Source organism: Hypanus sabinus, chromosome 25, assembly GCF_030144855.1.
Source record: "Hypanus sabinus isolate sHypSab1 chromosome 25, sHypSab1.hap1, whole genome shotgun sequence".
Lineage (NCBI taxonomy): Eukaryota > Metazoa > Chordata > Chondrichthyes > Myliobatiformes > Dasyatidae > Hypanus > Hypanus sabinus.
In genome coordinates, this window is record NC_082730.1 from 1087261 (window position 1) to 1153004 (window position 65744).

At 51.3% G+C, this 65744-nt stretch overlaps 2 protein-coding genes across 2 annotated transcripts; both read left to right on the forward strand.

The window, feature by feature from the left end:
* Window positions 1-3719: 3719 nt before the first annotated feature.
* LOC132380918 (junctional adhesion molecule A-like) lies at window positions 3720-32722 on the forward strand. Its single transcript, XM_059949862.1, has 7 exons — window positions 3720-3868; window positions 22853-22918; window positions 24293-24406; window positions 24552-24698; window positions 25486-25688; window positions 32164-32269; window positions 32497-32722. The coding sequence occupies exons 1-7, from the start codon at window positions 3784-3786 to the stop codon at window positions 32625-32627; spliced, it is 852 nt and encodes a 283-aa protein (XP_059805845.1). The 5' UTR covers window positions 3720-3783; the 3' UTR covers window positions 32628-32722.
* Window positions 32723-32860: 138 nt separating this feature from the next.
* LOC132380917 (uncharacterized) lies at window positions 32861-40175 on the forward strand. The gene is made up of 2 exons (XM_059949861.1): window positions 32861-34028; window positions 36006-40175. The coding sequence occupies exon 2, from the start codon at window positions 38854-38856 to the stop codon at window positions 39790-39792; it is 939 nt and encodes a 312-aa protein (XP_059805844.1). The 5' UTR covers window positions 32861-34028; window positions 36006-38853; the 3' UTR covers window positions 39793-40175.
* The last annotated feature ends 25569 nt before the right edge of the window (window positions 40176-65744 follow it).

Below are 65744 nucleotides of genomic sequence, written 5' to 3' on the forward strand. Positions count from 1 at the left end.
GGAGAGAGACAGAAGAAAGGGAATTATAGACCAGTTACTTGATGTCCGTGGTTGGGAAGATGTTGGAATCCATTATTAAAGATGAAGTTTTGGGGTACTTGGAGGAATATGATTAAATAGGCCATAGTCAGTGTGGTTTTCTTAAGGGAAAATCTTGCCTGACACATCTGTGGAATTTTTTGAGGAAATATCAAACAGGATAGACAAAGGAGAATCTGTGGATGTTGAGTACTTGGATTTTCAGAAAGCCTTTGTTAATGCATCACAAATGAGGTGCTAACAATATAAAGGCCCACAGTATTACAGGAAAGATATCAGCATTGATAGAGCATCAGCTGATTAGCAGGAGACAAAGAGTGGGAAAAAAAGGAGCCTTTTCTGATTGGCTGCCGGTGACTAGTGGAGTTCTGTAGGCTGCTTCTTTTTACATTGTATATCAATGATTTGGATGATAAAATTGATGGCTTTGAGGCCAAATTTGCAGATGATACAAAAGTAGATGGAGGAGTAGGTAGTGTCGAGGAAGCTACAGAAGAATTTACACAGATTGAGAGAATGGGCAAAGAAGTGGCGGAAGGAATACAGTGCCAGGAAGTGTACGGTCATGTACTTTGGTAGCAGGAATAAAAGGCTAGACTATTTTCAAAACAGAGAGAAAATTCAAAAGTCGGAAGTGCAAAGGGACTTGGGACTAGGGACTCGTGCAGGATTCCCTAAGGATTAATTTGCAGGTTGAGTCTGTGTGAGGAAAGCAAATACGATGTTAACATTCATTTCAAGAGGACTAGAATATAGAAGTAAGGATCATAATGTTGAGGCTTTATAAGGCACTGGTGACTTATACTCATAATACTGGTGGTGTATTGTGAGCAGATTTTGGCCTCTTTGAAAGGATGTGCTGACATTGGAGAGGGCTTGGAGGAGGTTCATGGGAATGAAAGGGTTAACATATGAGGATAGATTGATGGCTCTGGGCTTGTACTTACTGGAATTCAGAAGAATGATGGGGGAGTCTCACTGAAACCTTTTGAAAGTTGAAAGGCCTCAATAGAGTGGATGTGGAGAGGATGTTTTCTATTATGGGGTAGATTTGAGGATGAGAATATCAGAGCAAGGATGTGATGCTGAGGCTTTATAATACCTTGGTCAGACTGCATTTAGCATATTGTTATCTGAAAAAGGATGAGCTGGCATACCCAATTTCCCCTCGGGATCAATAAAGCATGTTTGTCTGTCTGTCTGAAGAATGTCCAGGGTGGTTGATGAGAATGTTTCTGGGATTGAAAGGCTTAAGGCCTGGACTCACTGGAGTTTAGAAGAATGGGAAGGGGGGAAGATCATATTGAAACTGATTGAATATTAAAAGGCTGACATAGAATGGATGTGGAGAAAATGTTTCCTATAGTGGGGGAGTCTAGGACTAGGGGGCACAGCCTCAGAATGGAGGTGCATCCATTCAGAACAGAGATGACGGGGAATTTCTTCAGTAGAAGGTGGTGAGTCAATAGGTATATTTAAAGCAGAGGTTGATAGGTTCTTGATTAGTCAGGGCATCAAAGGCAATGGGGAGAAGGCAGGAGAGAGATAATAAATCAGCCAGTGGAATGGTGGAGCAGATTCGAAGGGCTGAGTGGCCTAATTCGGTCCTATTTCTTATGCTTTTATGGTCTTAAATGTAGACAGGGTCCCTAGAGGAAGCTCGATTCACGGGGTGGGGGGGAGGGGTCTTTGTGGGAAAAGGTGGCCGAAGGGAGAGAGATCCTCAGTAGGTCAGGCAGCATCTATAGAAAAGAATAAACTGTCGACATTTTGGGCCAAGACGTTTCCATAGATGCTGCCTGATCTGCTGAGTTCCTCCAGCATTTTGTGTGTGTTACTTTGATTTCCAGCACCTGCAGAATTTCTCGTTTCATCAGAAGTTTTCTGATGACTCTGCCATAGTTGGATGCATCAGCAAGGGAGATGAGGTGGAGTACAGGGCTACGGTGGGAAACTTTGTCACATGGTGCGAGCAGAATCATCTGCAGCTTAATGTGAAAAAGACTAAGGAGCTGGTGGTGGACCTGGGGAGGGCTATGGCACCGGTGACCCCTGTTTCCATCCAAGGGGTCAGTGTGGACATGGTGGAGGATTACAAATACCTGGGGATATGAATTGACAATAAACTGGACTGGTCAAAGAACACTGAGGCTGTCTACAAGAAGGGTCAGAGCCGTCTCTATTTCTTGAGGAGACTGAGGTCCTTTAACATCTGCCGGATGATGCTGAGGATGCTCTACGAGTCTGTGGTGGCCAGTGCTATCATGTTTGCTGTTGTGTGCTGGGGCAGCAGGCTGAGGGTAGCAGACACCAACAGAATCAACAAACTCATTCGTAAGGCCAGTGATGTTGTGGGGGTGGAACTGGACTCTCTGACGGTGGTGTCTGAAAAGAGGATGCTGTCCAAGTTGTATGCCATCTTGGACAATAACTCCCATCCACTCCATAATGTACTGGTTAGGCACAGGAGTACGTTCAGCCAGAGACTCATTCCATGGAGATGCAACACTGAGCGTCACAGGAAGTCATTCCTGCCTGTGGCCATCAAACTTTACAACTCCTCCCTCGGAGTGTCAGACACCCTGAGCCAGTAGACTGGTCCCGGACTTATTTCCACTTGACATAATTTACTTATTATTATTTATGGTTTTATATTGCTATATTTCTTCACTATTCTTGGTTGGTGCGGCTGTAACGAAACCCAATTTCCCCTCAGGATCAATAAAATATGTCTGTCTGTCCGTTTGTAGAGGGTGTGTCGGTGGAAGGAGTGCAAAACAACAGGGGAGTGGATTAGCTCGAACGAAAACTCCTTCGTTCACCCGTCCTCTTCCCCTTTCTCACCCTCCTCTGTCTATGACCAACGCATTATTTGCAACTTCAAAAATAGACTTTATTCATGATATCAAACATACTACGAAACCTTTCACTCCGACAGTCATCTGCACAATCCAGCGGTAATGCTAATACACACACAAAATGCTGGAGGAACTCAGCAGACCAGGCAGCATCTATGGAAAAGAGAACAGTCGACGTTTCAGGCTGAAAACAGGATTGTATGTTTGTGTGTGTGTGTTGTTCCGATTTCCAGCACCTGCAGATTTTCTCTTGTTTATGTAATGCCAATATGTTTTATCTGGTCTCTGTTTAACCAATCACCGACTCGGATCCATTTAAAACACTTTTACTTTGTTCATCTAACCAATCAGAGGACGGAACTACAAAAAAAACATTTATCCAATAGCTTTGGAAACCCTATTTTTCATCGAGCGGCCTTGTTGTTGATTGATGACCATTTAAACCAGTCACTTTTGCGTTTTCTGTGACGCCTTAACGAACAACAAACCAATCAGTCACTACACGAAATCCAATTCACTTCCAGCCTTTTAGTTGACTGTCGGACTATTGTCTAATTAATATTAACAGTTTGTACAGTGAAACTAATAGTTCAGAAGTATTAATTCAACATATTCATACTTCGAAGCCTCCGCTGAGAAGTAGTGTTGCGTATCCAATCAACATCGTGCACTCGCCTCTGTTCAATCACAAGGACCAATCAAGAGGCTCATCCTTCATCTGAGTCTCAGATTGCTTTGCCAATAGCCCTGGGTGTCTAGGAGGCGTGCGATGAGAAAACAGACATGCAGTGGAGCCAGCGAATGGGAGATGACGATGTAATTCACCTGGGGAATGGGGCGCGGCCTGTGCCAGGTGTAGTTTGTGGGGAGACGGGTTGCGGAAGCCATGTCCAGGAGGAAAGTTATGCAATTTGTTTGTAACAAGATGGCTTCTTACTGGGTCTGCCTACTGGCACTGCTCAGTGGACGAGGTGAGGTTCTGTTGGGATCAAGAGCTGTAGGGATATGATTCTGCAGGAATTAGAACTGTGGGTGCAGAGAACGACCTGTACTGGGCTTAGGGGCTGTGGACTTTAGGGGATGGTCTGTACTGCGATCGGGTCAGTGGGGTGTAGCGGGTCGGTCTGTACTGGGATCGGGCTGTGATGTGTAGAGGGTCGGTCTGTACTGCAATCATGGGCGGTGGGCTGTAGGGAACGGTCTGGACTGGGCTCAGAGGCTGTAGGGTGTAGAGTATGGTCCGTACTAGGATCAGGAACTGTGGGGTGTAGAGGGTCGTCTTTACTGCGATCGGGGCTGTGGGGTGTAGAGGGTCGGTTTGTACTGCGATCGGGGCAGTGGGGTGTAGAGGGTCGGTTTGTACTGGGATCAGGGGCTGTGGGGTGTAGAGGGTCGGTTTGTACTGGGATCAGGGGCTGTGGGGTGTAGAGGGTCGGTTTGTACTGAGATCGGGGCAGTGGGGTGTAGAGGGTCGGTTTGTACTGAGATCGGGGCTGTGGAGTGTAGAGGATGGTCTGTACTGAGATCGGGGCTGTGGAGTGTAGAGGATGGTCTGTACTGAGATCGGGGCTGTGGGGTGTAGAGGGTCGGTCTGTACTGAGATCGGGGCTGTGGGGTGTAGAGGGTCGGTCTGTACTGAGATCGGGGCTGTGGGGTGTAGAGGGTCGGTCTGTACTGAGATCGGGGCTGTGGGGTGTAGAGGGTCGGTTTGTACTGGGATCAGGGGTTGTGGGGTGTTGAGGGTCGGTTTGTACTGCGATCGGGGCTGTGGGGTGTAGAGGATGGTCTGTACTGAGATCGGGGCTGTGGAGTGTAGAGGATGGTCTGTACTGGGATCAGGGGTTGTGGGGTGTTGAGGGTCGGTTTGTACTGGGATCAGGGGTTGTGGGGTGTTGAGGGTCGGTTTGTACTGCGATCGGGGCTGTGGGGTGTAGAGGATGGTCTGTACTGGGATCAGGGGTTGTGGGGTGTAGAGGATGGTCTGTACTGGGATCAGGGGTTGTGGGGTGTAGAGGATGGTCTGTACTGAGATCGGGCTGTGATGTGTAGGGGACGATCTGTAATGAGATAAGAGGCTGTGGGTTGTAGGGGGACAGTCAAGGATCAGGGGCTGTGGGGTGTAGAGGATGGTCTGTACTGGGATCTGTGTGTGTGTGGTCGGTCCAGGTCCATTGGTCCGGCTAGGTTTGTATGTGTAGTGTTGGTTTCGAGGATGACGTGATTCCTGTGCAGGAAGTGTTTCAGAAATTAAGTTAATCAGTTCCAGTTTCGGTGACCGGTCACATTGTGTGGTGACTTCAGTTTCTGGGGTGGGGTGGGGAGGGAATAAAGATGAGTGGAGGAAGAAGGTACTGCTGGACAGAGGGAGGGCTGTCTGTTCCCAATATCCACAAGGATTTTTCTCAGCCAGGTACCAGGAGAATGTGAGATTACAAGGCTGGAGGCTGAGATCTCAAATGGCTGTCTGGTTCATAGTACATTTCAAAAGTGCTTCCTGGATTTTGATTATCCCTCTCTTTTACGTAGAGACCGTTTCTGTTGTGTCTCTCACCATCTCCGTCTCCCACACTCTATTTCTCACTGTCTCTCTGCTGCCTGTCCATCTCTATCCTTTTTGTTCCTAATGCTCTCTCTTTCCTGTCCCATTCTCCTCTCCCTCTCCCACCTGTCCTGCGTGCATGCCCTCTCCCCTCTCCCCCCCCCATCCCATTCTCTCTCTTTTCCAGGATCTCTGAATCCTTTCACTCCCAACAGACACAACCCCTTCCCATTCACTCTCTCCATCCACACTCCCAAAAGACAAAACCATTTCCCATTCACTCTCCCCAAACCGACTCCCGACAGCCATAACTCCTTCCCATCACTCTCCCCCATCCACACTCCCAACAGACACAACCCTTCCCATTCACTTCCACTGTGTACACTCCCAACAGGCACAATCCATTCATTTTCACTCTCCCAATCCACATTCCCAACAGACACAACCCCTTCCCATTCACTCTCTCCATCTGCACTCCCAACAGACACAACCCCTTCCCATTCACTCTCTCCATCTGTACTCCCAACAGACACAACCTTCCCATTCACTTCCACTGTCCCCAACAGGCACAATCCATTCATTTTCACTCTCCCAATCCACATTCCCAAGGGACACAACCCTTTCTCATTCACTCTGCCCATTGCCACTCCCAACTGACCCAACCCCTACCCATTCACTCTCTCCATCTGCACTCCCAAAAGACACATCTTCTTCCCATTCACTCTCTCCATCTGTACTCCCAACAGACACAACCCCTTCCCATTCACTCTCTCCATCTGCACTCCCAACAGACACAACCCCTTCCCATTCACTCTCTCCATCTGTACTCCCAACAGACACAACCCCTTCACATTCAATCTCTCAATCTGTACTCCCAACAGAGACACCCTCTTCCCATTCACTCTCCCCATCTGCACTCCCAACAGACACAACCCCTTCACATTCAATCTCTCAATCTGTACTCCCAACAGACACACCCTCTTCCCATTCACTCTCCCCATCTGCAGTCATGTTCCCAACATCATCCCGTTCACTCTCCCTACCTGCACTCCCAGGCACAAACCCTTCCTGTTCATTCTCCTCAACCACACTCCCAACAGACCCAACACCTTCCAGTTCACTCTCCCTAACCCCACTCCCAATGGACACTACCCCTTCCTATTCACTCCTGCTGTCCACACTCCTAATGGGACCTAACCCCTTCCCATTCACTCTCTCAATCCGCACTCCCAACAGATACAACCCCTTCCCATTCACTCCCAATGGACACAACCCCTTCCTGTTCACTTGCCCCACCTGCACTCCCAGCAAATATAATCCCAATCCCATTCTCTCCCCCATCCACACTGCCAGTGAGACCCAACCCCTTCCCATTCACTCTCCACATCCTCACTCCCAACGAGACCCAGTCCTTTCCTATTCACTCTCCACATCTGTACACCCAACATATATAACCCTTCTCCCATTCACTCTCCCCATCTGTACTCCCATTTATAGATTAGGAGAGATAAGACTTTTGGGGAAAGTTTAAATTAGAATCGCTGGGGGTGGGAACCGAACTGAAGAGACAGAGGAAGGGGTAGTTGACTTGTACATTAGAGAAAGCTTGGAGACAGTGCAAGAGGGAGGTGATAGAGAAGGGATACTCTCAGACCGATGGTTTGAGATGTGTCTGTTTTAATGCAAGAAGCATCATGAACATGAACAAAGCGGATGAACTTAGAGTCTGTTTATGTACTTGGAGCTATGATGTTGTGGTCATTACAGAGGCTTGGATGGCTCAGGGGCTTGAATGGTTACTTAGAGTGCCAGGATTTAGAAAGGACAGGGAGGGAGGCAAAAGAGGTGGAGGTATGGAACTGCTGATCAGCGATAGTGCAAAAAAGGAGGAAGAAATGGAGGGATTGTCTGTGTAGTCTCTGTGGATGGAAGTTAGAAACAGGAAGGGATCAATAACTCCACTGAGTGTTTTTTTATAGATGACCCAATAATAACAGGAACATCAAGGAGCAGATAGGGAGACAGATTCTGGAAAGGTGTTATAATAGCAGGGTTGTCATGGTGGGAGATTTTAATTTCCCAAATATTGATTGGCATCTCCCTAGAGCAAGGGGTTTAGATGGGGTGGAGTTTGTTAGGTGTGTTCAGGAAGGTTTCCTGACCCAATATGTAAATAAGTCTACAAGAGGAGAGGCTGTACTTGATCTGGTATTGGGAAATGAACCTGGTCAGGTGTCAGGTCTCTCAGTGGGAGAGCATTTTGGAGATAGTGATCACAAGTCTATCTCCTTTACCATAGCATTGGAGAGGAAGAGGAACAGACAAGCTAGGAAAGTGTTTAATTGGAGTAATGGGAAACGTAAGGCTATCAGGCAGGAATTTGTAAGCATAAATTGGGAACAGATGTTCTCAGGGAAATGTATGGAAGAAATGTGGCAAATGTTAAGGGGATATTTGTGAGGCGTTCTGCATAGGTTCATTCCAGTGAGAATGGGAAAGGATGGTACGGTACAGGAGCCTTGGTGGACGAAGTCTGTTGAAAATCTAGTCAAGAAGAAAAGAAAAGCTTATGAAAGGTTCAAAAAACTAGGTAATAATAGAGATCTAGAAGATTATAAGGCTAGCAGCAAGGGGCTTAAGAATAAAATTAGGTAAGCCAGACAGGACCATGAGAAGGCCTTGGCAAGCAGGATTAAAACCCAAGGCATTCTAGGATAAGATGCAAGAGAATAGGACCAATCAATTGTGACAGTGGAAAAGTGTGTATAGAATCAGAGGAGATAGCAGAGGTTCTTACTGAATACTTCGCTTCAGTATTAAATACAGAAAATGATCTTGGCGATTGTAGGGATGATTTACAGTGGATTGAAAAGCTTGTGTTCACAGACATGAAAAAACAGGATATGCTGGAGCCTTTGGAATGCATCAAGTTGGCTAAGTCTCCGGGACCGGATGAGATGTATCCTAGTCTACTGTGGGAGTTGAGCAAGGAGATTGCTGAGCCTCTGGCAATGATCTTTGCATCATCAATGGGGTTGGGAAAAGTTCTGGAGGATTTTGTAGATGTCATTCCCTTAATCAAGAAAGGGAGTAGAGATAGCCCAGGAAATAATAGACCAGTGAGTCTTACTTCAGTGGTTCTTAAGATGATGGAAAAGATCCCGAGAGGCAGGATTTATGAACATTTGGAGAGGCATAATATGATAAGGAATAGTCAGCATTGCTTTGTCAAAGGCAGATCATGTCTTACGAGCCTGATTGAATTTTTTGAGGATGTGACTAAACACATTGATGAAGGTAGAGTAGTAGATGTAGTGTATATGGATTTCAGCAAGGCATTTGATAAGGTACCCCATGCGAGGATTATTGTGAAAGTAAGGAGACATGGGATCCAAGGGGACATTGCTTTGTGGATCCAGAATTGGCTTGCCCACAGAAGGCAAAGAGTGGTTGTATTCTGCATGGAGGTCGGTCACCAGTGGAGTGCTCAGAAATCTGTTATGGGACCCCCTTTTCTTCTTGATTTTTATAAATGTCCTGGATGAGGCAGTGGAGGGATGGGTTATTAAATTTGCTGATGACACAAAGGTTGGGGGTGTTGTAGATAATGTGGAGGGTTATCAAAGGTTACAGCAGAACATTGATGGGATGCAAAATTGGGCTGAGAAGTGGCAGACAGAGTTCAACCCAGGTAAGTGTGAGGTGGTTCATTTTGGTAGGTCAAATATGATGGCGAAATATAGTATTAATGGTAAGACTCTTGGCAGTGTGGAGGATCAGCCGGATCTTCGGGTCCGAGTCCATAGGATACTCAAAGCTGCTGCGCAGGTTGACTCTGTGGTTAAGAAAGCATACTGTGCATTGGCCTTCATCAATCATGGGATTGAGTTTAGGAGCCGAAGGGTAATGTTACAGCTATATAGGACCCTGGTCAGACCCCACTTGGAGTACTGTGCTCAGTTCTGGTCATCTCACTACAAGAAGGATGTGGAAACCATAGAAAGGGTGCAGAGGAGATTTACAAGGATGGTGCCTGGATTGGTGAGCATGCCTTATGAGAATAGGTTGGGTGAACTCGGCCTTTTCTCCTTGGTGTGATGGAGAATGAGAGGTGACCTGATAGATGTGTATAAGATGTTGAGAGGCATTGATTGTGTGGATAGAGTCTTTTTCCCCAGGGCTGAAATGACTAGCACGAGAGGGCACAGTTTTAAGGTGCTTGGAAGTAGGTACAGAGGAGATGTTGGGTAAGTTTTCTATGCAGAGTGTGGTGAGTGCATTATGGGTTGCCAGCAACAGTGGTGGAGGTGGATACGGTAGGGTCTTTTAAGAGACTCCTGGACAGGTACATGGAGGTTAGAAAAATAGAGGGATACGAGTAACCCTGGGTAATTTCTAAAGTAAGTACATGTTCAGCACAGCTTTGTGCTGTAGGTTTTCTATGTTTCTAAGATGTATGGTGGATGGTGTGCTGACTGGTACGGGAACACCAATTCCTTTGAGCGGAAAATCCTACAAAAGGTAGTGGATTTGGCCCAGCATATCACAGGTAAGACCTTCCCAACCATTAGAAACATAGAAAACCTACCGCACAATATAGGCCGAACATTGCCCCTACATGTCCCTAGCAGCCATTTCAGCCCTGGGAAAAAGCCTCTGACTATCCACATGATCAATGCCTCTTATCATCTTATACACCGCTATCAGATCACCTCTCATCCTCCGTTGCTCCAAGGAGAAAAGGCCAAGTTCACTCAACCTATTATCATAAGGCATGCTCTCCAATCCAGGCAAAATCCTTTGGTTTCCACATTCTTCTTATAGTGAGGCGACCAGAACTGAGCACAGTACTCCAAGTGGGGTTTGACCAGGATCCTATATAGCTGCAACATTACCTCTCTGCTTCTAAATTCAATTCCACGATTGATGAAGGCCAATGCACCATGTGCTTCCTTAACCACAGCTGCTTTGAGCGTCCTATGGACTCTGACCCAAAGATCCCTGAATGAACCACTTCACTCTTATCTGGGTTGAACTCCATCTGCCACTTCTCAGCCCAGTTTTGCATCGTATCAATGTCCCGCTGTAACCTGACAGCCCTCCACACTATCCACAGCACCTCTAACCTTTATATCATCAGCAAATTATTAACCCATCCCTCCACTTCCTCATCCAGGTCATTTATAAAAATCACGAAGTGTCAGGGTCCCAGAACAGATCCCTGAGGCACCCCACTGGTGACTGAACTCCATGCAGAATATGACCCGTCTACAACCACTCTTTGTCTTCTGTGGACAAGCCTGTTCTGGATCCACAAAGCAATGTCCCCTTGAATCCCATGCCTCTTTACTTTCTCAATAAGCCTTGCATAGGGTACCTTATCAAATGCCTTGCTGAAATCCAGATACACTACATCTACTGCTCTTCCTTCATTAATGTGTTTAGTCACATCCTCAAAAAATTCATTCGGGCAGTAAGGCACAACCTGCCCTTGACAAAACCATGTTGGGCACTACTACTCATATTATTCCTGATCATATTATACTTCAAATGATCATAAATCCTGCCTCTCAGTATTTTCTCCAACTTACCAACCACTGAGGTAAAACTCACTGGCCTATAATTTCCTGGGCTATCTCTACTCCCTTTCTTGAATAAAGGAACAACATTCAGAACCCTCCAATCCTCAGGAACCTCTCCCGTCCCCATTGATGATGTAAAGATCATCGCCAGAGGCTCAACAATCTCCTCCCTCGCCTCCCACAGTAGCCTGGGGTACACCTCATCCGGTCCCAGTGACTTATCCAACTTGATGCTTTCCAAAAGCTCCAGCATATCCTCTTTCTTATTATCTACATGCTCAAGCTTTTCATTCTGCTGAAAGTCATCACTACAATCACTAAGATCCTTTTCCATTGTGAATACTGAAGTAAGGTATTCATTAAGTACCTCTGCTATTTCCTCCGGTTCCATACACACTTTCCCACTGTCACACTTGATAGGTCCTACTCTTCCCCCTCTTATCCTCTTGCTCTTCACATACTTGTAGAATGCCTTGGGGTTTTCCTTGATTCTGCCTGCCAAGGCCTGTCATCATCAGGTTCAAGAACAGTTCTGAATCCTCATCCATCAGGCTGTTGAGCAAAAGGACTCATTTAAGGACTCTTTTATCTTGTTATTTATTTCTATTTATTGATATCTGCATTTGTACAGTTTGTTGTCCATTGTTCATTTTTACAGTTATTGTTCTATTGGTTTGCTTAGTGTGCCCACAGGAAAAGAATCTCAGGGTTGTATGTGGTGACATGTATGTACTCTGATAATAAATTTTACTTTGAGCTTTGAACAGACCTAACCGCTTCCCATTCACCTCCAATTGGCCTAATATGAGAGTGTTAGGAAAGAGGGAGAGTAAATTGGGAACATATTTTTTTGGGCAAGACCACATCTGTGATGTGGGGGGATTTGACTAATGGCACCGAGTACAGGGCTAATATGTTCTCGTTGGATGAAAGGACAAGAATTGCAAGCTAAGGGAATTGTGGATGTTGAGATAAGTAGTGAACTCAGCCAAAAAGAAACAGGAAATCTAAGTAAGATTTAGGAAGCTGAAGTCAGACAGAGCTTGTTTGTTTATTTATGTCAGACGTACTGAGATCCAGCAAAAAGCATGTCTTGCAGTCTCTTTCTGTACACAGTGCACTGAGGTAGAACAGAGTGTAACAGCTGCCAAGTGCCCTCAGCTGGGGCAGATCCACTGTGCTGCAGGGGCAGACAGAGTTCTTGGGGCGGGGGGGGGGGGTGCCACAACACCACACAGAGGTCTTGAGGGGAAAGGCTGGTGACTGGGGAGATGCCCTTCTCATGGTGCAGGACATTGTGGTCCTGCTGCCCAACAGAGAAGACCTCTGACATCTGAGCCGGTCTCTGTCCTCAGCAAGTGTTACAATCTTACTGGGGCATGTTTGAAGTAGAGTTGAATTCCTGCCTACCTGTGATTGTGATCATTGTGGTCAGAAATTAACTACAGTTAATATTGACATACTATACTAATGTTGAACATTGATAAACTAGAGTAATTAGAACTGAACTTTGGTAAATAGTGGATATGAGAATAATAAATACACTCGCTTATTTACACGTGTACAGTGATTAAGAGAGCAAGAGAGGGACAGGGAGATAGAGAGCGCGGGGAGACAGGGTGAGGAGAGGTAGGAGAGAGGAGGAACTGAGGGATGAGGTCAGAGAGATTGGGAATGGAGAGAGGGTATGGCCAGTGGTTGGGAAAAAAAGAGGGATAGGAGGGAGAGGCATCAGGGAGAGAGGGTGGGGATGGGGAAAATAGGTGAGGTAGAGAGAGAGAGGGCTGGGGATGGGGAGACAGAGCAATAACAAGAGGTAGGGTAGAGGGAGGGGAGAAGATAGGGCTGGGGACAGGGATAGATGTGGGGAGTGAGAGGGGTGGGGACAGAGAGAGAGCGGGGGGGCATGTGGTGGATCCTAACCCTAATGCCCAGTGCACGGGTTAGGGAGAAGGTTGGGCCAGTTTTCTTGAACATGGCCTATTAGGCTCTGGAAGACGGTATTGTCCAGGCATTGTGTGTTCCTAGTGTCTCCTCACCAGGTGGAAGTGGAGGGAGGGGTCAGGCCAGAAGGTCAAGAGGGATAGGAATACTCTCAGGTCCAACGCCCCCTTCCCCTGCAGAAGGTCTGGAGAGGCCCATCAGGAAGCCAGGGCAGGCTAATTCATTACGTCACAGACTGTGATTGTCTCTAGTGGGTCCATCAGCAGGACACACTCACATCACAACACCGGCTAAAATTTGACTGGGGTTGACTCTGATATGACAGTGTAGCAATTGCTTCACTCTGTGTCTGACCCATACCCTGGGAGTGTGTGATGGGACAGTGTAGAGGGAGCTTCACTCTGTGTCTGACCCGTGTCCTGGGAGTGTGTGATGGGACAGTGTAGAGGGAGCTTCACTCTGTGTCTGACCCGTACCCTGGGAGTGTGTGATGGGACAGTGTAGAGGGAGCTTCACTCTGTGTCTGACCCGTGTCCTGGGAGTGTGTGATGGGACAGTGTAGAGGGAGCTTCACTCTGTGTCTGACCCGTACCCTGGGAGTGTGTGATGGGACAGTGTAGAGGGAGCTTCACTCTGTGTCTGACCCGTGTCCTGGGAGTGTGTGATGGGACAGTGTAGAGGGAGCTTCAGTCTGTGTCTGACCCATACCCTGGGAGTGTGTGATGGGACAGTGTAGGAGGAGCTTCACTCTGTGTCTGACCCGTGTCCTGGGAGTGTGTGATGGGACAGTGTAGAGGGAGCTTCACTCTGTGTCTGACCCGTAATCTGGGAGTGTGTGATGGGACAGTGTAGAGGGAGCTTCACTCTGTGTCTGACCCGTGTCCTGGGAGTGTGTGATGGGACAGTGTAGAGGGAGCTTCACTCTGTGTCTGACCCGTAATCTGGGAGTGTGTGATGGGACAGTGTAGAGGGAGCTTCACTCTGTGTCTGACCCGTAATCTGGGAGTGTGTGATGGGACAGTGTAGAGGGAGCTTCACTCTGTGTCTGACCTGTATCCAGGGAGTGTGTGATGGGACAGTGTAGAGGGAGCTTCACTCTGTGTCTGACCCGTACCCTGGGAGTGTGTGATTGGACAGTGTAGAGGGAGCTTCACTCTGTGTCTGACCCGTGTCCAGGGAGTGTGTGATGGGACAGTGTAGAGGGAGCTTCACTCTGTGTCTGACCCGTGTCCTGGGAGTGTGTGATGGGACAGTGTAGAGGGAGCCTCACTCTGTGTCTGACCCGTGGCCTGGGAGTGGTGGGTTGGAAGGATAATTCAAACTGTATCAGGCAGGAGCAGGCCAGAGTAGACTGAGAGCAGATTTTATCAGTTGTGGGAGTTATTTAAGGGCAGTTGGTCAGAATTCTGGACCAGCATCTTCCTGTGAGAAAGAATGACAATGACGGCAATTTCAGAATCCTTGAATATCGAGAGAAAAGGAAGCATATCTAAGGTTTAGGAAGCTGAAATCAAACTGGGCCTTTGAGGAATAGGTAGAACTTAAACAGGGAATCAGGAAGGATAAAGTGAGCGATGAAATGTTCTTGGTGACTGGAATTACAGAGAATCCCTTTATATGTAATTTGAAACAGGAGGAGGACGAGGGAGTGTGTAAGATGACTCAAGGGCAAATGAAGGAATTGATGCTTGGAGTCCGTGTATGTGCATGAAGTACTAAACATGTATTTGGCATCAGTATCACTAATGAGACGAACATAGAGGTCAGTGAGACTACAGAGTGATGCACTGATAAATCTGAGGTCATAAGAAGGAATTAGCAATGGGTCTCTTGAAGAATGTTGAGGTGGATAAGTCCCGAGGGATCAATGGGATCTCTCCCAGGATATTGGGAAAGGCAGGAGAGGAGATTGTGGGAGCTTGGCAGAGATCTTTGTATCCTTTTCACCCACAGTTGAGGTCCCAGGTCTGGAGAATAGCTGTTCTTCTGCTGAAGAAGTGAGATTGTAGACTGGTGAGCCATACATCGGTGGTAGGGTATCTATTGTAAGATATACTTAGGGATAAGATTTGGTCAAGTGCAAGAGGTGATGAAGGTGATTGATGAGGGTAGAGCAGTGGATGTTGTCAACAATCCTTGTAGATTGAGTTCAAAATTGTGTTGGCCATAGAAGACAAAGAATAATGTCTGGCTGGAGATATGTGGCCAGTGGTGTTCCATAGGGTCCTGTAATATATATAAACAACCTGTACAGAAATGCCCTTGGGGTGATGAGTCAGGTTTCAGATGATACAGAAATTGGTGGAGCTGTAGATGGTGAAGAAGGCAGTCAAAAGGATTTAGCAGGATGGAGATAAGTTGCAAATATGGTGGAGAAATGGCAGATAAGAGTTTAATGCAGATCAGTGTGATGTGCTGCACATGTGCTTTGGGAGATCAATTGCAAGAGGAAAGTGCATTAAAGTGCAGGACCTTAGACAGAGGCATCATGGGGTGTGTCAATAGTTCCCTGAGAGGGAACACAAGTAGAAGGCACACTTGCCTTTGTTAGTTAGAGTGTTGAATATACAAGTGATGAGCTAGCTGTACAAAATGTTGGTTGGCCACATTTGGAATATGACACGCAGTACTGGAAAGATGTGGAGACTATGGAAAGGGACAGAAGAGGCTCACAGGGATGTTAGCAGAATTATAGAGCACTAGCTAGAAAGAGATGTTGGACAATTGGGCTGTTTGTTTGGAGTGTCACAGGTTGAGGATTGAGGAAGTGCATAAGCTGATGTGAGGCATTGAGAGGGTAGACAGTCGGTGTCCTCTTCCCAAGGTGGAAATGAGTTAGAGATTAGTGACAGTGTTAAGGTTTAAAGAGTATGTACTAGGTGAGATTTTCCACACAGAGAGGTCACGTGCTATATTGTTTTATGTTCTCTGATCCATTCACTCTGCTTGTAATGCTCAGGAATGTAGCTGAACAGGCCTTGCCACATCTTAATATTGAACTGTGCATTAACTGCCCCTAGGCTCCACCTCACACCCACTCTAAACCAGGCTCATCCTCCACAATTTCTTCTGGTAAACAAATCATCCCTGATCCATCACACACTCAACAGGGTATGGGTCAGACACAGAGTGAAACTCCCTCTACACTACCCCATTACACACCCCAGGTCACGGATCAGACACAGAGTGAATCTCCCTCTACACTGTCCCATCACACACTCCCAAGACGGGTCACACACAGAGTGAAGCTCCCTCCACACTGTCCCATCACACACTCCCAAGACAGGGGTCAGACACAGAGTGAAGCTCCCTCTACACTGTCCCATCACACACTCCCAAGACAGGGGTCAGACACAGAGTGAAGCTCCCTCTACACTGTCCCATCACACATTCCCAAGACAGGGGTCAGACACAGAGTGAAGCTCCCTCTACACTGTCCCATCACACACTCCCAAGACAGGGGTCAGACACAGAGCCCAACCGTTCCTTCCAGTTATTTCTCCATAACAAGGCAATATGCTGGTGAAACTCTTCTGCACCCTTTGAAAAGCCTCCATATTCTGCACACAACAAGCAAGGCCTGATCATCATTTTATGTGGCTGAAAGCTGACTTCTCACCAATGAAGGCAAGCATGCCAGATACTTTTGTTATTGGACAGGAGACACTGGCAGGGATGACAGCAGAACAGCAATGCCCTGAGTTTCTGGGGGCAGGAAAGATATATCCCAAAGTACTCTAAAGGGAGGATGGAGCAAACATAAGTGATGAGCCAAGTCAACGACGGGATAAAACAAATGAATGGATGTACGCTATAGTAAAAACTACTGGGAAAGTAGGTGATTGGGAACAATTAAAAATGGAACAGACAGAACTAAAAAAATCAATAAGGAGAAAAAAAATAAAATATCAAGATAAGTTAGCCAAAAATATTGAAGAGGATAGCAAAAGGTTTTTTTTTTCAGATTATTTTATTACAGGAAAGTTACTTGCACAAGACAGAAGATTGGCTGACTGGCAGGAGGTAAAGGGTTGAGGATAAATAGGACCAATTCTGGTTGCCTACTAGTGACAAGTGGTGTCCTCCAGGGTTTGATGTTGAGTAAGAACTACGACATATTTGGGGAATGGGTAAAGAGGTGGCAGATACCCCCTGAGAGACAGCAGTCACTGTACAGATATCTCCCTGAGAGAGAGGGACTGAGAGACACCGGTCAGTGTACAGATATCCCCTGAGAGAGAGGGACTGAGAGACAGCAGTCACTGTACAGATATCTCCCTGAGAGAGAGGGACTGAGAGACACCGGTCAGTGTACAGATATCCCCCTGAGAGAGAGGGACAGTGAGACACCAATCAGTGTACAGATATCCCCCTGAGAGAGAGGGACTGAGAGACACCGGTCAGTGTACAGATATCCCCAGAGAGAGAGGGACTGAGAGACCCTGGTCAGTGTACAGATATCCCCTGAGAGAGAGGGACAGTGAGACACCAATCAGTGAACAGATATCCCCAGAGAGAGAGGGACTGAGAGACACTGGTCAGTGTACAGATATCCCCTGAGAGAGAGGGACAGTGAGACACCAATCAGTGAACAGATATCCCCCTGAGAGAGAGGGACTGAGAGACACCGGTCAGTGTACAGATATCCCCCTGAGAGAGAGGAACTGAGAGACACTGGTCAGATAACAGATATCCCCTGAGAGAGAGGGACTGAGAGACACCAGAGACTGTACAGATATCCCCCTAGGAGAGAGGGATTGAGACACACCGGTCAGTGTACAGATATCCCCTGAGAGAGAGGGACTGAGAGACACCGTTAAGTGTACAGATATCCCCTGAGAGAGAGTGACCGAGAGACATTGGTCAGTGTACAGATATCCCCCTAGGAGAGAGGGATTGAGACACACCGGTCAGTGTACAGATATCCCCCTGAGAGAGAGGGACTGAGAGACACCAGTCAGTGTACAGATATCCCCTGAGATAGAGGGACAGAGAGACACCGGTCAGTGTACAGATATCCCCCTGAGAGACAGCAGTCACTGTACAGATATCTCCCTGAGAGAGGGACTGAGAGACACCGGTCAGTGTACAGATATCCCCTGAGAGAGAGGGACTGAGAGACACCGTTAAGTGTACAGATATCCCCTGAGAGAGAGTGACCGAGAGACATTGGTCAGTGTACAGATATCCCCCTAGGAGAGAGGGATTGAGACACACTGGTCAGTGTACAGATATCCCCCTGATAGAGAGGGACAGAGAGACACCAGTCAGTGTACAGATATCCCCTGAGATAGAGGGACTGAGAGACACCGGTCAGTGTACAGATATCCCCCTGAGAGGGAGGACTGAGAGACACCGGTCAGTGTACAGATATCCCCTGAGAGAGAGGGACTGAGAGACACCAGTCAGTGTACAGATATCCCCTGAGATAGAGGGACAGAGAGACACCGGTCAGTGTACAGATATCCCCTGAGAGAGAGGGACTGAGACACACCGGTCAGTGTACAGATATCCCCTGAGAGAGAGGGACTGAGAGACACCGGTCAGTGTACAGATATCCCCTGAGAGAGAGGGACTGAGACACACCGGTCAGTGTACAGATATCCCCTGAGAGAGAGGGACTGAGAGACACCGGTCAGTGTACAGATATCCCCTGGGAGAGAGGGACTGAGAGACACTGGTCAGTGTACAGATATCCCCCTCAGATAGAGGGACTGAGAGACATTGGTCAGTGTACAGATATCCCCCTAGGAGAGAGGGATTGAGACACACCGGTCAGTGTACAGATATCCCCCTGAGAGAGAGGGACTGAGAGACACCAGTCAGTGTACAGATATCCCCTGAGATAGAGGGACAGAGAGACACCGGTCAGTGTACAGATATCCCCCTGAGAGACAGCAGTCACTGTACAGATATCTCCCTGAGAGAGGGACTGAGAGACACCGGTCAGTGTACAGATATCCCCTGAGAGAGAGGGACTGAGAGACACCGTTAAGTGTACAGATATCCCCTGAGAGAGAGTGACCGAGAGACATTGGTCAGTGTACAGATATCCCCCTAGGAGAGAGGGATTGAGACACACTGGTCAGTGTACAGATATCCCCCTGATAGAGAGGGACAGAGAGACACCAGTCAGTGTACAGATATCCCCTGAGATAGAGGGACTGAGAGACACCGGTCAGTGTACAGATATCCCCCTGAGAGGGAGGACTGAGAGACACCGGTCAGTGTACAGATATCCCCTGAGAGAGAGGGACTGAGAGACACCAGTCAGTGTACAGATATCCCCTGAGATAGAGGGACAGAGAGACACCGGTCAGTGTACAGATATCCCCTGAGAGAGAGGGACTGAGACACACCGGTCAGTGTACAGATATCCCCTGAGAGAGAGGGACTGAGAGACACCGGTCAGTGTACAGATATCCCCTGAGAGAGAGGGACTGAGACACACCGGTCAGTGTACAGATATCCCCTGAGAGAGAGGGACTGAGAGACACCGGTCAGTGTACAGATGTCCCCTGGGAGAGAGGGACTGAGAGACACTGGTCAGTGTACAGATATCCCCCTCAGATAGAGGGACTGAGAGACATTGGTCAGTGTACAGATATCCCCCTAGGAGAGAGGGATTGAGACACACCGGTCAGTGTACAGATATCCCCCTGAGAGAGAGGGACTGAGAGACACCAGTCAGTGTACAGATATCCCCTGAGATAGAGGGACAGAGAGACACCGGTCAGTGTACAGATATCCCCCTGAGAGACAGCAGTCACTGTACAGATATCTCCCTGAGAGAGGGACTGAGAGACACCGGTCAGTGTACAGATATCCCCTGAGAGAGAGGGACTGAGAGACACCGTTAAGTGTACAGATATCCCCTGAGAGAGAGTGACCGAGAGACATTGGTCAGTGTACAGATATCCCCCTAGGAGAGAGGGATTGAGACACACTGGTCAGTGTACAGATATCCCCCTGATAGAGAGGGACAGAGAGACACCAGTCAGTGTACAGATATCCCCTGAGATAGAGGGACTGAGAGACACCGGTCAGTGTACAGATATCCCCCTGAGAGGGAGGACTGAGAGACACCGGTCAGTGTACAGATATCCCCTGAGAGAGAGGGACTGAGAGACACCAGTCAGTGTACAGATATCCCCTGAGATAGAGGGACAGAGAGACACCGGTCAGTGTACAGATATCCCCTGAGAGAGAGGGACTGAGACACACCGGTCAGTGTACAGATATCCCCTGAGAGAGAGGGACTGAGAGACACCGGTCAGTGTACAGATATCCCCTGAGAGAGAGGGACTGAGAGACACCAGTCAGTGTACAGATATCCCCTGAGATAGAGGGACAGAGAGACACCGGTCAGTGTACAGATATCCCCTGAGAGAGAGGGACTGAGACACACCGGTCAGTGTACAGATATCCCCTGAGAGAGAGGGACTGAGAGACACCGGTCAGTGTACAGATGTCCCCTGGGAGAGAGGGACTGAGAGACACTGGTCAGTGTACAGATATCCCCCTCAGATAGAGGGACTGAGAGACATTGGTCAGTGTACAGATATCCCCCTAGGAGAGAGGGATTGAGACACACCGGTCAGTGTACAGATATCCCCCTGAGAGACAGCAGTCACTGTACAGATATCTCCCTGAGAGAGGGACTGAGAGACACCGGTCAGTGTACAGATATCCCCTGAGAGAGAGGGACTGAGAGACACCGTTAAGTGTACAGATATCCCCTGAGAGAGAGGGACTGAGAGACACCGGTCAGTGTACAGATATCCCCTGATAGAGAGGGACAGAGAGACACCAGTCAGTGTACAGATATCCCCTGAGATAGAGGGACTGAGAGACACCGGTCAGTGTACAGATATCCCCCTGAGAGGGAGGACTGAGAGACACCGGTCAGTGTACAGATATCCCCTGAGAGAGAGGGACTGAGAGACACCAGTCAGTGTACAGATATCCCCTGAGATAGAGGGACAGAGAGACACCGGTCAGTGTACAGATATCCCCTGAGAGAGAGGGACTGAGACACACCGGTCAGTGTACAGATATCCCCTGAGAGAGAGGGACTGAGAGACACCGGTCAGTGTACAGATATCCCCTGAGAGAGAGGGACTGAGAGACACCAGTCAGTGTACAGATATCCCCTGAGATAGAGGGACAGAGAGACACCGGTCAGTGTACAGATATCCCCTGAGAGAGAGGGACTGAGACACACCGGTCAGTGTACAGATATCCCCTGAGAGAGAGGGACTGAGAGACACCGGTCAGTGTACAGATGTCCCCTGGGAGAGAGGGACTGAGAGACACTGGTCAGTGTACAGATATCCCCCTCAGATAGAGGGACTGAGAGACATTGGTCAGTGTACAGATATCCCCCTAGGAGAGAGGGATTGAGACACACCGGTCAGTGTACAGATATCCCCCTGAGAGACAGCAGTCACTGTACAGATATCTCCCTGAGAGAGGGACTGAGAGACACCGGTCAGTGTACAGATATCCCCTGAGAGAGAGGGACTGAGAGACACCGTTAAGTGTACAGATATCCCCTGAGAGAGAGTGACCGAGAGACATTGGTCAGTGTACAGATATCCCCCTAGGAGAGAGGGATTGAGACACACTGGTCAGTGTACAGATATCCCCCTGATAGAGAGGGACAGAGAGACACCAGTCAGTGTACAGATATCCCCTGAGATAGAGGGACTGAGAGACACCGGTCAGTGTACAGATATCCCCCTGAGAGGGAGGACTGAGAGACACCGGTCAGTGTACAGATATCCCCTGAGAGAGAGGGACTGAGAGACACCAGTCAGTGTACAGATATCCCCTGAGATAGAGGGACAGAGAGACACCGGTCAGTGTACAGATATCCCCTGAGAGAGAGGGACTGAGACACACCGGTCAGTGTACAGATATCCCCTGAGAGAGAGGGACTGAGAGACACCGGTCAGTGTACAGATATCCCCTGGGAGAGAGGGACTGAGAGACACTGGTCAGTGTACAGATATCCCCCTCAGATAGAGGGACTGAGAGACACCGGTCAGTGTACAGATCTCTCCCTGGAAAAAGAGGGACATAGAGACACCAGTCAGTGTACAGATATCCCCTGAGAGAGAGGGACTGAGAGGGACCGGGCAGTGTACAGATATCCCCTGAGAGAGAAGGACTGAGAGACACCAGTCAGTGTACAGATATCCCCTGAGATAGAGGGACAGAGAAACACCAGGCAGTGTACTGATATCCCCTGAGAGAGAGGGACTGAGAGACACCAGTCAGTGTACAGATATCCCCTGAGATAGAGGGACAGAGAAACACCGGTCAGTGTACAGATATCCCCCTGAGAGAGAGGGACTGAGAGACTCTGGTCAGTGTACCAATATCCCCCTGAGATAGAGGGACTGAGAGACACCGGTCAGTGTACAGATATCTCCCTGAGAGAGAGGGACTGAGAGACTCTGGTCTGTGTACAGATATCCTCTGAGAGAGAGGGACTGAGAGACACCAGTCAGTGTACAGATATCCTGAGAGAGAGAGGGACTGAGAGACACTGGTCAGTGTACAGATATCCCCCTGAGAGAGAGGGACTGAGAGACACCGGTCAGTGTACAGATATCCCCTGAGATAGAAGGACTGAGAGACACCGGTCAGTGTACAGAAATCCCCCTGAGAGAGAGGGACTGAGAGACACCGGTCAGTGTACAGATATCCCCTGAGAGAGAGAGGGACTGAGAGACACTGGTCAGTGTACAGATGTCCCCCGAGAGAGAGGGACTGAGAGACACCAGTCAGTGTACAGATATCCCCCTGAGAGGGAGGGACTGAGAGATACTGAAAGAATGAGGCGATTCGTACTCTGTAGCTGATGCCCGATGTTTTTTCGACAGTGCTTGTGACAAGATCCTTTTCGGTGACAACTCGTACTCCAGAGGTTAAAGTGTCGCTTGGAGCAGGTGAGGGAAGCGTTTCAGTTGGTGGTCCCAGGAGTCAGATCGTCAAGAGAACCTTTATTGTATACATTTCCCTCTCTGTCCTTCCCCTCCAATAGTGTGGAGTTCCCATACCCTGGCACTCCATCACTGCCGTCCGAATGCGCAGAGCTTCCTCAATACCCCTTCCAACAGTGGAGAGCTCCCTCACTGCCCCTCCAACAGTGCAGAGCTCCCTCACCGTGGTCCTCACTGCCCCTCCAACAGTGGAGAGCTCCCTCACTGCCCCTCCAACAGTGCAGAGCTCCCTCACTGTGGTACTCCCTCACTGCCCCTCCAACAGTGCAGAGCTCCCTCACTGTGGTACTCCCTCACTGCCCCTCCAACAGTGAAGAGCTCCCTCACCGTCCCTCCAATAGTGCAGAGCTCCCTCACAGTGGTACTCCCTCACTGTCCCTCCAATAGTGCAGAGCTCCCTCACAGTGGTACTCCCTCACTGCCCCTCCAACAGTGGAGAGCTCCCTCACTGTCCCTCCAATAGTGCAGAGCTCCCTCACTGTCCCTCCAATAGTGCAGAGCTCCCTCACTGCCCCTCCAACAGTGGAGAGCTCCCTCACTGCCCATCCGACAGTGGAGAGCTCCCTCACTGTCCCTCCAATAGTGCAGAGCTCCCTCACAGTTGTACTCCCTCACTGCCCCTCCAACAATGGAGAGCTCCCTCACTGCCCCTCCAACAGTGGAGAGCTCCCTCACTGCCCCTCCAATAGTGCAGAGCTCCATCACTGACCATCCAACAGTGGAGAGCTCCCTCACTGCCCCTCCAATAGTGCAGAGCTCCCTCACTGCCATCCAACAGTGGAGAGGTCCCTCACTGTCCCTCCAATAGTGCAGAGATCCCTCACAGTGGTACTCCCTCACTGCCCCTCCAACAGTGGAGAGCTCCCTCACCGTGGTACTCCCTCACTGCCCCTCCAACAGTGGAGAGCTCCCTCACTGCCCCTCCAACAGTGCAGAGCTCCCTCACCGTGGTCCTCACTGTCCCTCCAACAGTGGAGAGCTCCCTCACTGCCCCTCCAACAGTGCAGAGCTCCCTCACCGTGGTCCTCACTGCCCCTCCAACAGTGCAGAGCTCCCTCACCGTGGTCCTCACTGCTCCTCCCAACAGCACAGCACTCCCTCACCATGACACTCCCTCGCTGCCCTTCCAACAGCATGGAGCTCATTCCACTAATCTCTCACTGTGGAACAACCTCACTGCCCATCCCACAGCGCAGAGCTCCCTCACTGTAGCACATGCTGACTGCCCCTTCCTCCGTACGGAGCTCCCTCACTGCCTGTCTGTCACTGAAGTTCTCGTTTACAGCCCTCACTGACCTCTGACCTCTCCCTGTGTGCCAGCCGCGGAGCTTTTCTGTCAGTACTCAGCGGATTTCGGCGAGCCGCGGGTGGAATGGAAATTCCAGGACCTCCAGGACTCACAAACACTCGTGTATTACAACAATGAGATCACCAGTAAGTCAGTTTCTCCATCTCCTCGAGCACAAAATCTTCTCTCCCTACCTTCCTCCCCCAAACTCCTCCCCTCCCTACCTCGAAACACACAGACTCCTGTTTCCATTCTGTATGATCCCTGCATTGCTCCTGACTTTTGTTTCAGAGAACTATCAGGGCCGTGTGGACTTCTCACCTAGTGCTCTCCACTTCAAGGAAACCCAGGCGACGGACAGCGGTCTGTACATATGTGACGTGAACACGATTGACGGCTCTCAGTTCGGCTCTGTCACCGTCACCCTCGTGGTGAAGGGTAAGTCGGGTAGGAGAGCTGCTCTCTGCCCGGGTCAGTGATGTGTTGAGTTATGGGTGGGAGTTTAACCAGAGGAGGGGCAGGGACAAGGAAGGAAGGAAAAGAATTGAGATTTCATTATCAGTTCCAACTTTAGACACTGCCTGTAGGACAAATCTAACTTTCTATTTCTATCTAGCTATGTATGCTTTTCCCTATCTCACACCCCATCCTCATTCCCTCTACCTCTTCCTAACCATGTCCTTCCATCTAGCTCCATCTCCCCCCCCCCCGTCTGCCACCTCCGTCTCCCCTATCTGTCTCCCCACCCCATCTTCCCACTCTGCCTCCCACTCCGTCTCCCCACACTCCGATCTCCCCATCCATCTCCCCCTTTCCGTCTCCCCACACTCCGCCTCCTCCCCTCCATCTCCCCGTCTCCTACCCTCCCCGCTTCCTACCTCCGCGTCTCTTAACCCCCTCCATCTCTTCTCCCGTCCATCTCCCTCTTCTATCTCCCTGTCTCTGCTCCACGTCTCTCCAAACCCAGTCTGTACATCCCCATCTGTCTATCCCCCCATCTCTCACCCTCTGTGTGTCTCTCTCTCAGTCTCTCCTGTCCCTGTTTCTCTATCGCTCTGACTGCTGTTCCTCCATCCCTCTTTCTGTCTCTCACTCTATTTCTTTCCTTCTCCTGTTCCTGTGTCTTTTTCTCTCTGACTCCTACGTCCCCCTTCCTGTCTCTCATTCTATCCCTCTCCCCCGTCCTCTTTCCTTCTTCACCGTCTCATTTTCCCTCTTCCCCCAGTGCCCCCTGCAGTCCCGACAGCCAGCGTGCCCACCTCGGTGACGACAGGTAGCAAGGCAGAGCTGAAGTGTTCGGAGAGCCGGGGTTACCCACGGCCCTCCTACCGCTGGTATCGAGACCAGGTGTTGATGCCCGAGAAGCCGGCCAGCAGCCCCACCTTCCGCAACTCCTCGTACACCATCCAGCCCGAGATGGGCTTATTGGTGAGTATCACTACAGATCTAGGGGTGGGACACTGTGAACAGGGGTTGGGGTGCTGAGTGGGGTTGTGTATGAGAGGAAAACAGATTGTCGGGTGTTTTGGAGAAGGGGAGAGGGGATGTTTTGCTGTGGGGATGGGTTGGTGGTGTTTGACAAGATGCCGCATATAAGGTTGCTTAACGAGATAAGAGCATGGATAGAAGATTAACTGACTGGCGGGAGGCCAAGACCATAAGGTATAGGAGCAGAAGTAGGCCATTCAGCCCATCAAGTCTGCTCTGCCATTCAATCATGGGCTGATCCAATTCTTCCAGTCATCCCCACTCCCCTGCCCTTCCCTCCACACCCTTTGATGCCCTGGTTAGTTAAGAACCTATCTATCTCTGCCCTAAATACACCCAATGACTTGGCCTCCACAGCCGTTCGTGGCAACAAATTCCACAGGTGCACCACCCTCTGACTAAAGTAATTTATCCACATCTCTGTTCTAAATGGACGTCCTTCAATCCTGAAGTTATGCCCTCTTGTCCTAGACTCCCCGACCATGGGAAATAACTGACATATCTAATCTGATCAGGCCTTTTAACATTCAGAATGTTTAGATGAGATCCCCCCTCATTCTCCTGAACTCCAGGGAATACAGCCCAAGAGCTGCCAGACATTCCTCATATGGTAATCCTTTCATTCCTGGAATCATTCTCATGAATCTTCTCTGAACCCTCTCCAATGGCAGTTATCCTTTCTGAAATAAGGAGCCCAAAACTGCCACCAGTACTCCAAGTGTGGTCTCACGAGTGCCTGATAGAGCCTCAGCATCATATCCCTGCTCTTGTATTCTATACCATGAGAGCCAACACTGCGTTTGCCTTCTTCACCACCGACTCAACCTAGAGGTTAACCTTTAGGGTATAGAACCATAGAACATTACAGCATAGAAACAGGCCTTTTGGCCCTTCTTGGCTGTGCCGACCCATTTTTCTGCCTAGTCCCACTGACCTGCACCTGGCCCATATCCTTCCATACACCTTTCAAGTTTTTCTTAAATGTTAAAAGTGAGCCCACATTTACTACTTCATCTGGCAACTCATTCCACATTCCCACCACTCTCTGTGTGAAGAAGCCCCCCCCAAATGTTCCCTTTAAACTTTTCCCCCTTAACCCATGTCCTCTGGTTTTTTTCTCCCCTAGCCTCAGTGGAAAAAGCCTGCTTACATTCACTCTATCTTTACCCATCATAATTTTATATACCTCTATCAAGTCTCCCCTCATTCTTCTATGCTCCAGGGAATAAAGTCCTAACCTATTCAACCTTTCCCTGTGACTCAGTTTCTCAAGTCCTGGCAACATCCTTATAAACCTTCTCTGCACTCTTTCAATCTTATTTTTATCCTTCCTGTAATTCGGTGACCAAAACTGCACACAATACTCCAAATTTGGCCTCACCGATGCCTTATACAACCTCACCATAACATTCCAACTCTTATACTCAATACTTTGACTTATAAAGACCAACGTACCCAAAGCTCTCTTTACTACCCTATCTACCTGTGATGCCACTCTTAGGGAATTTTGTATCTGTATTCCCAGATCCCTCTGTTCTACTGCACTCCTCAGTGTCCTACCATTTACCTTGTATGTTCTACCTTGGTTTTGCCTTCCAAAGTGCAATACCTCACACTTGTCTGTATTAAACTCCATCTGCCATTTTTCAGCCCATTTTTCCAGCTGGTCCAGATCCCTCTGCAAGCTTTGAAAACCTTCCTCACTGTCCACTACACCTCCAATCTTTGTATCATCAGCAAATTTGCTGATCCAATTTAGCACATTATCATCCAGATCATTGATATAGATGACAAATAACAATGGACCCAGCACTGATCTCTGTGGCACACCACTAGTCACAGGCCTCCACTCAGAGAAGCAATCCTCCACTACCACTCTCTGACTTCTCCCATTGAGCCAATGTCTAATCCAATTTACTATCTCACCATGTGTACCTAGCGACTGAATTTTCCTAACTAACCTCCCATGCAGGACCTTGTCAAAGGCCTTACTGAAGTCCATGTAGACAACATCCACTGCCTTCCCTTCATCCTCTTTCCTTGTAACCTCCTCGAAAAACTCGAATAGATTTGTTAAACATGACCTACCACGCACAAAGCCGTGTTGACTCTTCCTAATAAGTCTGTCTATCTAAATACTTGTAGATCCTATCTCTTAGTACTACTTCCAATAATTTACACACTACTGACGTCAAACTTACCGGTCTATAATTTCCTGGATTACTTTTAGAGCCTTTTTTAAACAACAGAACAACATGAGCTATCCTCCAATCCTCCGGCATCTCACCCGTAGATACTGACATTTTAAATACATCTGCCAGGGCCCCTGCAATTTCAACACTAGTCTCCTTCAAGGTCCGAGGGAATACTCTGTCAGGTCCTGGGGATTTATCTACTCTGATTTGCCTCAAGATAGCAAGCACCTTCTCCTCTTCAATCTGTATAGGTTCCACGACCTCACTACTTGATTGCCTTATTTCCATTGACTCCATGCCAGTTTCCTTAGTAAATACAGATGCAAAATACCCATTTACGATCTCCCCCATCTCTTTTGGTTCCATACATAGCCGACCACTCTGATCTTCAAGAGGACCAATTTTATCCCTTACTATCCTTTTGCTCTTAATATACCTGTAGAAGCTCTGTGGATTATCCTTCACTTTGACTGCCAAAGCAACCTCATGTCTCCTTATAGCCCGCCTGATTTCTTTCTTAAGTATTTTTTTGCACTTTTTATACTTCTCAAGCATCTTATTTGCTCCGTTTCCTATACATGTCATACATCTCTCTCTTTTTCTCTATCAGAGTTCTAATATCCCTCGAGAACCAAGGTCCCTTATTCTTATTGACTTTGCCTTTAACCCTGACAGGAACATACAAACTCTGCACTCTCAAAATTTCTCCTTTGAAGGCCTCCCACTTACCAACGACATCCTCGCCAGAGAACAACCTGTCCCAACCCACGCTTTTTAGATCCTTTCTTATTTTTTCAAATTTGGGCTTTTTCCAGTTTAGAACCTCAATTCAAAGACCAGATCTATCTTTATCCATGATCAAGTTGAAACTAATGATGTTATGATCACTGGAACCAAAGTGTTCCCCTGAACACACTTCCATCACCTGTCCTAACTCGTTTCCTAATAGGAGATCTAATATTGCATTGTCTCTCACAGGTACCTCTATATATTGATTTAGAAAACTTTCCTGAACACATTTTGCAAACTCTAACCCGTCTAGACCTTTAGTAGTATAGGAGTTCCAATCAATATGTGGAAAATTAAAATCCCCTACTATCACAACTTCATGTTTCCTGCAGTTGTCTGCTATCTCTCTGCAGATTTGCTCCTCCAATTCTTGCAGACTATTGGGTGGTCTATAATACAATCCCATTAACGTGGTCATACCTTTCCTGTTTCTCAGCTCCACCCATATAGCCTCGGTAGACAAGCCCTCTAATCTGTCCTCCCTGAGCACTGCTGTAACATCTTCCCTGACTAGCAATGCCACCCCCCACCCTTCATCCCTCTGCCTCTATAATGTATGAAACATCGGAACCACAGAACATTAAGCTGCCAGTCCTGCCCCTTCTGTAGCCAAGTTTCACTAATGGCTACAATGCCATAATTCCACGTGTCAATCCACGCACTCAGCTCGTCTGCTTTCCCCACAATACTCCTCGCATTGAAATAGACGCACCTCAAAAGATTATTGCCACCTCACACAACCCTTCTATTTGTGACTTTGTATGAAACTTTAACATCATTTATTTTCACCCCCACTCCACTATCTACTCTGGCACTCTGCTTACCATCCCCCTGCAAATCTAGTTTAAACCCCCCCCCCAATAGCACTAACAAACCTCCCTGCAAGGATATTGGACCCCTTGTAGTTCGGGTGTAACCCATCTCTCTTGTACAGGTCCTACCTGCCCCAGAAGAGGTCTGAATTATCCTGAAATCTGAAACCCTGCTCCCGAGACCAGGTCCTCAGCCACAGGTTCATCCTCCAGAGCTTCCTATTCTTACCCTCACTGGCACGTGGCACAGGTAGTAATCCTGAGATTACCACCCTCGAGGTCCTGCTTTTTAACTTCCTACCAAGCTCTCTATACTCACTCTTCAGGACCTCCTCACTCTTTCTTCCTATCTCATTGGTACCGATGTGTGCCATGATATCTGGCTGCTCACCATCCCATTTTGGAATGCTGTACACGCGATCAGAGACATCCCTGACCCTGGCACCCGGGAGGCAACAAACCATCCGGGAGTCTCTGTCACGACCACAAAACCTCCTGTCTGTACCTCTAACTATCGAGTTCCCTATCACTACCACTCTCCTCTTCTTCCACCCTCCCTTCTGCACTGCAGAACCAGACTCAGTGCCAGAGATCTGGCTGCCACAGCTTGTCCCAGGTCAGTCACCCCCTCCAACAGTATCCAAATCGGTATACTTGTTGTTGAGGGCAATGGCCAATGGGGAATCCTGCTCTGCCTGCCCTTTCCCATTCCCTCACCTATTACCTATGTGCTGCTCCCTTGGCATAACTGCCTCCCTGAAACTACTATCTATAAACTCCTCATTCTCCCGAATGATCCAGAGGTCATCCAGCTCCTACTCCAGTTCCCTAACACGGTTTGTTAGGAGCTGCAGCTGGATGCACTTCTTGCAGGTGTCATTGTCAAGGGTACCTGATGTCTCCCTGACTTCCCACATCCTGCAAAAGGAGCATTCCAACATCCTGCCTGGCATTCTCTCTACTCTAGACAAACAAAACAAAATTTACTGGAACCTACCCTCGCCTCTGCCTGTTCACGCCAAAGCCGTCCCACTCTGACTCAGTCCACTCCGACGCTGGCCGCTGTGTATGGCGGTCTTTTTTTTAAACCTTTGGCACGCTACGGCACGCGCCTGCGCAGGCTAGCCTCTGTTCCCTGATCAGTTTAAAAAAGGATCCTCTCCAAGATCCCTTTACTTCTTCACTCTCCACCTCTTGCTTCGACTCCCAAGACCCTTTGCATCTCTGCATTTTTAATTATCTCCCCGTCTAAATAATAGTCTGCCCATTTATTTTTTTCTACCAAAGTGCATGACCATAGATTTGCCACTTCTTTGCCCATTCCCCTAAACTATCTAAGTCTCTTTGCAGGCTCTCTGTTTCCTCAACACTACCCACTCCTCCACCTATCTTTATATTATCGGCAAATTTAGCCACAAATCCATTTATCCCATAATCCAAATCATTGAAATACATTGAAAAAGCAGCAGTCCCAATACTGACCCGTGTGGAACTCCACTGGTAACTGGCAGCCAGCCAGAATGGGATCCCTTTATTGCCACTCTCTGCTTTCTGCCGATCAGCCAAAGCTCCACTCGTGGTGGGAATAAAGGGGTCCTTTTCATGTTATATGTCAATGATTTGGATGAAGGGATTGATGGTTTTATGGCCAAGTTTGTGGACGATTCGGATACAGGTGGAGGGGCAGGTGGTGTTGAGGGAGCAGGGAGTCTGCAGAAGGACACAGACAGAGTGGGAGACTGGGCAAAGATGTAGCAGATGGTCGAAGGTAGGGAAGTGCATGGTCTTGCTCTTTGGTAGAAGGAATAAAGGTGTAGACTATTTTCTGAATGAGGAGAAAATTCAAAATTCAGAGTTGCAAAGGGACTTGTGTGTCCTCATTCCGTAAGGGTTAACTTGCAGGTTGAGCTGGTGGTGGGGAAGGGAAGTGGAGTGTTAGCATTCATGTCAAGAGGACTGGAATGTAAAAGCAAAGATGTAATGCTGAGGCTTTATAAGGCATTGGTTAGACTGCATTTTCGGTTTCCTTATCTAAGAAAGGTTGTGCCAGCATTGGCTAGGGCCCAGAGAAGGCTCATGAGAATGATCCCAGGAATGAATGGTCAACATAAGAGCAGTGAGTGATTGCCTTAGGCCTGTACTTGCTGGAGTTTATAAGAATGAGGGGGGATCTCATTGAAACCGATTGCAGAATTGGGGGATGTCCATTTAGAACAGAACAGAGATGATCAAGAATTTCTTTCACTATCAGTGGGTAGTGAATTTGTGGAATTTGTTGCCGCTGATGGCTGCAGAGGCCAAATGATAGGGTATATTTCAAGTGGAGGTTGTTTTGTTATTGGTTAGTCAGGGTGTCAAAGGGTATGTGGGAAGGCAGGACAATGGGGTTGAGATGGATAATAAATCAGCCGTAATGGAATTACAGAGAAGAATCAATGAGATGAACGGCCTAATTCTGCTCGTATGTCTTATGGACAAGGATGTGGCTGTGGGTGACATGGGGGGTGTTGGGAGGTGAGGAATGGGGATTCAGGAGATGGGCTGACGAAAGTGGCTGGGGGTGTTGGGGTATTAGGTGATCTGTGTCACTGACATGTTGACCTTTTCTCCACATTCCAGATCTTTGACCGAGTGAGTAAGGTTGATGCTGGGGAGTATGTGTGTGAGGCCAGTAACAAAGTTGGTCAGCCAGTGAAGAGCAGCCCACCCATTCGCATGGAAGTGTGTAAGTGTTGGTTTGTGGGTGTGTTAGCTTTACACCCTTCTCCCCTCCCCACTACCTGATCATACAATGTCCAACATCCTATCCCTATCCAACAGCCTAGAGAAAAGCAGGCTCAATGTCTCCTGTCCCAGCATACTGGGTTTAGAGGGGCCAAAGGGACTCCTGTCATGGAGTACTAGGAAGTGGAGGGGCCGAATGACCTGCTGATGTCCTTGCTTCCTACACAGACGACACCAACGTGGGCGGGATTGTGGCTGGGGTGATCGTAGCCCTCCTCATTTTGGCCTTCCTCGGGATTGGCATCTGGTTTGCCTACCGCAAGGGATACTTGGGGCGTAAGTACCACATTCTGCAGTGAGGGGTGGGGAGCAGGCCCCACATCCTGGCTGGGTGTCTCCTCCTTGGTGGGTTGAGGAGGTGCTGACTGATGGAGAAGGGTGATAGAAGTTGTAGATGGTGCACTGGCAGAGGGAGGGGCATGTAGGGAGATGGGTGGGAGGGAGGAGGTGGGTAAGATGGAGGGAGGGGATGTGTAGGAGACGGAGAAAGGCGGGGTGTACAAGGAGACAGATGGAGGGAGGGAGGGGGCGTGTAGGGAGACAGAGGGAGGGGTGGAGGCAGGTAGGGAAACAGAGGGAGTGGGAGTGGGAGGAAGACGGAGGCACTGTTTCAGAAGGTGGATGGGGGAGCCGATTGAGGAGCTCTTACTGATGGATGGTGTTAACTTACTGGACAGTTGTTGCATCTGCCTTCACCCAGGCAAGTGGAGAATGTTCCATCACACTCCTGACTTGTGGATGGGGTGTGAGGTGAGTCATTCCCACAGGGTCCCCGGTCTCTGAGCTGCTCCTGTAGACACGGTGTTGATGTGATTGGTCCTGTTGAGTTTCTAGTCAGTGGTGACCCCAGTGTGTTCATGGTGGGGACTGGACAATGGGAATGTCAGAGGGAGGTGGTCAGACCCTTTCTTGTTGGAGATGCTCACTGCCTGGTACATGTGTGGTGTGAATGTTACCTATCACTTCTCAGCCTATATCTGAATGCTGTCTGGGCCTTGTTGCATACAGGCATGGGTTCTCTGGGTGAGAGATATTGGGGGGGGGGGTGATAATGGAAATGTATCGTCACAGGATCTAATCTCTTCTCTTTGTGTTCACTACCCACACCCTACAGAGAGAGCCAGGTAAGGCACACAGTTATTATCACCCCTCCCTGACTCTGTAAACCCCATTCCCACATCCTCTACACCCTTTGTCTCTGTAACCCACTCCAGCCCCTACACCCCTTCCTATTTCTGTAACACCCTCTGGCCCCTACACCCCTCCCTATCTCTAAAACACTCTCTGGCCCTTACACCCCTCCCTGTCTCTTTGACCACCCCCCCTGCAGTTCTTGCACTCCTCCTGTCTCTGTAACATGCTCCCTCTCATGGTGACAATATTCTCTCCCCCAGTCTCTGTGACAATCCCCCCGGCACAGCCCCTATACCCCACCCTCCCTGTGACCCTACACCCTTCCCTGTCTCTATGACCTCTCCCCCCACAGCCTCTACACCCATCCCTGTGACTCAACACCCCTCCCTCCCTGTCTCTGTCCCTCCCACAGACCCTACATCCCTGTCTTTGTGAATCTCCCTGCAGCCCCTACACCCCTCCTGTCTCTGTAACATGCTCCCTCTTATAGTGGCAATGTTCTCTCCCCCAGTGACAAACCAAAAGTGATCTACAGCCAGCCAGCCATGGCAGAACCAGCAGATGAAGTGAGTATGGGGATTGAGGTGCTTTGTGATTACAGGGGAGGTGGGAGGGCAGGGGTCCTAACCAGGAAGGGATTGATTCCTTTCGGAAGATGGAGTCAGAGTTTTGCTCATCCCAATTCTACCCCCCCCCCCCCAAACACTCTGGCTGCTTCTCCCCCATTCGCCACCTCTCCAGTCCTCTGGTCTAACCCTCCCTCTTCTCAACCTCTCACTTTCACACCCCCTGTCTCCCTTCCCCCCCCCGCCATCTCCCCATCCATCCCCGCCACTCACCACCTCCTGTCTCCCCGTCCCTCCCTGCCACTCACTACCTTCCCACATCTCCCACCCCTCCACCATCTTTCCCTCCCTCCCCACGTTCTCCACACACCACTCGCCACCTCCCGCTCTTCCCCAGTCTCCCTCACCCTCCATGCCACGTCACACAAAGTTGCTCTTGTCAAGGTCTCCCATGATCCAGAGTTACAGATATGATCTGTTCGATTGAGAGTTGGCTTGCTGGGGCTGTCATTCTGGCTGGAGGTCTGTGACCACTGCTGGTATGGAGATCGGTGTTGCCTGTGCTCTATCGAAATAGATGGGCTGATTGGCAACTTTGTAGATTGGTGTAGTTGTGGTTCATGAGGTCATCCAAGGATTCAACAGGATTAGCCTAGCATGAGAAACCTCGTCAAGAGCAGAGAAGACTTTGTGAGAGGTGGGTTGGAGGGTGGGGGTGTCTGGGGGAGGAGGGCGAGGTAAAGAACAGCTACATGGGAAAATAGCAGGCAGAGTTTAATACATTAATTGTTTTGGGTTTTAATTGTGAGTGTCATGACAATGTTAGTGCGACGCTATTACACCTTTGGGGGATGTGGGGTGGGGGGGGGGGTCGGATTTTGGAATTCTATCCCTGCGTCCTCTGTAAGGAGTCTTTGTACATCCTCTCCGTGGAATTTGTGGGTTTTCTCCCACAGGCCAAAGATATACCGGGTAGGTTATTGTAAGTTGTCCCGTGATTAGGTCAGGGCTGTCGGGGGTTGTGGGACAGTGTGGTTCAAGGGACCAGAAGGGCCGATTCCGTCACTAAATAAAATACAAAATCCAGCCAGGTGTCAGGTCAAATGTAAGCAAATAGCAGGATCCCTGAACACATTGATGTTCAGAGGGGTGTTGTGGTGTGCCCATGGCTCCCTGAAAGTAGTAACACAGTTAGAGTGGGAAAGGTAGAGCGGGGGGCCCTGACATGCTCAGCTTCATTGGTTTGGGTGTTGAGTATAAAAGTTGGGAAACATTTACACCTGTATCAAGGCTAGAATTCTTGTTTAGTTGTACTTGCCACACTATGGGGAGAGAGGGTGCAGAAGAGGTTCACTGGGATGCTGCCGGGACTAGAGAGTATTAGCTGTAACAGGCGAGGAGAGAAATCTGGACTGTTTTCCCTGGAGCATCGGAAGCTGGGGGGGTATGTTATGTTTTGTAACTTCAAAACATTCATTCAAATAAAAGACATGGAAGTCCGAAATGTGAGTTTAACTTCAGGTTTACTTGTAGTGAGGCAATTCATATATTTAACATATAACCCATAATTATTTAAAGGAACAAGAATGCTTAATCAAACAATATATACCCAAGATTACTCAAATATTATTGAAATATTAAATACTTAACAGGGGTACTGAAGTTACAAGAGGAATAGTTAGACTCAACAGACCAGCCTTCCTCCCAGGCTGGGGTAGATTGAAGATGACAGGGTGGAGTTCGAGGAGATATCTGGGGTTGTGGTGGGTGCCAGAGGAGATGGTGGAGAAAGATGAGAATAATGGCATTTGAAAGGCATAGGAATGGGCAGGGAAGGGAGAAAGACAGCATGGAAATTGTTCATTTGAGTAACTTCGGGAGCACAGAGATGGTGGGTTGAAGCGTGTGTTTAACACTCTACTATTCTGTTTACCACTTGCTGCCTAACTCGCACTCTGCCTTCCTTTGTTTTCTCAGGGTGACTTCAGACAGAAATCTTCATTTGTTGTTTGAATCACTTGTGGATTCTTCTGAAACTTCATGACAGTGAACTGACGATAGTTTTCACTGAGAGCAGTGCGGATTTTGTATTTTAATATATCGTGTTGATTGGGATCATCTGTTTCTCTGCTTTTATATACAAGGGGACATTGTGGAGAGCACCACTACCATAACCTGTGCCCTGGGAGTGTGTGATGGGACAGTGTAGAGGGAGCTTCACTCTGTGTCTGACCCATACCTGGGAGTGTGGGATGGGACAGTGTAGAGGGAGCTTCACTCTATATCTGACCCATACCCAGGGAGTGTGGGATGGGACAGTGTAGAGGGAGCTTCACTCTATATCTGACCCATACCCAGGGAGTGTGGGATGGGACAGTGTAGAGGGAGCTTCACTCTATATCTGACCCATACCCTGGGAGTGTGGGATGGGACAGTGTAGAGGGAGCTTCACTCTATATCTGACCCATACCCAGGGAGTGTGGGATGGGACAGTGTAGAGGGAGCTTCACTCTGTGTCTGACCCATACCCAGGGAGTGTGGGATGGGACAGTGTAGAGGGAGCTTCACTCTGTGTCTGACCCATACCCAGGGAGTGTGGGATGGGACAGTGTAGAGGGAGCTTCACTCTGTGTCTGACCCATACCCAGGGAGTGTGGGATGGGACAGTGTAGAGGGAGCTTCACTCTGTGTCTGACTCCTGGTGAGTTTTTGAGGGGTGGAATGGGTTGGAAGTGTATTACCATTTTGTATATGTCTGTTTTGCAATGTGTTTTCCCTCCCCTCTGTGAGTGGTGAGATGTGTTTTCACTGATATCCTGTTCAGATTATGTTCTCTCCACTCACAAAAAAACTTTTCCTGTGACTGGACATTAATAAAATGTTCCTTTTCTCTTGTCAGTATTTTCTGAGTTTTATTCAGTCAGTGACACCTACTGCTAGCCTGTGGGATCAGGTACAGAAGCAAAATTTCATGGTCAATCAGATCAATACCTTATGAGGACATCTGTTGTGTCAGTATTGTCCCTGCCTGTGCCATCTCCTCTCCCCTCTCTGTCTGCTACATGTTCCCATTGTATACCACCCACCCACCTCTCTTTTTCAGCAAGCTAACCAGGAGCTAACTCAGCCCCAGATCCGCTCCCCATAAAACAGATCACAGCTAATTTGATTGACATGTTAACCACTAAGTTTTGAAGCACCTGAAACCCAGACAAACAATTCATCCCACTGCTCCTTATCCCAGTGATTGCCCACGCTCCAAAAGCAAATGTTTCCCCTCCTGCATCCAACATGGTGACACCTCATTAAACACGGACAACTGGTTCATAATTCATTCCGATAGTGTCAGCACAGAGCCAAGCCCCTCATCCCAACCATTGCCCCATCCCGAGCTCGGCCCCTTCTGTAAAACCAGAACCCGAGGCACTAACCGTTGCAATAGTGGAGAAGTGGGAGAAATCCACTGCACGCTTGGGAAATGTACGTGGTCACAAACACTCCAACACAGGAGCACCAGATTGAGCATGCGTCTAGTAAAGGAGGCAAGAAGTAGACAATGCACAGGATTAAAATTATTCATAACAGCCCTTCAAAATTCCTGAGCCAGTCAAACGTTTTGTCCCACTTGGACTATCCTGAACACCACAGTCCAATACCCCTCAGCACAGTCCAATACCCCTCAGCACAGTCCAATACCCCTCAGCACAGTCCAGTACCCCACACCACAGTCCAATACCCCTCACCACAGTCCAATACCCCTCACCACAGTCCAATACCCCTCACCACAGTCCAATACCACCCACCACAGACCGATACACCTCACCAAGTTCCAATACCCCACACAACAGTCCAATACCCCTCACTACAGTTCAATGCCACACACCACAGTCCAATGCCCCACACCACAGACGAGTACCACTCACCACAGACCAGTACCCCACACCGCAGTCCAGTACCCCACACCGCAGTCCAGTACCCCTCACCGCAGTCCAGTACCCCTCACCACAGTCCAGTACCCCACACCACAGTCCAGTACCCCACACCACAGTCCAGTACCACAGACCAATAGCCCACACCACAACCAGTACCCCACACCACAGAGCAGTACCCCTCACCACAGTCGAATACCCCACACCACAGACCGATAACACCCACCACAGACCGATACCCCTCAACAAGTTCCAATACCCCACACCAAAGACCAGTACCCAACACCACTGTCGAATAACCCTCACCACAGTCCAATGCCCCTCACCACAGTCCAGTACCCCTCACCACAGTCGAATACCAGTCCAATGCCCCACATTACAGACCAATAGCCCACACCACAGTCCAATACCCCACACCACAGTTCAATACCCAACACTACAGACCAGTACCCCACCCACAGTCGACTACCTCTCACCACAGTCGAATACCCCTCACCACAGAACAGTACCCCACATCCCAGACCAATATCTCTCACCCCTCAGCACAGTTCAGTACCCCTCACCACAGACCAATAGCCTACACCACAGACCAGTACCCTCCACAGTCCAATAAATACCCCACTCCACAGTCCAATAAATACACCATTCCACAGAACAATAGCCCACACCGCAGACAGACCAATACCCCACACCAAAACCAATGCCCCACACCACAGACCAGTCCCACTCACCACAGAGCAATACCACCCACCACAGACCAGTACCCCACACGTCCAATACCACACACCACAGACCAAAACCACCCACCACAGACCAATACCCCTCACCAAGTTTCAATGCCCCACACCACAGTCCAATGACCCACGCTACAGTCCAATGCCCCACGCCACAGACCAATGCCCCATGCCACAGACATGTACTACTCGCCACAGACAAGTACCCCACATCACAGTCCAATATCTCTCACCAATTTCCAATACCCCTCACCAGTCCTGTACCCTTCTCCACAGTCCAATACCCCACACCACAGAACAATACCCCAGACTGTAGTCCAGTACCCTTTACCACAGTGCAATACCCCACACCAAAGACAAATACCCCTCACCACAGTCCAGTACCCAACACCACAGTCCAGTACCCACACCACAGACCAGTACCCCTCACCACAGACCAGTACCCCTCACCAGTCCAATACCCCTCACCACAGTCCAGTACCCAACACCACAGACCAGTACCCAACACCACAGTTGAATACCCCTCACCGCAGACCAGTACCCACACCGCAGACCAGTACCCCACATCCCAGACCAATAGCCCACACCATAGACCAGTACACTCAACAGTCCAATAAATACCCCACTCCACAGAACAATAGCCCACACCGCAGACCAGTGCCCCTCACCTCACAGACCAATACCCCACACCACAGTCCAGTACCCAATACCACATTCCAGTACCCCACACCACAGTCCAGTACCCCACACCAAAGACTAATAGCCCACACCACAAACAATACCCCACACCACAGACCAGTACCCCTCACCACAGTCGAATACCCAACACCACAGTCCAATACCCCACACCACAGACCAATACCCCTCACCTCAGACCAATACCCCTCACCAAGTTCCAATGCCCAACACCACAGTCCAATAGCCCACACCGCAGTCCAGTGCCCAACACCACAGTCCAGTACCCCTCACCACAGTCCAGTACCCAACACCGCAGACCAGGACCCCACACCACAGTCCAGTACCCAACACCACAGTACAGGACCCCACACCGCAGACCAATATCTCTCACCCCTCACCACAGTCCAGTACCCAATACCATAGTCCAGTACCCCACACCAAAGACCAATACCCCACACCAAAGACTAATACCCCACACCAAAGACCAATACGCCATACCAAAGACCAATACCCCTCACCACAGACCAGTACCCCTCACCACAGACCGGTACCCCTCACTACAGTCCGGTACCCCTCACCACCGTACGGTACCCAACACCAAAGACCAGTACCCCACACCACAGTCCAGTAACCCACGCTAATGACCAATAACCCACACCAAAGACCAATACACCTCACCACAGTCCAGTGCCCCTCACCACAGTCCAGTACCCAACACCACAGACCAATACCCCTCACCACAGAACAGTACCCAACACCACAGTCGAATACCCAACACCACAGTCCAATACCCACACCGCAGACCAATACCCCTCACCACAGTCCAGTAACCCTCACCACAGTCCAGTACCCAACACCACAGTCCAGTACCCAACACCACAGTCCAGTACCCAACACCACAGTCCAGTAACCCTCACCACAGTCCAGTAACCCTCACCACAGTCCAGTACCCAACACCACAGTCCAGTAACCCTCACCACAGTCCAGTACCCAACACCACAGTCCAGTACCCAACACCACAGTCCAGTAACCCTCACCACAGTCCAGTAACCCTCACCACAGTCCAGTAACCCTCACCACAGTCCAGTACCCAACACCACAGTCCAGTACCCAACACCACAGTCCAGTAACCCTCACCACAGTCCAGTACCCAACACCACAGTCCAGTACCCAACACCACAGTCCAGTACCCAACACCACAGTCCAATACCCCTCACCACAGTCCAATACCCCTCACCACAGACCAATAGCACCCACCACAGGACAATAGCACCCACCACTGTCCAATACCCAACACCACTGTCCAATAGCCCACAACACTGTCCAATGCCCAACACCACTGTCCAATGCCCAACACCACGTTCCAATGCCCAACACCACGTTCCAATGCCCAACACCACTGTCCAATGACCCACACCACTGTCCAATGACCCACACAACAGTCCAATGCCCCACACAACAGTCCAATGCCCCACACCACATTCCAATAGCCCACACCACAGACCAATAGCCCACACCACTGACCAATAGCCCACACCACTGTCCAATGACCCACACCACAAACCAATACCCCACACCACTGACCAATGACCCACACCACTGTCCAATGACCCACACCACAGTCCAATGCCCAACACCACAGTCCAATGACCCACAGCACAGTCCAATGCCCAACACCACTGTCCAATGACCCACACCACAGTCCAATGACCCACACCACTGTCCAATGATCAACCCCACTGTCCAATGACCCACACCACAGTCCAATGACCCACACCACAGTCCAATGACCCACACCACAGTCCAATGCCCCACAGCACAGACCAATAGCCCTCATCACAGACCAATAGCCCACGCCACAGACATGTACCACTCGCCACAGACAAGTACCCTACATCCCAGTCCAATATCTCTCACCAATTTCCAATACCCCTCACCAGTCCTGTACCCTTCTCCACAGTCCAATACCCCACACCACAGAACAATACCCCAGACTGTAGTCCAGTACCCATCACCAGAGTGCAATACCCCACATCACAGTCCAATACCCCACACCACAGTCCAGTACCCCACACCACAGTCCAGTACCCCTCACCACAGAGCAATACCAGACACCACAGACCAATATCAACCACCACAGACCAATACCCATCACCACAGACCAATACCCCTCACAAAGTTCCAATGCCCAACACCACAGTTCAATATCCCACACCAAAGTCCAGTACCCCACACCACAGTCCAGTACCCAACACCGATGTCCAGTACCCAACACCGCAGACCAGGACCCCACACCGCAGACCAGTACCCAAACCGCAGACCAGTGCCCCTCACCACAGTCCAGTACCCCTCACCACAGTCCGGTACCCCTCACCACCGTACGGTACCCAACACCAAAGACCAGTACCCCACACCACAGTCCAGTACCCAACACCACAGTCCAGTAACCCACACTAATGACCAATAACCCACATCAAAGACCAATACACCTCACCACAGTCCAGTGCCCCTCACCACAGTCCAGTACCCAACACCACAGTCCAGTACCCAACACCACAGTCCAGTACCCAACACCACAGACCAATACCCCACACCACTGTCCAATGACCCACACCACAGTCCAATGCCCAACACCACAGTCCAATGACCCACAGCACAGTCCAATGCCCAACACCACTGTCCAATGACCCACACCACAGTCCAATGACCCACACCACTGTCCAATGATCAACTCCACTGTCCAATGACCCACACCACAGTCCAATGACCCACACCACTGTCCAATGACCAACACCACTGTCCAATGACCAACACCACTGTCCAATGACCCACACCACAGTCCAATGACCCACACCACTGTCCAATGACCCACACCACAGTCAAATGACCCACACCACAGTCCAATGCCCCACAGCACAGACCAATAGCCCTCATCACAGACCAATAGCCCACGCCACAGACATGTACCACTCGCCACAGACAAGTACCCTACATCCCAGTCCAATATCTCTCACCAATTTCCAATACCCCTCACCAATCCTGTACCCTTCTCCACAGTCCAATACCCCACACCACAGAACAATACCCCAGACTGTAGTCCAGTACCCATCACCAGAGTGCAATACCCCACATCACAGTCCAATACCCCACACCACAGTCCAGTACCCCACACCACAGTCCAGTACCCCTCACCACAGAGCAATACCAGACACCACAGACAAATATCAACCACCACAGACCAATACCCATCACCACAGACCAATACCCCTCACAAAGTTCCAATGCCCAACACCACAGTTCAATATACCACACCACAGTCCAGTACCCCACACCACAGTCCAGTACCCCACACCACAGTCCAGTACCCAACACCGCAGTCCAGTACCCAACACCGCAGACCAGGACCCCACACCGCAGACCAGTACCCAAACCGCAGACCAGTGCCCCTCACCACAGTCCAGTACCCCTCACCACAGTCCAGTACCCCTCACCACAAACCAGTACCCCTCACCACAAACCAGTACCTCTCACCACAGACCAGTACCCCACATTACAGTCCAATGCTCCACACCACAGTCCAGTACCCCACACCACAGACCAGTACCACACAACAGAACAACACCCCTCACCGCAGACCAGTAGCCCACATTACAGTCCAGTACCCAACACCACAGTCGAGTACCCAACACCACAATCCAGTACCCAACACCACAGTCCAGGACCCAACACCGCAGTCCAGGACCCAACACCGCAGACCAGGACCCAACACCGCAGACCAGGACCCAACACCGCAGACCAGGACCCAACACCGCAGACCAATATCTCTCACCCCTCACCACAGTCCAGTACCCAACACCGCAGACCAGGACCCAACACCGCAGACCAATATCTCTCACCCCTCACCACAGTCCAGTACCCAACACCAAAGACTAATACCCCACACCAAAGACCAATACCCCTCACCACAGACCAGTACCCCTCACCACAGACCAGTACCCCTCACCACAGTCCAGTACCCCTCACCACAGTCCAGTACCCAACACTAAAGTCCAGTACCCAACACTAAAGTCCAGTACCCAACACCAAATACCAATACCCCACACCAAAGACTAATACCCCACACCAAAGACCAATACGTCACACCAAAGACCAATAACCCTCACCACAGTCCAGTACCCAACACTAAAGTCCAGTACCCAACACTAAAGTCCAGTACCCCACACCACAGTCCAGTACCCCACACCACAATCCAGTACCCCACACCACAGTCCAGTACCCAACACCAAATACCAATACCCCACACCAAAGACCAATACCCCACACCAAAGACCAATACGTCACACCAAAGACCAATAACCCTCACCACGGACCAGTACCCCTCACCACGGACCGGTACCCCTCACCACCGTACGGTACCCCTCACCACCGTACGGTACCCCTCACCACCGTACGGTACCCAACACCAAAGACCAGTACCCCACACCACAGTCCAGTACCCAACACCACAGTCCAGTAACCCACACTAATGACCAATAACCCACATCAAAGACCAATACACCTCACCACAGTCCAGTGCCCCTCACCACAGTCCAGTACCCAACACCACAGTCCAGTACCCAACACTACAGATCAATACCCCTCACCACAGAACAATACCCCTCACTACAGAACAATACCCAACACCACAGTCGAATACACAACACCACAGTCCAGTACCCCACACCACAGACCAAAACGACTCACCACAGTCCAGTACCTCTTGTCCAGTACCCAACACCACAGTCCAGTACCCAACACCACTGTCCAATAGCCCACACCACAGTCCAATACCCAACACCACTGTCCAATAGCCCACACCACAGTCCAATGCCCAACACCACTGTCCAATAGCCCACACCACAGTCCAATGCCCAACACCACTGTCCAATAGCCCACACCACAGTCCAATACCCAACACCACTGTCCAATAGCCCACACCACAGTCCAATGCCCAACACCACTGTCCAATGACCCACACCACTGTCCAATGACCCACACAACAGTCCAATGCCCCACATAACAGTCCAATGCCCCACACCACAGACCAATAGCCCACACCACAGACCAATAGCCCACACCACAGACCAATAGCCCACACCACTGTCCAATGACCCACACCACACACCAATACCCCACACCACAGACCAATACCCCACACCACAGACCAATACCCCACACCACAGTCAATACCCCACACCACTGTCCAATGACCCACACCACAATCCAATGACCCACACCACTGTCCAATGATCAACTCCACTGTCCAATGATCAACTCCACTGTCCAATGACCCACACCACTGTCCAATGACCAACACCACTGTCCAATGACCCACACCACAGTCCAATGACCCACACCACTGTCCAAATGACCAACACCACTGTCCAATGACCCACACCAGTCCAATGACCCACACCAGTCCAATGACCCACACCACAGTCCAATGCCCCACAGCACAGACCAATAGCCCTCATCACAGACCAATAGCCCACGCCACAGACATGTACCACTCGCCACAGACAAGTACCCTACATCCCAGTCCAATATCTCTCACCAATTTCCAATACCCCTCACCAGTCCTGTACCCTTCTCCACAGTCCAATACCCCACACCACAGAACAATACCCCAGACTGTAGTCCAGTACCCATCACCAGAGTGCAATACCCCACATCACAGTCTAATACCCCACACCACAGTCCAGTACCCCACACCACAGTCCAGTACCCCTCACCACAGAGCAATACCAGACACCACAGATCAATATCAACCATCACAGACCAATATCCATCACCACAGACCAATACCCCTCACAAAGTTCCAATGCCCAACACCACAGTTCAATATCCCACACCACAGTCCAGTACCCCACACCACAGTCCAGTACCCAACACCGATGTCCAGTACCCAACACCGCAGTCCAGGACCCAACACCGTAGACCAGGACCCCACACCGCAGTCCAGTACCCAACACCGCAGTCCAGTACCCAACACCGCAGTCCAGTACCCAACACCGCAGTCCAGTACCCAACACCGCAGACCAGGACCCCACACCGCAGACCAGGACCCCACACCGCAGACCAGTACCCCACATCACAGTCGAATACCCCACATCAGTCCAGTACCCCACACCACAGTCCAGTCCCACGCACCGCAGACCAGTCCCACGCACCGCAGACAACTCCCACGCACCGCAGACAACTCCCACTCACCACAGACAACTCCCACTCACCACAGACAACTCCCACTCACCACAGACAACTCCCACCTACCACAGACCAATACCCCTCACCACAGACCAGTACCCCTCACCACAGACCAGTACCCCTCACCACAGACCAGTACCCCTCACCACAGTCGAATAGCACCCACCACAGAACAATAGCACCCACCACAGACCAATACCCAACACCACTGTCCAACAGCCCACACCACTGTCCAATGCCCAAAACCACTGTCCAATGCCCAACACCACTGTCCAGTGACCCACACCACTGTCCAATGACCCACACAAGAGTCCAATGCCCCACACCACAGACCAATAGCCCACACCACAGACCAATAGCCCACACCACATTCCAATAGCCCACACCACAAACCAATAGCCCACACCACAGACCAATAGACCACACCACAGACCAATAGCCAACACCACTGTCCAATGACCCACACCACTGTCCAATGACCAACACCACTGTCCAATGATCAACACCACTGTCCAATGACCCACACCACAGTCCAATGACCCACACCACAGTCCAGTACCCCACACCACAGTCCAGTACCTCTCACCACAGAGCAATAGCACACACCACAGACCAATATCAACCACCACAGACCAATACCCATCACCACAGACCAATACCACTCACCAAGTTCCAATGCCCAACACCACAGTCCAATAGCCCATACCACAGTCCAGTAACCCTCACCACAGTCCAGGACCCAACACCGCAGACCAGGACCCAACACCGCAGACCAGTACCCAACACCGCAGACCAGGACCCAACACCGCAGACCAGGACCCAACACCGCAGACCAGGACCCAACACCGCAGTCCAGGACCCAACACCGCACACCAGGACCCCTCACAGCAGTCGAGGACCCCTCACCGCAGTCCAGGACCCAACACCGCAGACCAGGACCCAACACCGCAGACCAGGACCCAACACCGCAGACCAGGACCCTACACCGCAGTCCAGTACTCAACACCACAGTCCAGTGCCCAACACCGCAGTCCAGTGCCCAACACCGCAGTCCAGTGCCCAACACCGCAGTCCAGTGCCCAACACCGCAGACCAGGACCCAACACCGCAGACCAGGACCCAACACCGCAGACCAGGACCCAACACTGCAGACCAATATCTCTCACCCCTCACCACAGTCCAGTACCCAACACCAAAGACTAATACCCCACACCAAAGACCAATACCCCTCACCACAGACCAGTACCCCTCACCACAGACCAGTACCCCTCACCACAGTCCAGTACTCAACACTAAAGTCCAGTACCCCACACCACAGTCCAGTACCCCACACCAAAATCCAGTACCCCACACCACAGTCCAGTACCCAACACCGCAGACCAATATCTCTCACCCCTCAGCACAGTCCAGTACCCAAAACCACAGTCCTGTACCCAACACCAAATACCAATACCCCACACCAAAGACTAATACCCCACACCAAAGACCAATACGTCACACCAAAGACCAATAACCCTCACCACGGACCAGTACCCCTCACCACAGACCGGTACCCCTCACCACAGTCCGGTACCCCTCACCACCGTACGGTACCCAACACCAAAGACCGGTACCCCACACCACAGTCCAGTACCCAACACCACATTCCAGTAACCCACACTAATGACCAATAACCCACATCAAAGACCAATACACCTCACCACAGTCCAGTGCCCCTCACCACAGTCCAGTACCCAACACCACAGTCCAGTACCCAACACCACAGACCAATACCCCACACCACTGTCCAATGACCCACACCACAGTCCAATGCCCAACACCACAGTCCAATGACCCACAGCACAGTCCAATTCCCAACACCACTGTCCAATGACCCACACCACAGTCCAATGACCCACACCACTGTCCAATGATCAACTCCACTGTCCAATGACCCACACCATAGTCCAATGACCCACACCACTGTCCAATGACCAACACCATTGTCCAATGACCCACACCACAGTCCAATGACCCACACCACTGTCCAATGACCAACACCACTGTCCAATGACCCACACAGTCCAATGACCCACACCACAGTCCAATGCCCCACAGCACAGACCAATAGCCCTCATCACAGACCAATAGCCCACGCCACAGACATGTACCACTCGCCACAGACAAGTACCCTACATCCCAGTCCAATATCTCTCACCAATTTCCAATACCCCTCACCAGTCCTGTACCCTTCTCCACAGTCCAATACCACACACCACAGAACAATACCCCAGACTGTAGTCCAGTACCCATCACCAGAGTGCAATACCCCACATCACAGTCCAATACCCCACACCACAGTCCAGTACCCCACACCACAGTCCAGTACCCCTCACCACAGAGCAATACCAGACACCACAGACCAATATCAACCACCACAGACCAATACCCATCACCACAGACCAATACCCCTCACAAAGTTCCAATGCCCAACACCACAGTCCAATATCCCACACCACAGTCCAGTACCCCACACCACAGTCCAGTACCCAACACCGATGTCCAGTACCCAACACCGCAGTCCAGGACCCAACACCGCAGACCAGGACCCAACACCGCAGTCCAGGACCCAACACCGCAGACCAGGACCCAACACCGCAGACCAGGACCCCACACCGCAGTCCAGTACCCAACACCGCAGTCCAGTACCCAACACCGCAGACCAGGACCCCACACCGCAGACCAGGACCCCACATCACAGTCGAATACCCCACATCAGTCCAATACCCAACACCACAGTCCAGTACCCCACACCACAGTCCAATGCCCCACACCACAGACCAGTCCCACGCACCGCAGACCAGTCCCACGCACCGCAGACCAGTCCCACGCACCACAGACAACTCCCACTCACCACAGACAACTCCCACTCACCACAGACAACTCCCACCCACCACAGACCAATACCCCTCACCACAGACCAGTACCCCTCACCACAGACCAGTACCCCTCACCACAGACCAGTACCCCTCACCACAGACCAGTACCCCTCACCACAGTCGAATAGCACCCACCACAGAACAATAGCACCCACCACAGACCAATACCCAACACCACTGTCCAATGCCCAACACCACTGTCCAATGCCCAACACCACTGTCCAATGACCCACACCACTGTCCAATGACCCACACCACTGTCCAATGACCCACACAAGTCCAATGCCCCACACCACAGACCAATAGCCCACACCACAGACCAATAGCCCACACCACATTCCAATAGCCCACACCACAAACCAATAGCCCACACCACAGACCAATAGACCACACCACAGACCAATAGACCACACCACAGACCAATAGACCACACCACTGTCCAATGACCCACACCACTGTCCAATGACCAACACCACTGTCCAATGACCCACACCACAGTCCAATGACCCACACCACAGTCCAATGACCCACACCACAGTCCAATGCCCAACACCACAGTCCAATGACCCACAGCACAGTCCAATGCCCAACACCACTGTCCAATGACCCACACCACAATCCAATGACCCACACCACTGTCCAATGATCAACTCCACTGTCCAATGATCAACTCTACTGTCCAATGACCCACACCACTGTCCAATGACCAACACCACTGTCCAATGACCCACACCACAGTCCAATGACCCACACCACTGTCCAATGACCAACACCACTGTCCAATGACCCACACCAGTCCAATGACCCACACCACAGTCCAATGCCCCACAGCACAGACCAAAACTACTCACCACTGTCCAGTACCCCTCACCACAGTCCAGTACCCAACACCACAGTCCAGTACCCAACACCACTGTCCAGTACCCAACACCACAGTCCAATACCCCACACCACAGTCCAATACCCCTCACCACAGACCAATAGCACCCACCACAGAACAATAGCACCCACCACAGACCAATACCCAACACCACTGTCCAATACCCAACACCACAGTCCAATGCCCAACACCACAGTCCAATGCCCAACACCACTGTCCAATGCCCAACACCACTGTCCAATGCCCAACACCACGTTCCAATAGCCCACACCACAGACCAATAGCCCACGCCACAGACCAATAGCCCACACCACTGTCCAATGTCCCACACCACAGTCCGGTACCCCACATCAGTCCAATATCAAACACCACAGTCCAGTACCCCTCACCACAGTCCAGTACCCCACACCACAGTCCAGTGCCCCACACCACAGTCCAGTGCCCCACACCACAGTCCAGTGCCCCACACCACAGTCCAGTACCCCACACCACAGTCCAATGCCCTACACCACAGTCCAATGCCCCACACCACAGACCAATAGCACCCACCACAGAACAATAGCACCCACCACAGACCAATACCCAACACCACTGTCCAATACCCAACACCACAGTCCAATGCCCAACACCACTGTCCAATGCCCAACACCACGTTCCAATAGCCCACACCACAGACCAATAGCCCACGCCACAGACCAATAGCCCACGCCACTGTCCAATGTCCCACACCACAGACCAATAGCCCACACCACAGTCCGGTACCCCACATCAGTCCAATATCAAACACCACAGTCCAGTACCCCTCACCACAGTCCAGTACCCCACACCACAGTCCAGTGCCCCACACCACAGTCCAGTGCCCCACACCACAGTCCAGTACCCCACACCACAGTCCAATGCCCCACACCACAGTCCAATGCCCCACACCACAGACCAGTCCCACGCACCGCAGACCATTCCCATGCACCACAGACAACTCCCACTCACCACAGAGCAATACCCCTCACCACAGACCAGTACCCCTCACCACAGTCCAATACCACACACCACAGTCCAATACCCCGCACCACAGTCCAGTACCCCACACCACAGTCCAGTGCCCCACACCACAGTCCAGTGCCCCACACCACAGTCCAGTACCCCACACCACAGTCCAATGCCCCACACCACAGTCCAATGCCCCACACCACAGACCAGTCCCACGCACCGCAGACCATTCCCATGCACCACAGACAACTCCCACTCACCACAGAGCAATACCCCTCACCACAGACCAGTACCCCACACCACAGTCCAATGCCCCACACCACAGTCCAATGCCCCACACCACAGACCAATAGCACCCACCACAGAACAATAGCACCCACCACAGACCAATACCCAACACCACTGTCCAATACCCAACACCACAGTCCAATGCCCAACACCACTGTCCAATGCCCAACACCACGTTCCAATAGCCCACACCACAGACCAATAGCCCACGCCACTGTCCAATGTCCCACACCACAGACCAATAGCCCACACCACAGACCAATAGCCCACACCACAGTCCGGTACCCCACATCAGTCCAATATCAAACACCACAGTCCAGTACCCCTCACCACAGTCCAGTACCCCACACCACAGTCCAGTGCCCCACACCACAGTCCAGTGCCCCACACCACAGTCCAGTACCCCACACCACAGTCCAATGCCCCACACCACAGTCCAATGCCCCACACCACAGACCAGTCCCACGCACCGCAGACCATTCCCATGCACCACAGACAACTCCCACTCACCACAGAGCAATACCCCTCACCACAGACCAGTACCCCTCACCACAGTCCAATACCACACACCACAGTCCAATACCCCGCACCACAGACCAATACCCCCACCACAGACCGATACCCGACTCCACAGACCGATACCCCACACCACAGACCAATAGCACCCACCACAGACCAATAGCACCCACCACAGACCAATATCACCCACCACAGACCAATAGCACCCACCACAGACCAATAGCACCCACCACAGTCCAGTACTCCACTCCACAGTCCAATACACATCACCAAGTTCCAATACCCCTCACCACAGACCAATACCCAACACCACAGTCCAGTACCCCTCACCACAGTCCAGTACCCCAGACTGTAGTACAGTAACCATCACCACTGTGCAATACCCCACACCACAGACCAGTACCCCACATCACAGTCCAATACCCCTCACCAAGTTCCAATGCACCTCATCAGTCCTGTACCCTTCTCCACAGTCCAATATCCCACACCACAGAACAATACGCCACACCAAAGACCAATACCCCTCAGCACAGACCGGTACCCCTCACCACAGACCGGTACCCCTCACCACAGACCGGTACCCCTCACCACAGTCCAGTACCCAACACCAAAGACCAATACCCCACACCAAAGACCAATACCCCTCACCACAGTCAAGTACCCCTTCCCACAGACCAGTACCCCTCTCCACAGACCAGTACCCCTCTCCACAGACCAGTACCCCTCACCAAGGTCCAGTACCCAACACCTCAGTCCAGTACCTCTCACCACAGACCAATACCCCACACCACAGACCAATACCCCTCACCACAGACCAATACCCCTCACCACAGTCGAATACCCAACACCACAGTCCAATACCGCACACCACAGGCCAATACCCCACAACACAGACCAATACCCCTCACCACAGTCCAGTACCCCTCACCACAGTCCAGTACCTCTAACCACAGTCCTGTACCCAACACCACAGTCCAATACCCCTCACCACAGACCAATACCCCTCACCACAGACCAAAAGCACCCACCACAGAACAATAGCACCCACCACAGACCAATACCCAACACCACTGTCCAATAGCCCACACCACTGTCCAATGCCCAACATCACTGTCCAATGCCCAACACCACTGTCCAATGACCCACACCACTGTCCAATGCCCCACACTGTAGAACAGTCCCACGCACCGCAGAACAGTCCCACGCACCGCAGACCAGTCCCACGCACCGCAGACAAGTCCCACTCACCACAGAGCAATACCACCCACCACAGACCAGTACCCCTCACCACAGTCGAATACCCTACACCACAGTCCAGTACCCCAGACTGTAGTACAGTACCCATCACCACTGTGCAATACTCCACACCACAGACCAGTATCCCACACCACAGACCAGTACCCTACATCACAGTCCAATACCCCTCACCAAGTTCCAATGCACCTCACCAGTCCTGTATCCTTCTCCACAGTCCAATACCCCACACCACAGGACAATACCCCAGACTGTAGTCCAGTACCCATCATCACAGTGCAATAGCCCATGCCACAAAGTAATACCCCTCCCCACAGTCCAATACCCCTCACCACAGACCAGTACCGCTCACCACAGACCAGTACACCACATCACAGACCAGTACCCAACACCACAGTCCAATACACCTCACCAAGTTCAAATACCCCTCTCCACAGACCAATACCCAGCACCACAGTCCAGTACTCCACACCACAGTCCAGTACCCACACCACAGTCCAGTACCCCACAGCACAGACCAATAGCCCACACCACTGTCCAATGACCCACACCACTGCCCAATGCCCAACACCACAGTCCAATAACCCACACCACTGACCAATGACCCAAACCACTGTCCAATGCCCAACACCACAGTCCAATAACCCACACCACTGTCCAATGACCCACACCGCAGTCCAATGCCCCACAGCACAGACCAATAGCCTGCATCACAGACCAATAGCCCATGCCACAGACATGTACCACTCGCCACAGACAAGTACCCTACATCCCAGTCCAATATCTCTCACCAATTTCCAATACCCCTCACCAGTCCTGTACCCTTCTCCACAGTCCAATACCCCACATCACAGAACAATACCCCAGACTGTAGTCCAGTACCCATCACCAGAGTGCAATACCCCACATCACAGTCCAATACCCCACACCACAGTCCAGTACCCCACACCACAGTCCAGTACCCCTCACCACAGAGCAATACCACACACCACAGACCAATATCAACCACCACAGACCAATACCCTTCACCACAGACCAATACCCCTCACCAAGTTCCAATGCCCAACACCGCAGTCCAATAGCCCACACCACAGTCCAGTACCCCTCACCGCAGTCCAGTACCCAACACCGCAGTCCAGTACCCAACACCGCAGTCCAGTACCCAACACCACAGTCCAATACACCTCACCAAGTTCAAATACCCCTCTCCACAGACCAATACCCAGCACCACAGTCCAGTACTCCACACCACAGTCCAGTACCCACACCACAGTCCAGTACCCAACACAACAGGCCAGGACCCCACACCGCAGACCAGGACCCCACACGGCAGACCAGTACCCAAACCGCAGACCAGTACCCAAACCGCAGACCAGTACCCCTCACCACAGACCAGTGCCCCTCACCACAGTCCAGTACCCCTCACCACAGTCCAGTACCCCACATTACAGTCCAATGCTCCACACCACAGTCCGGTACCCCACATCACAGTCAAATACCCCACATCAGTCCAATATCCAATACCACAGTCCAGTACCCCACACCAAAGACAAATACCCCTCACCACAGTCCAGTACCCCACACCACAGTCCAGTACCCCACACCACAGTCCAATGCCCCACACCACAGTCCAATGCCCCACACCACAGACCAGTCCCATGCACCGCAGAGCAGTCCCACGCACTGCAGACCATTCCCACGCCCCACAGACAACTCCCACTCACCACAGAGCAATACCACCCACCACAAACCAATACCCCTCACCACAGACCAGTAACCCTCACCACAGACCAGTACCCCTCACCACAGTCGAATACCCCACACCACAGTCCAATACCCCACACCACAGACCAATACCCCCACCACAGACCGATACCCGACTCCACAGACCGATACCCCACACCACAGACCAATAGCACTCACCACAGACCAATAGCACCCACCACAGACCAATAGCACCCACCACAGACCAATAGCACCCACCGCAGTCCAGTACTCCACTCCACAGTCCAATACACATCACCAAGTTCCAATACCCCTCACCACAGACCAATACCCAACACCACAGTCCAGTACCCCTCACCACAGTCCAGTACCCCTCACCACAGTCCAGTACCCCTCACCACAGTCCAATACCCCAGACTGTAGTACAGTACCCATCACCACTGTGCAATACCCCACACCACAGACCAGTACCGCACATCACAGTCCAATACCCCTCACCAAGTTCCAATGCACCTCATCAGTCCTGTACCCTTCTCCACAGCCCAATACCCCACACCACAGAACAATACCCCAGACTGTAGTCCTGTACCCATCACCACAGTCCAATACCCCTCACCACAGACCAGTACCGCTCACCACAGACCAGTACCCCACATCACAGACCAGTACCCCACATCACAGACCAGTATCCCAAACCACAGTCCAGTACCCAACACCACAGTCTAGTACACAACACCACAGTCCAGTACACAACACCACAGTCCAGTACACAACACCACAGTCCAGGACCCCTCACCACAGTCCAGTACCCAACACCACAGACCAATATCTCTCACCCCTCACCACAGTCCATTACCCAACACCACAGTCATGTACGCAACACCAAAGACCAATACCCCACACCAAAGACTAATACCCCACACCAAAGACCAATATGCCACACCACAGACCAGTACCCCTCACCACAGACCAGTACCCCTCACCACAGACCGGTACCCCTCACCACAGACCAGTACCCCAAACCACAGTCCAGTACCCAACACCACAGTCTAGTACAGAACACCACAGTCCAGTACACAACACCACAGTCCAGGACCCCACACCACAGTCCAATACCCCTCACCACAGACCGGTACCCCTCACCACAGTCCAGTTCCCAACACCACAGTCCATTACCCAACACCACAGTCCAGTACCCAACTCCAAGGACCAATACCCCTCACCACAGTCAAGTACCCCTTCCCACAGACCAGTACCCCTCTCCACAGACCAGTACCCCTCTCCACAGACCAGTACCCCTCACCAAGGTCCAGTACCCAACACCTCAGTCCAGTACCCCTCACCACAGTCCAGTACCTCTAACCACAGTCCTGTACCCAACACCACAGTCCAATACCCCTCACCACAGACCAATACCCCTCACCACAGACCAAAAGCACCCACCACAGAACAATAGCACCCACCACAGACCAATACCCAACACCACTGTCCAATGACCAACACCACTGTTCAATGCCCAACACCACTGTCCAATGACCAACACCACTGTCCAATGCCCCACACCGCAGACCAGTCCCACGCACCACAGACAAGTCCCACTCACCACAGAGCAATACCACCCACCACAGACCAATACCCCTCACCACAGACCAGTACCCCTCACCAAAGACTAATACCCCACACCACAGACTAGTATCCCACACCACAGACCAGTACCCCACATCACAATCCAATACCCCTACCAAGTTCCAATGCACCTCACCAGTCCTGTACCGTTCTCCACAGTCCAATACACCATACCACAGAACAATACCCCAGACTGTAGTCCAGTACCCCTCACCACAGACTGGTACCCCTCACCTCAGACCAGTACCCCTCACCACAGTCTGGTACCCCTCACCACCGTCCGGTACCCCACACTACTGTCTGGTACCCCACACCACTGTCCGGTACCCCACACCACAGTCCAGTACCCAACAACACAGTCCAGTAACCCACACTAATGACCAATAACCCACACCAAAGACCAATACCCCTCACCACAGTCCAGTGCCCCTCACCACAGTCCAGTACCCAACACCACAGTCCAGTACCCAACACCACAGTCCAGTACCCCACAGCACAGACCAATACCCCACACTAAAGACCAATACCCCACACTAAAGACCAATACCCCTCACCACAGACCAGTACCCCTCACCAAGGTCCAGTACCCAACACCTCAGTCCAGTACCTCTCACCACAGAACAATACCCCTCACCACAGACCAATACCCCTCACCACAGAACAATACCCCTCACCACAGAACAATAACCCTCACCACAGTCGAATACCCAACACCACAGTCCAATACCCCACACCACAGACCAATACCCCTCACCACAGTCCAGTACCCCTCACCACAGTCCAGTACCTCTCACCTCAGTCCAGTACCCAACACCACAGTCCAGTACCCAACACCACAGACCAATACCCCTCATGACAGACCAATAGCACCCACCACAGAACAATAGCACCCACCACAGACCAATACCCAACACCACTGTCCAATAGCCAACACCACTGTGCGATGACCCACACAACAGTCCAATGACCCACACAACAGTCCAATGCCCCACACCACAGTCCAATGCCCCACACCACAGTCCAATGCCCCACACCACAGTCCAATAGCCCACACCACTGTCCAATGACCCACACCACTGACCAATGACCCACACCACTGTCCAATGCCCAACACCACAGTCCAATAACCCACACCACTGTCCAATGACCCACACCGCAGTCCAATGCCCCACAGCACAGACCAATAGCCCGCATCACAGACCAATATCCCATGCCAAAGACATGTACCACTCGCCACAGACAAGTACCCCACATCCCAGTCCAATATCTCTCACCAATTTCCAATACCCCTCACCAGTCCTGTACCCTTCTCCATAGTCCAATACCCCACACCACAGAACAATACCCCAGACTGTAGTCCAGTACCCATCACCAGAGTGCAATACCCCACATCACAGTCCAATACCCCACACCACAGTCCAGTACCCCACACCACAGTCCAGTACCCCTCACCACAGAGCAATACCAGACACCACAGACCAATATCAACCACCACAGACCAATACCCATCACCACAGACCAATACCCCTCACAAAGTTCCAATGCCCAACACCACAGTTCAATATCCCACACCACAGTCCAGTACCCCACACCACAGTCCAGTACCCAACACCGATGTCCAGGACCCAACACCGCAGTCCAGGACCCAACACCGCAGTCCAGGACCCAACACCACAGACCAGGACCCAACACCGCAGACCAGGACCCCACACCGCAGACCAGGACCCCACACCGCAGACCAGGACCCCACACCGCAGTCCAGTACCCAACACCGCAGTCCAGTACCCTACACCGCAGACCAGTACCCAAACCGCAGACCAGTACCCCTCACCACAGACCAGTGCCCCTCACCACAGACCAGTGCCCCTCACCACAGTCCAGTACCCCTCACCACAGTCCAATACCCCACATTACAGTCCAATGCTCCACACCACAGTCCGGTACCCCACATCACAGTCAAATACCCCACACCACAGTCCAATGCCCCACACCACAGACCAGTCCCACGCACCGCAGAGCAGTCCCACGCACCGCAGACCATTCCCACGCCCCACAGACAACTCCCACTCACCTCAGAGCAATACCACCCACCACAAACCAATACCCCTCACCACAGACCAGTACCCCTCACCACAGACCAGTACCCCTCACCACAGTCGAATACCCCACACCACAGTCCAATACCCCACACCACAGACCAATACCCCCACCACAGACCGATATCCGACTCCACAGACCGATACCCCACACCACAGACCAATAGCACTCACCACAGACCAATAGCACCCACCACAGACCAATAGCACCCACCACAGACCAATAGCACCCACCGCAGTCCAGTACTCCACTCCACAGTCCAATACACATCACCAAGTTCCAATACCCCTCACCACAGACCAATACCCAACACCACAGTCCAGTACCCCTCACCACAGTCCAGTACCCCTCACCACAGTCCAATACCCCAGACTGTAGTACAGTACCCATCACCACTGTGCAATACCCCACACCACAGACCAGTACCGCACATCACAGTCCAATACCCCTCACCAAGTTCCAATGCACCTCATCAGTCCTGTACCCTTCTCCACAGCCCAATACCCCACACCACAGAACAATATCCCAGACTGTAGTCCTGTACCCATCACCACAGTCCAATACCCCTCACCACAGACCAGTACCGCTCACCACAGACCAGTACCCCACATCACAGACCAGTACCCCACATCACAGACCAGTATCCCAAACCACAGTCCAGTACCCAACACCACAGTCTAGTACACAACACCACAGTCCAGTACACAACACCACAGTCCAGGACCCCTCACCACAGTCCAGTACCCAACACCACAGACCAATATCTCTCACCCCTCACCACAGTCCATTACCCAACACCACAGTCATGTACGCAACACCAAAGACCAATACCCCACACCAAAGACTAATACGCCACACCACAGACCAGTACCCCTCACGACAGACCGGTACCCCTCACCACAGACCGGTACCCCTCACCACAGACCAGTACCCCAAACCACAGTCCAGTACCCAACACCACAGTCTAGTACACAACACCACAGTCCAGTACCCAACACCACAGACCAATATCTCTCACCCCTCACCACAGTCCATTACCCAACACCACAGTCATGTACGCAACACCAAAGACCAATACCCCACACCAAAGACTAATACCCCACACCAAAGACCAATATGCCACACCACAGACCAGTACCCCTCACCACAGACCGGTACCCCTCACCACAGACCGGTACCCCTCACCACAGACCAGTACCCCTCACCACAGACCAGTACCCCAAACCACAGTCCAGTACACAACACCACAGTCCAGTACACAACACCACAGTCCAGGACCCCACACCACAGTCCAATACCCCTCACCACAGACCGGTACCCCTCACCACAGACCGGTACCCCTCATCACAGTCCAGTTCCCAACACCACAGTCCATTACCCAACACCACAGTCCAGTACCCAACACCAAGGACCAATACCCCACACTAAAGACCAATACCCCTCACCACAGTCAAGTACCCCTTCCCACAGACCAGTACCCCTCTCCACAGACCAGTACCCCTCTCCACAGACCAGTACCCCTCACCAAGGTCCAGTACCCAACACCTCAGTCCAGTACCTCTCACCACAGACCAATACCCCACACCACAGACCAATACCCCTCACTACAGACCAATACCCCTCACCACAGAACAATACCCTTCACCACAGTCGAATACCCAACACCACAGTCCAATACCGCACACCACAGGCCAATACCCCACAACACAGACCAATACCCCTCACCACAGTCCAGTACCCCTCACCACAGTCCAGTACCCCTCACCACAGTCCAGTACCTCTAACCACAGTCCTGTACCCAACACCACAGTCCAATACCCCTCACCAAAGACCAATACCCCTCACCACAGACCAAAAGCACCCACCACAGAACAATAGCACCCACCACAGACCAATACCCAACACCACTGTCCAATAGCCCACACCACTGTCCAATGCCCAACACCACTGTCCAATGCCCAACACCACTGTCCAATGACCCACACCACTGTCCAATGACCCACACAAGAGTCCAATGCCCCACACCACAGACCAGTCCCACGTACCACAGACAAGTCCCACTCACCACAGAGCAATACCACCCACCACAGACCAATACCCCTCACCACAGACCAGTACCCCTCACCAAAGACTAATACCCCACACCACAGACTAGTATCCCACACCACAGACCAGTACCCCACATCACAATCCAATACCCCTACCAAGTTCCAATGCACCTCACCAGTCCTGTACCGTTCTCCACAGTCCAATACACCACACCACAGAACAATACCCCAGACTGTAGTCCAGTACCCCTCACCACAGACTGGTACCCCTCACCTCAGACCAGTACCCCTCACCACAGTCCGGTACCCCTCACCACCGTCCGGTACCCCTCACCACCGTCTGGTACCCCACACCACTGTCCGGTACCCCACACCACAGTCCAGTACCCAACAACACAGTCCAGTAACCCACACTAATGACCAATAACCCACACCAAAGACCAATACCCCTCACCACAGTCCAGTGCCCCTCACCACAGTCCAGTACCCAACACCACAGTCCAGTACCCAACACCACAGTCCAGTACCCAACACCACAGTCCAGTACCCAACACCACAGTCCAGTACCCAATACCACAGTCCAGTACCCCACAGCACAGACCAATACCCCACACTAAAGACCAATACCCCTCACCACAGACCAGTACCCCTCACCAAGGTCCAGTACCCAACACCTCAGTCCAGTACCTCTCACCACAGAACAATACCCCTCACCACAGACCAATACCCCTCACCACAGAACAATACCCCTCACCACAGAACAATAACCCTCACCACAGTCGAATACCCAACACCACAGTCCAATACCCCACACCACAGACCAGTACCCCTCACCACAGTCCAGTACCCCTCACCACAGTCCAGTACCCCTCACCACAGTCCAGTACCTCTCACCTCAGTCCAGTACCCAACACCACAGTCCAGTACCCAACACCACAGACCAATACCCCTCATGACAGACCAATAGCACCCACCACAGAACAATAACACCCACCACAGACCAATACCCAACACCACTGTCCAATAGCCAACACCACTGTGCGATGACCCACACAACAGTCCCATGACCCACACAACAGTCCAATGCCCCACACCACAGTCCAATGCCCCACACCACAGTCCAATGCCCCACACCACAGACCAATAGCCCATACCACTGTCCAATGACCCACACCACTGACCAATGACCCACAGCACAGACCAATAGCCCGCATCACAGACCAATAGCCCATGCCACAGACATGTACCACTCGCCACAGACAAGTACCCCACATCCCAGTCCAATATCTCTCACCAATTTCCAATACCCCTCACCAGTCCTGTACCCTTCTCCACAGTCCAATACCCCACACCACAGAACAATACGCTAGACTGTAGTCCAGTACCCATCACCAGGGTGCAATACCCCACATCACAGTCCAATACCCCACACCACAGTCCAGTACCCCACACCACAGTCCAGTACCCCTCACCACAGAGCAATATCACACACCACAGACCAATATGAACCACCACAGACCAATACCCTTCAACACAGACCAATACCCCTCACCAAGTTCCAATGCCCAAGACCACAGTCCAATGGCCCACACCACAGTCCAGTACCCCTCACCACAGTCCAGTACCCAACACCGCAGTCCAGTACCCAACACCACAGTCCAGTACCCAACACCACAGTCCAGTACCCCACACCAAAGACCAATACCCCTCACCACAATCCAGTACCCCACACCACAGACCAGTACCCCACACCACGGTCCAGTACCCCACACCACAGACCAGTCCCACGCACCACAGATGTCCCACTCACCACAGAGCAATACCACCCACCACAGACCAATACCCCTCACCACAGACCAGTACCCCTCACCACAGTCCAATACCCCACACCACAGACCAATACCCCACACCACTGTCCAATGTCCCACACCACAGTCCAATGTCCCACACCACAGTCCAATGTCCCACACCACAGTCCAATGACCCACACCACAGTCCAATGCCCCACACCACAGTCCAATGCCCCACAGCACAGACCAATAGCCCTCATCACAGACCAATAGCCCACACCACAGACATGTACCACTCGCCACAGACAAGTACCACACATCCCAGTCCAATATCTCTCACCAATTTCCAATACCCCTCACCAGTCCTGTACCCTTCTCCACAGTCCAATATCTCTCACCAATTTCCAATACCCCTCACCAGTCCTGTACCCTTCTCCACAGTCCAATAACCCACACCACAGAACAATACGCTAGACTGTAGTCCAGTACCTATCACCAGGGTGCAATACCCCACATCACAGTCCAATACCCCAAACCACAGTCCAGTACCCCACACCACAGTCCAGTACCCCTCACCACAGAGCAATATCACACACCACAGACCAATATCAACCACCACAGACCAATATCCTTCACCACAGACCAATACCCCTCACCAAGTTCCAATGCCCAACACCACAGTCCAATAGCCCACACCACAGTCCAGTACCCCTCACCACAGTCCAGTACCCAACACCGCAGTCCAGTACCCAACACCACAGTCCAGTACCCAACACCACAGTCCAGTACCCAACACCACAGTCCAGTACCCCACACCAAAGACCAATACCCCACACCACAGTCCAGTACCCCACACCACAGACCAGTCCCACGCACCACAGATGTCCCACTCACCACAGAGCAATACCACCCACCACAGACCAATACCCCTCACCACAGACCAGTACCCCTCACCACAGTCCAATATCCCACACCACAGACCAATACCCCACACCACAGACCAATACACCACACCACAGACCAATGACCGACACCACTGTCCAATGTCCCACACCACAGTCCAATGACCCACACCACAGTCAATGCCCTACAGCACAGACCAATAGCCCTCATCACAGACCAATAGCCCACGCCACAGACATGTACCACTCGCCACAGACAAGTACCCCACATCCCAGTCCAATATCTCTCACCAATTTCCAATACCCCTCACCAGTCTTGTACCCTTCTCCACAGTCCAATACCCCACACCACAGAACAATACGCTAGACTGTAGTCCAGTACCCATCACCAGGGTGCAATACCCCACATCACAGTCCAATACCCCACACCACAGTCCAGTACCCCACACCACAGTCCAGTACCCCTCACCACAGAGCAATATCACACACCACAGACCAATATCAACCACCAGACCAATACCCTTCACCAAGTTCCAATGCCCAAGACCACAGTCCAATAGCCCTCACACAGTCCAGTACCCAACACCGCAGTCCAGTACCCAACACCACAGTCCAGTACCCCACACCAAAGACCAATACCCCTCACCACAATCCAGTACCCCACACCACAGACCAGTACCCCACACCACAGTCCAGTACCCCACACCACAGACCAGTCCCACACACCACAGATGTCCCACTCACCACAGAGCAATACCACCCACCACAGACCAGTACCCCTCACCACAGTCCAATACCCCACACCACAGACCAATACCCCACACCACAGACCAATGACCCACACCACTGTCCAATGACCCACACCACAGTCCAATGACCCACACCACAGTCCAATGCCCCACAGCACAGACCAATAGCCCTCATCACAGACCAATAGCCCACGCCACAGACATGTACCACTCGCCACAGACAAGTACCCCACATCCCAGACCAATATCTCTCACCAATTTCCAATACCCCTCACCAGTCCTGTACCCTTCTCCACAGTCCAATACCCCACACCACAGAACAATACCCCAGACTGTAGTCCAGTACCCATCACCAGGGTGCAATACCCCACATCACAGAACAATACGCTAGACTGTAGTCCAGTACCCATCACCAGGGTGCAATACCCCACATCACAGTCCAATACCCCACACCACAGAACAATACCCCACACCACAGTCCAGTACCCCTCACCACAGAGCAATATCACACACCACAGACCAATATCAACCACCTCAGACCAATACCCTTCACCACAGACCAATACCCCTCACCAAGTTCCAATGCCCAACACCACAGTCCAATAGCCCACACCACAGTCCAGTACCCCTCACCGCAGTCCAGTACCCAACACCACAGTCCAGTACCCAACACCACAGTCCAGGACCCCACACCGCAGTCCAGGACCCCACACCGCAGTCCAGGACCCCACACCGCAGACCAATCTCTCTCACCCCTCACCACAGTCAAGTGCCCCTCACCACAATCCAGTACCCAACACCACAGTCCAGTACCCAACACCACAGTCCATTACCCCACACCAAAGACCAATACCCCTCACCACAGTCCAGTACCCCACTCCGCAGACCAGTACCCCACACCACGGTCCAGTACCCCACACCACGGTCCAGTACCCCACACCACAGACCAGTCCCACACACCACAGATGTCCCACCCACCACAGACCAATACCCCTCACCACAGACCAGTACCCTCACCACAGTCCAATACCCCACACCACAGACCAATTCCCCACACCACAGACTAATACCCCACACCACAGACCAATACCCCACACCACAGACCAATAGCACCCACCACAGACCAATACCCCTTACCAAGTTCCAATGCCCAACTCCACTGTCCAATAGCCCACACCACTGTCCAATGCCCAACACCACAGTCCAATGACCCACACCACAGTCCAATGACCCACACCACTGTCCAATGACCCACACCACTGTCCAATGACCCACACCACAGACCAATACCCCTCACCAAGTTCCAGTGCCCCACGCCACAGTCCAATGACCCACACCACAGTCCAATGCCCCACACCACAGTCCAATGCCCCACACCACAGACCATTAGCTCACACCACAGACCAATAGCACATGCCACAGTCCAATGCCCCACACCACAGACCAATAGCTCACACCACAGACCAATAGCCCATGCCACAAACCAATGTCCAACACCACAGTCCAATGACCCACATCACTGTCCAATGACCCACACTACAGTCCAATGCCCCACAGCACAGACCAATAGCCCTCATCACAGACCAATAGCCCACGCCACAGACATGTACCACTCGCCACAGACAAGTACCCCACATCCCAGTCCAATATCTCTCACCAATTTCCAATACCCCTCACCAGTCCTGTACCCTTCTCCACAGTCCAATACCCCACACCACAGAACAATACCCCAGACTGTAGTCCAGTACCCATCACCAGAGTGTAATGCCCCACACCACAGTCCAGTACCCCACACCACAGTCCAATACCCCTCACCACAGTCCAGTACCCAACACCAAAGACCAATACCCCCCACCAAAGACCAATAACCCTCATCACAGTCCAATGCCACAGACCAATAGCCCACACCACAACCAATACCCCACACCACTGACCAGAACCCAACACCGCAGTCCAGTACCCAACACCGCAGTCCAGTACCCCACACTACAGTCCAGTACCGCTCACCACAGACCAATACCCCACACCACAGACCAATACCCCACACCAAAGACCAATACCCCTCATCACAGTCCAATGCTACAGACCAATAGCCCACACTGCAGTCCAGGACCCAACACCACAGTCCAGTACCCAACACCACAGTCCAGTACCCAACACCACAGTCCACTACCCCACACCACAGACCAATATCTCTCACCCCTCACCACAGTCCAGTACCCAATACCACAGTCCAGGACCCCACACCGCAGACCAGGTCCCAACACCGCAGACCAGGACCCAACACCGCAGACCAGGACCCAACACCACAATCCAGTACCCAACACCACAGTCTAGTACCCCACACCG

Excerpts from the sequence above, each read along its gene's own strand:
- LOC132380918 (XM_059949862.1), top strand. The coding sequence starts at position 3,784 with ATGTCCAGGAGGAAAGTTATGCAATTTGTTTGTAACAAGATGGCTTCT. Across the intron at positions 3,869-22,852 it reads GGCACTGCTCAGTGGACGAG|TGCTTGTGACAAGATCCTTT; the intron begins GTGAGGTTCTGT and ends TTTTTTCGACAG. Across the intron at positions 24,699-25,485 it reads CGTCACCCTCGTGGTGAAGG|TGCCCCCTGCAGTCCCGACA; the intron begins GTAAGTCGGGTA and ends CTCTTCCCCCAG.
- LOC132380917 (XM_059949861.1), top strand. The coding sequence starts at position 38,854 with ATGCCCCATGCCACAGACATGTACTACTCGCCACAGACAAGTACCCCA.